Below are 72089 nucleotides of genomic sequence, written 5' to 3'. Positions count from 1 at the left end.
CACAGCCTTCAAAAAAGTTGGCACCTAAATTTATTGGTCCTTTTTCTATCGTTGCTCAAATTAATCCTGTTACTTTTAAATTAGATTTGCCTACAAATCTTAAACGTTTGCACCCTGTGTTTCTTTGCAGCCTCCTTAAGTCTTTCAACGACTCAACCCGCTGGCATCCACAACCTCCCCCTCCTGCACCTATCATGATTGATGGTCAACAACACTTTGAAGTCAGAGAAATCCTTGATTCCCGACGATATCGTTCTGTTTTACAATACCTTGTTCGCTGGAAGCATTTCCCTCATCCTGAGTGGGTTGCCGCCCACGATGTTTACTCCCCTATTCTGGTTGCCCATTTCCATGCTGCTTATCCTGATAAGCCTGCTCCTTAATTTTGCTTAGCTTCTTTAAGGGGGCCAGTATGTCATGTTCATCATTCCAATGGTTTGCATACATCGTAACATTTCGCATGTCATGTTTCTGATCCGTGTCTATCATCTGCGGGGTGGGGAATTTCAGCCCTGCCAGGGTGTTATCTCTGTGCTGCCCTGAAGGAATGTGTGTTTGGGTTATGACATGTATTCAAGGTTGCTTTCCCAGGCCGATGTGTGACGCTTGCCAACACCCGGGAGCGGGTGGTTGCGATGCTGGGGTGAGGGGCGGGATCGGGTTAGAGGCGAGGGTTTTTAGTTTGTATTTGGCACGCTTTTGCTTATTCTCAGCTTTCTTCATATATGCATACTATCCTTTCAATAAATCAGTTTTATTCAGTAACCACTGGTGAGACTGAGTCTGTTGGGATAAGGCAATCATTACAGTCAAAGGCAAATACTATTAAAATGATTGTGTTTGCTCACCATGTAGAGTTGGTCAGAATTGGCTGTCTTCTGGTTCAATTGCTAAGCAATGTCATCTAGCAGAAAACAGGAGGCAGGGCTTCTCTATTGCAATGCTTGTCCTCTGGAAAAGCATCCCCTTGTAGATACATTTGTCCCCTACCCACCTTTAGGCAAGCTTTAAAAACATTGCTGTTTCCTCAGACCTTGGGCTAGGTAACTGGCAGACCTCTTTATGATGTGGGTGATGTGGGAGATTGTTTTTTCATCTGTTTCCTTATGACAATTGTAGTTAAATCTGTGAAGGTGTCTGAAGTCATTTTTTGGTGTTGGATGGTCTACAAATGGTGTGAGTACACCACGTGTGCATCTGAATACTGTTAATTTATCACTTTTTCTGACTTTTAAGTACACACACATACATACACATACATGCACTTTATGCTTTCCTATGCTTTACAGTCTGGTGGCAGTGGGGGAAGGGGAATCTTTATAAATTAGAAACTATGCCTACCAATGAAAGCAGAATAAGCAGAAACTTGACAGTATAATGGTAAGAAGCCTAATGCCAAGGCCTAGCTGAAATGACAGACAAAATGATATCAGAACTGGTTCAAGCTAGTCTATGACTGTAATAAACATTTGATTTGATTTGACAACTGATTCAAATCTGGGTTACCCTCCAATATGCATCAGCCAGGAAAAGTGAGAGCTGGATCTGCTATTGGCTTCAGCGTGTCAGAAATTAACACGTAGCTCAGCCTGGCCTTCTTCTGCTAGCAGTGTGGCTGTTTAGTCATAAATGGCTTTGTCTATAATTAAAGTTGGCCCTTTTTTGGCTATTCTTTTGATCCATCATGGAGTAGCTTGGCAGAAAGTGGTTTCAGTCAACACAATTGACATGAACTTTAACCATTTTTAGGCAGCGTTGTGACCTTGGAGATTAGCATTTGGATATGTGTGAACAGAGAAATTAGTTGGTCATTTAGCTGAAATGGACACATAAATAACTGATTTATAAAAATTAATATTGAAAATTGTGTGAGCTTGGTGAATGCTTGCGTAGGTATTTGTCATTAGTCATACTGTACTGTATCAATTATTAAAAAAAAACAAAAAAAAAAAACCCTGCTTGCTCCAGCATGGCCATACTAAAATTAATGGATGAATAAACAATCAGTTCTTCATAAACTGAGAATGAGCAATAGGTCCTTGGAAAAAGAATATGTTTCGAATGCATAGAACACAATAAGGTAGCTAAATTGTGGGGAGAGGGGTACAGGATGGTAGAAGAAAATACAATAAAATAAAAAAAGGAGAACCAGCATTTTGTATTCTGATAGCATAGCAGAAGAAAGAAAGAGATTTATAATGGTGTATAAAGAAAACAAAATTAACAGAAATGCAGGCTGCCAGATAAGGAAAACAGCTGCCAAGACAATCATGTAAGATACCCAAATGGCTGGCTACAGAGGCTTTCTTCCCATGGAGCCTGAAAAACATATTATGAGTGGCATGACATAGAAGTCCTTTCAGTGAACACATTAGCATGGTATTTATTGGAAAGGGCATCTGAATGCTATCCACACCTACCAGATGTGTGATGAAGGGAGACTTGCCATCTCCTTTATTTAAGGCTAACCAGTGCCTGCTTGCATTCATTTGTTAGCAAAACAGTGCTCTTGTGTCACTAAATAAAAAAAGAACCCTCATCAACTTGGAAGAAAAATGAATTTGCTTGCAAATGTGAGAATGTTTAACATTCGTTTCCAAGCTACTGCACATTATGGACCTTTTATTCTTTTTCTCTCTTCATTGGCTTGCAGACTTATTTTGGGAATTGATATTTGGTGAAGGGTGAACGTAAAACTTTCAAGAAACATCTATTTTATCAATTTTGAAAGAGCTGTAGCTGTTGCAGATTGCTTAGAACTGCATAGGCATAATCCCTGACTCCAGGGAAATATGCATCACGTACTGTGACTCATGATGGCTGAAAGCAAAGAGGAACTGAGGACCCTTATGATGAAGGTGAAAGAAGAAAGTGCAAAAGCTGGCTTGCAGCTCAACCTCAAAACAACAACAACAACAACAAGATTATGGCAACCAGCTTGATTCATAACTGGCAAATAGAGGGAGAAAATGTAGAAGCAGTGAAAGACTTTGTATTTCTAGGTGCAAAGATTACTGCAGTTGCTGACTGCAGTCAGGAAATCAGAAGACCCTTAATCCTTGGGAGAAGAGCAATGACAAATCTCAATAAAATAGTTAAGAGCAGAGACATCACACTGACAACAAAGGTCCGCATAGTTAAAGCAATGGTGTTCCTCGTAGAAACATATGGCTGCGAGAGCTGGACCATAAGGAAGGCTGAGAGAAGGAAGATCGATGCTTTTGAACTGTGGTATTGGAGGAAAATTCTGAGAGTGCCTTGGACTACAAGAAGATCAAACCAGTCCATACTCCAGGAAATAAAGCCAGACTGCTCACTTGAGGGAATGATATTAAAGGCAAAACTGAAATACTTTGGCCACATAATGAGAAGACAGGACACCCTGGAGAAGATGCTGATGCTAGGGAGAGTGGAAGGCAAAAGGAAGAGGGGCCGACCAAGGGCAAGATGGATGGATGATATTCTAGAGGTGATGGACTCATCCCTGGGGGAGCTGGGGGTGATGACCGACAGGAAGCTCTGGCATGGGCTGGTCCATGAAGTCACGAAGAGTCGGAAGCGACTAAACAAATAAACAACTGTGACTCAGGTAAACATGACAGACAGAGATCACTGATGACAAACAGAGTTGAAGTCAGCAATAAAATACATACAAAAAACCCATGTACTCATCAGCATTTTGAATTTTTTTAAAAGGCTGGGAAGTACAGTAGCTCTGATCTGAAAATATGAGAAAATGCTATGCTAGAGTGAGCAGAAAGAATTTGGGTTTAAATCACCAAAGGAGGACACAGATTGCTTCCAAAATTTTCTACCAAATGAACCAAACTGTAGGGGAATTTTTCTGCACATTATTAAATATAAGGCATCCTTCAATCCCAAAGAACTGCTACTTCTTAGATTTAGGTACTGGGGTTCCTATTCTGGTATGTCTACATGTCTGCTATCCACCAGGGGGACTACGTATCTTCCCCATAATAGGCTTACATGTAACTTCATGACTTGATTTTCTAGAAGTTTCAAATGTGAAATGATAGAATAGAAATTATGCAATTAAAATTCTACTGAATCCCGTTATACCATTCCCTCAAAAAAAAAAAGTCTTTTTCTGCTTCATTCTCAGTATGCTTTCAAATTGCCTTTGACTGTACTTTATTGTTGCAGCCATGAGTGTTGCTGTGCTCATTTTCTGAAGCACACATCTCTTTATTGCCTCATTCTCTTTATTGCTGCAGTTACACATGCTTCTTGATTCCCTCATGATGTCTTCCCTTTGGATTCTATTGAAACTCGGGAAGCCAAGGAACCTGAAAGTCATTAGAGAGACAATTGCACAGAGAAAGACAGGATCTCACATCCGTTCCTTTGCCTCTTTATAATTAAAGTTCTGTATAAATCCTCACAAAAATATTTTCCTTTCTTCTAAAGAAATAAGTATAAGCTATTTCTGTTCCATAAATTTATAATGAAAATGATAAACAAATATAGAAAAGTGCTGGGGACAGTACGACATTACAGTCCTGGTGTATATCTTATTTTCATACCAGGTTTTGCATGTATTTTATTTCTTTTATTTTACAATGTATTTTGGAGCCAAATCTTTCTCTGGGTTTGCTTACCAAATGTAGAACTGAAAATTTACAAAAATCAGCAGGATCCAGAGAGAGCAATCAGTTTTGTTGTCAGATGGTCGCTTCTGGCTACATATGGTGTACTATTAATGGACTCCAACAAGAGATTATGTTCATCCTTTTATGGCTTCAGGGATTCACACAGTAATAGCAAGGGTGCACTGTGACTGATCACCACCTCCAAGAGACTGTCACACCTCCCACATGAAACCTAAAATATAACCAGAGGCAGATGGAACTGGCATTGATTGCAAGGACATACAAGGTTAAACTAGTCTGTATAATATAACTTGGTCAGTATTCTTTATACTTGAATGAACAGATGCTGGAATTAGGATTATTGGTGGGAGGTAGAGGTGGGAAGAATCCTTGTGGAAGACCAAGATTGAGCAGGCTTAATTAGAATCCCTGTCTGTCACAATTTTAAACTTCTTTTTCAAAATTAGCCAGTTGACTTCCCACCTCTGGTCATTCTTCTGCAGGAGAAACGGCAGTCATAATTCATCTTTCTGGCAAATCTCACCAACTTTATTCTGAAAGTATACACTGAATAGTTTCATCCATGCTTTTTGCTCTTTGTAAAGTAGGGGAAAAAATCAGTTCAATCAGCTAAGTTGATGATGGCTTCCTTCATAGGTTTAAGATCTCTTTGAAGAAAGGTTAGTAAAAATATTTTCAGAAAGTTGCATCTCTATGTATTTTGTTTTCTAAGGCTTTTCCTTAAGATACACCATTAACCTGGGCAAAGGCTTATCTAGCCACCTAAGGAAAAGTTAACAGTATATCTGAAATGTTGTATGCCTACTGTTTCAGTAGTCAATTCTATAGTAGAAAAAGATAGATAGATAGATAGATAGATAGATAGATAGATAGATAGATAGATAGATAGAGATAGATGATAGATAGATATAGATAGATAGATAGAATTCTGACTATTCCAAGATTATATAATGAAACAATGTTTCTGTACCATGCTGGTTGAAGTCTTGAAACTGGTTTGGTCTTTTCACTCTGATTAATATTATTAAGGATTACTGCAATGCATTCCCACTGGAGAAAACAGCTTTGAAACAAGGGACAAACTTGTGAAATCTCTAGATACATGCTGATGCCCAAAGCTGGCATGAGAAAGAAACAGAAGAATCAAGGAAAGAATGATAATGTTCTCAACCAAGCTTACCATCTTCTATGACTGACACACACATATAACATAATTTATACCAATGGAAAATACATAAGGTATTTGTAATTAAATAGATAAGCAGCTTAATCTGAAAACCCACAAACTGCATTTATATAATTATACTGTTTTGAAATCATTAATACATATGTTGAAATGTAGATTTCATAAAGAAAACACTGTCTTTAAACAATTGGAGAAGTATAAGATATACAAAATGAATGGTGGCTCCTCGTAGAAGTAGCTATGATTGGAATAACAATCTATATTATTGTCCTTTGAGCACACCCCTAAAATACCAAATAAAGTATTAAGTGTTTAAAATAAATAGTAAAATAAGGTCAAATTTCTTGATAGAAATGTAAAGGAAAGGGGATCTGTAAACTGTAGGTCAAAACCTGGACTTAGCCTTCTTTGAATATCACATTGATCTCCAAAGGGTTGGCCGAAAAGGTTGACTATCACAAGAATAGAGGTGATTGTATAGTGCAGCCCCTGCTTCCATTCTGTGTGTCACCCAAGCTACACAGCTTTAACTCAAGTATTTTCTAACTGCTGAGCCCAGGGAAGCATCATATTTGAAACACTAGGGATTTTTTTTTTTCACTTTGTCACTAAAGAATTCTTTAAGGCATTTTTCTCCTGTGTTCTTCTTTTTCTTTTCAGCAAACTCTGCTTTACTCTCTTTTAAATACCATTGGTCCATGGAAAGATATACTTTAGATTTCCAGTGAGTGAATGAGTAACGACAACAAACAGGAGTTTGGCAAGGGAGTTCAGTGGAGGAAAGAGAAGCAGAAGAGAGGAAAGGAAAGGAAGAAGCAAGAGGAAGAACAAAGTGGTGGTGGGGGGAGAGGTTGATGGCTGTTTCTAGATTGCTGCTGATAGCCCACTGAATATGAATGGAGCATAGCTTACCGCTGGCCTAGCTGAGGTGCTTCAGGGGACAAATAAAGAACTTTGGAAAGAAGTGACCACATCAATTTAGAGCAGTGTTTCTCAGCTTTAGCAACTTTAAGATGTGTGGACTTCAACTCCCAAAATCCCCCAGCCAGCATGCTGGCTGAGGAATTCTGGGAGTTGAAGTCCACACATATTAAAGTTGCCAAGGTTGAGAAACACTGCTTTCGAGTTTGAGAGCATAGTTTTATAGGCATGCTAGATTACAGAACAAAGATTCCTTTGACTTAAATTTTCAGGTTAAACCAAGCAAGTTGGGAACTTTTCAAAGTAAAGTAAAGCACTGTGGATGCACAGCAAGCTCTCTATACAGTTGAAAGTTAAATGGGATATATACTGTACAGGAAATGAAAGGAAGTATATTAGCAGGATCTGCAGAATGAAAGTTAGAAAGGATAAAAGTAATAGAGGCTTGCAAGATAAACAAAAAAAGGGGTGGGGTGGGTGTTTGGCCTTCAGTAGTGAAAAGGGAAAAATGAAGACATAGAAATAGGGTGACAGTGAAAGGATGGAGCTGCTCAACTCCTACTTTGCTTCAATCTTCCCCTTAAATGGATGAAAGCCTAATGACTGACAAAAGAAGGTAGTGGCAACTCAAGGTAAACAGGTGTTTAAGGGAGAAAATTGAATCTACACAAAGCAAAAAACATTCTGAGTTAATGAAATTGGCTGGTTAACAGAAAATACTACTACAAATCAAAGAAAGCTAATTAGCTTGGTTAAAAGATCTTAGTACAGCCAACCTCTTACTCTTTCCTTCCTCAAAATTATATTGGTCTTCAGGTGATCAATTTTTGCAACAGAAACCAAGCTGGAACTTGTGATCAATTTTTCTGCAAAATATATTCAGCAGAAGCAATCTCATTACCCCAGGGTCTCATTTAGCCTGGTACAGCAGCATGAAGATTGCAGCCATAAAAAATTATCATTGTGGGGAAGGGACATCTTCCTGTGCACCAAAAGAATCTCAGGGGTAACATAGATTGGGGAGAAGGTCCTGTAGCCTGCAGCTATTTCATTGTCTCTACCAGGTTGGTTTAAGGTGGGATATCACCAAACAGCAGGAACTGCTTTGGTTCATCCCTTATCAATGACAGTGTCAAGAGCTGTCATTGCTACTAGTTTACAATCACTTTGGCTTCCCTTCAGTTGCTGCAGTTGATCAACACTATGCATGGCCAGACCTACAGCTAATGAGTGCCAAACTGCCTTATGGCAATCATCACTATAGCAGATTACTGAGGGGGCAATTAATATTTTACCAGATCACAACAGATGAATGACCTGAAGTGCACCCTGTGATTGCCAATTAGATATGGGAGTGGATAGTCATGGAACCTTTAACTGTGGGAAATCACAGACTGACAGAATTCCATAGCCCAACCCTATAGATTCCCTACCTCAAAGGCCTTTTGGGATGACCAGTTGAGAGAGGATGACAAGCTGTGATAGATTGTTCTTATATGCTAATGCTTGTTTTATTAGCTAATAATCTAGAATATTTATAAAATATAAACATGTATGTATATAAATTTATAAGACAAGCACAAGGCAGAAAGTTATAAAATGCACAGATGGGTAAGTAATGTGTGTTAATATTCTCCTGCTAGAATGGGAATTTGGATTTGCACAGTGGCTTAAATTTCTGAGGAAACCATTTTCAAGGCTGGTTGGAGACAGAAATATTTCTATTCAGTGGGAAAAAGACCTCTTCAGAAGATTTTCAGACTTGTGAAGGAAGAAACACATCTATTTCTGAAGGTTTTTACGTGTATATTGTGATTCTTGGGATAAGTCTGAATTAAATGCTTTAATATTGTAGCCCATCAGATATACATGAAGCTTTGTTTCAAAATAACAAGGAGGGTAATCATTAAAGGGCACCTTTCTTCCTTTGGGATCTATTTAGCATGGCATGAATAATAAACCCTGTCAGGTTAACTGAAAAGACTTTGTAACAGTATTAGGTGAAAAGTGTAAACAAGATAGAAGATGATTGAGAAGGCTTATGTCACCTTCTGAAAAAGAGGGAGTAAGAAGCAGGTAAGTAAGAAACTTTCATATTGCACTATTAAAATAAGTGACATCATGTCCTTGATCCAAATCTCAGTCATTAGGCATTTAGATGAGCACTCTGATCTGAACTGAGATAATTTTGTTCCCTGAACTGATATAGAAAATTGCATCCTGAAATTGTTTGCCCATAAGTGGTTGTCATTATTTTTTAAAAGTCTTTATATTCCACTTAGACACTCATTAGAGCTTCCTATGTGCCAACTACTCAAGCTCTAATTTTGTTTAGTTAGCAAAAGCGTATATATTTTCCTCAAGTATAGAAATCATCTGTTAATCTAGGACTCAGGAATATTCCTCAGTGATTTCATTTGACTGATTCTGAAAAAAGTCTTGGTTTATGTATAATGCAAAAATGAAGAATTCTTTCCAGAGGGAAGAAAATGAAATAATTATCCTTTACCTGAAAATGGTAGACAGGTTGGGGTTACTTCCTATTCCACCCATTGGGAACTGCCATTATTGTGAATAATGGGTTATTTATAGAAAAGCACAACATTTTAAAGTTAAGCTACTGTAAAAACAATGACTTTATTTAAGAAGTGCAGTGTTATATATACCTTCAATGCAGACTTTCTAAAAATAAAATCACGTGACTCATTTTAAGGAATTGTACCTTTATACCACACTAGGGGAAAAAAAAAAAACTATGCTTGCAAGTTGTTTTTTGCTATTGTTAATTTTAAATTTTGTTATTCTTCTCTTCAGTCAAAAAAAAAAAAAAACTTCTCAGAATAGCTTATAAATACCAGTAATGAGCCCACCCTTATGGTTTCTATCATAAAATGCATAACATATAAAGAAAGGGGAAAGGAAGTTTGTATTAAAAAATACTTCAGATTAGTTCTAGATCAAAGAAGGATGCATATTTTATTCATTAATGTGTTGCTTTAATTTGCATCCTCTCTGGAACCGAGACTGCAGATGCTGATTATACAAGGCTGACTTCTTCAGAGAAGTGTCTTCCTTGCTCTCTCCTTTCTTTCTGTTCAATCCATTCTATTTCCCCTGCCTAAAGTTTCAGTTGTATTAGCTGTCATTCTCTGTTGGTTGGCAAAGGGACAAGAGTTTGATATCTTCAAACTGAATAATTGGTGACTGTTAAACATATTTTAATCTTGTGGGTGCTGGGGCGCTAATATTTGACTGCATACTGGAGATCCTGCCAATGCCTCCCCATCCTTAATGGGTGCCTGTAGAGTAATCTCACACTTCTTGGCAGTTTATATACAGAGACAGAGACACAGAAAAATACAGAACCTCCAGTATCAATGTTATTAATATTTGGTCAGAATGCTGCTTTTTTCCAGCCCTATAGAAAATATGGAAATACATAGAAAAGCAAAGTATTTTGAAATAGTTCACAACATTTTGCACAGACAGATTGTTGTTATAATTTTCTGTCATTTTCTACAGAACACATTTTTATGATATGTATGTTTGTGTGTGTGTATGTGTGTTTGCAGATACACATATTTCAGTAAATGTTATAGCTCAGAAGAAAAGACTTTTATTTTGAACAGGAAAAGTGGAATGGTAAGGCTAAATAAATCCTTGTTTGCTGGCTCTGCCATTGTTTAAAGTGGAGCTGACTTTGCATCCTCATTTTGTTGCTCCTGCAAGCTAGATAGAAGCTGAAAGGTCACTTTCTACTTGCTGAATGTCAAGAAAACCAAAGAGAAAGTTTAATCTTTGAAAAGCATTAGAGGGACTAACAAAGGTCACCCAAAATTATTTTAGTTCTGCATTTTGTGAGGGGCTTTTTGAAAAAGAATAATTACCAAAATGAAAGCTCTCAGTATCGTATATTTGGCCAATTCTCAGTAATGTTGCTTACTATGAAGTCAGTGAACAGCTACTACAGCCATTAGTATCTGCTGTAATAGCTCATTGGAAAAGAAATACCAGATCATCTCTCTATTCTGACTTAGGATTTCTAACAATGTACTAATATTTGTACTTCAATCAAAGCAAATATTTGTAGCTCAGGGTTGAACTGTGGAGTCCTTGGTGCTCTCTGAGCCTTCTTTCAGACATTTCATTGCCAGACTAGGCAACATCTTCAGTGCGAAGAGGGAGTGGGCCTTGCTCTCGGTTTATATACCATGGCTTCCCCTGCTTGTGTTGGTGGGTGTGTTGTTCTCTCTTTGGGAGTTCTTTGATTGAGCTGTTGTTTGCTGCAACAAGCAACAAGGCTCAGAGAGCACCAAGGACTCCACATTTGTACTTCAATATTTGCCATTTTGCTATAGTGATCATAGCTCTCTTAACCACTAGTATTAAATGTAGAAAAGTATGAATTTTCAAAGCATTGTCACCGTTTTTCAATGCATTGTCATCCAAATAGGGACTTACCATATAATTGCATGTACTGTCCATTTATCTAGGAAATTAAAATCATGCTATATATCAAGCAATGTAATCTACCAACATAGTCAGAGGTACAATTAATGAAAGCCCGTGTAGAACAATAGTTAATTGACTTAAATCCCCACCCCCTGACTTTGGGCCAGACTTTCTTTCAGTACAAACTAACTCACCTGATTTTTGTTGGGATAAAGTTAAAGACTCTTATCCCTACCCCCTTATATACTACCTTGATATCCAAGAGCAGAGGCTGGGTAAAAATGCACAAACAAACAACCAAACCAAACCTTTGAAATCACCTGCTATGAAATACCCTATGCATCTGTGATTGTATTTATCATCTGACCATTTTTTGTTTAATCATTCAGAGATAATTCTTTTAATCATGATGTAAGAAATGGAAAAGATGCTACCAGATGAAACTCCCCCTTTTTAATTTTCATGTGATATAAATATCTTATAAAAACAACCAGCACTAATGATGCTTAAGATCATCTTTATGATAGCTTCATTGTTTTCTTCAGTCTCATTGGTAAAGCAAAGACAGGTATGAGTACTATTGCTTCAGATAATTATGTACAGAAATGAAAAATTCTCCTGCATTTTTCTCTGCTTGTTCTCTACAATTGGATGAAGGATACTCTCTATTAAAATTATTTTCCAGAAAGACAAAAAAATAATAATTAAATGCTCATGGATGGAGTGTGGTGGCAGCACTTACTTAGTAATAAAGTGGATGAGAAGTGTTTGTGGATGCCTTATCTTTAAGAGCACAATCATCTCTCCAGCACCTGCAGCTTCCCTGGCAGTTAAATTCCGAGGAAAAACACCAGGAAGGAATTTCTCCCATTGGATTTTTAAAGCTTATTTTTAGATTTAGATGCTTTGCAGTGATGGAAAGATGAGCAACAAGGAACAACATCTGCCATCTCTAATACTGAAGGAAGCTCAAAAACACCACCAAAAAAAAGAACAACCAAACCCTGGAAGGTATATTCAAGCACCCTGAAAATAAATTAGAAAAATGAAAGCCAATTTGCAGGAGAAGGAAACTTCTGCAAAGGTGCAAAGGCAGATTTTAGGAAAACAGTTGTTTAAATACATTAAGATAGTACCCTGATAGTTTTCCTTCACCTGCTCAGAACAGAAACAACAATTACTTGGCAGCAAAAAATGTTAAATGGGTCAATTTTTAAGTGTAATTTCTCTCTCCATCAGGGATTCTTAGGGCTTGTGTTAATTCCAACTGGAAATTGCCACAGGTACAATAAGCCCAAAACTAAGAGACCAGCAAGGCAGCAGGCTGCACTGATGCCATCCAGTCATAGTCTGAACCACAATAGCTATCCAAGAACCCTGGTGATTGTTACCAGCTCTAATTTCCTTTGGCAACAGTTCAGTAAGTGAATAGTTCATTTTGTTGCACGGATTCTCAAAATTGAATTACTTTCATTTTCCCAGATATAAAATCTATTTTGCTGGTTCTTGGCATTTTTAAGCTTGAGTCAAGCAAAAACTCAATTTATAGTTCCAAAATTATAATTATCTAGGTTCTTTTACTACAGTTAGCCAATTGTCTGAAATGTGTGATACACCTGTAATAAACAAACAGTTCATCCCAAAGCACAAAACTTTTTTATGTAAGAACATAAAAGTATGTTCTTACATAAAGTATGCAGTATATTACTAATACATGAAAAATTCAAGATATCCTGCATTATCTAAAAAGACTGAATTGCAAGAAAAGGACAATAATGCCAATTACTTCATGAACTTTATAAATAGCTTTACATCTGAACATTTCTGTAGCTTAAAAACACAAATGACAGTCTAAAGAGAAAATTGTCTATGAAAATTGGTGGAAATTGAATCTGTGGATGTGTTCAAATTACAAAAACTAATTTACCAAGATTCATGGGGGGAAAATGACTACAGTCACTATTACATGACACCAAAGAGACACATTGCACTGAAACACTGCAGCAAAAGACCTCAAGTGATGAACATAAATTGAACATAAACTGCCTCCAGGCAAATCAAACTACTAAATAGTAAAAGTAACATCAAGTTAAAATTTTATGTTATAGCATATATAGCGTATACATGATCACATCACTGCTGGGAATGGCCAAAACTGCACAGTTCAGATTAGGACTTTGAAGACAACAATGAGTGTCATTTCTCTAAATTGGGACATCTGGCTGAATCCAGGATTGAAAGAAATGGATCTTTCCAGGAGGATTTTGCTACAATTCCAGAACAGAGACAGAACTCAGTAATATTCTAAGTTTGTTCTGTAAGCTACGTGAATAATGGTGGAAAAATAGAAGCAGTCAAAATGCACATGAATGAAAAGAATAATTTATTTTATTTTATTTTTCAAAGGGAGGGGAGTATCCTTCTGCATTTTTATGTAATTAATTAAAATCAATAATCATGACTGTTGAATGGATACCCCTTTGTTATCTCTGTATATAATTTAATGGAAATATAACAAAGCATTGACTACACATAAAACTATTCTTACCTCTATGGATTGTTCATATAATTAAACTTTTTAACAAACAGAATGTTCAGGACTATATTGTATTAAAATAACTATATAAATATAAATATATATATTATCCTTCAAAAGAGGCTCAGGTTTTGATTTTGTACCTTTAGAGATCAGTATATTTCATATTTTTGTTCCTGTTGTTGTTGCAAAATCCATTACAGTTCAACATTTGTTTCCTTGATCATCCTCATTTATTCAGACAGATGGTACAGAAGTATGGGCTCAGGCGAACAAGTAAATAGAACTGATAAGTCTATTTTCATCACTATAGGGTAATATGTAATTTGGATAATAGATAATCTTTTTCTTCCAAAAAAGGTCACTTCTTGATTTCAGTTCAGACACCAGAGACAATGTTGTTTAGTCATAAACCTCTGCTGCAAGTTTTAACCTGAACTAAGTCTAGAGTCTAGAAGATGTTTGAATATCCATCTTGGCCATTAGAAATGTGAACTAATTTAATTGTTATAAATCAATCATGTCTTTAAACACATGTGAAGCAATTTTCTCTCTTCACTTAGCAGTGATTAGATCGCTGGCTCCTCTCTTTCTTGAATTTAGTTACCAGAAATGATCTTGGGGGTCACTGGAAGTTGCCAGTGTAAGATCTTATTTTGACAATCATTACTACTGAACCAAAGTGATACAAATTGCACTGTACAGTTACCTAGAAACCATGCTATAAATGTGACATTTAAGAATATGGCTGAAGTTTATTAAACTTGAACTGTATTGTGGGTAATTGCCCAGTAATAACCCTTCCTAAATTATATAAAGCCTTTACTTTACTTAACTGGGAACACAGGCTCCCCAACCACTAATATTATCATCATTCAAGATAATGAGCAACACAAACCATTCTATTACCAATCTAAAAGCAATAAATGTCAAAGTAAAGAATAATGCAATATTCCATCCTGAAAGAACAAAGGACAAAAGTAATGATAATGCTTTTTATATTTGCGGTCTATTATTTCATGCATAACAAATGACTCTGTAATTGTAGGCAGTGTTATTTTAACAGATTATAGAAGTGGGAAGATAGAGGAAATACCTCTATTAGTGCCCTATATGTTTTTTTTTAAAAAAAAAATTATCCTGCCTTTATTATTTTTATAAATAACTCAAGGTGGTGAACATATCTAATACTCCTTCCTCCTCCTATTTTCCCCATAACAACAACCCCGTGAGGTGAGTTGGGCTGAGACAGGTGACTGGCCCAAAGTTACCCAGCCAGGTTTCATGCCTAAGGCAGGACTAGAACTCACAGTGTCCTGGTTTCTAGCTTGGTGTCTTAACTACTACACCAAGCTGTCTTTCATTTTTTTTAGATTATTTAAATAAGTAAAGAACTTTGAGTGAATTGATAATTTTACAACTATTGTTGTTCTTATTAGAATTCTAATTCTCACAATCCTACATTTGTCCTGATTTTTCCCCACTTCATTGATATTATTTCTGGTATTCCTATTTACTGAATAGGATAGGTTTGTATAAGTCTTCATAAAACTTTTACCCCACTTTGTATTTGGAGAAATGATGGGATAAAAGTTGAGTTCTGAGAATATGCATTTGTCAAGTCTGGGTTCCTTTTCCTCCAATTGAGTTCAAGAGTGGGATATTTCATCTGATTTTGCAACAGCGAGAAAAGAAGTGATGCATCACTAAAGGCCAGGGTTGCAAAGCTATGTACATTAAATTGTGAATAAAGCTCATTATAAAAACAAAGGCCTACTTGTGAGCAATCATACATATAATTTCATTGCATAAATATTTTCCCATTGTTCATGGATATGACCAAAACAACTTTTTTGTGAAACTGCACTCTTTCTTTTAGTCACAACTGGAGAGAATCACTAATCAGCTCAAATACCTTGATATTCTAAATTAATGTGATGTGTACTTTGTGAGCACACCAAATTCCTAAAATGAATTAGTTGTACAAGACAAAATCAAGTAAGTACTTGATGCTATAGATACAGAAGAATAAATGCCATACTTGTGATTCATCTGCACTAATGCTCAACCAAACTTTTCATCTAGCAGTCCATAACATCTGGATTGAACTGCACATTGATTTATCATACATCACATCCTGACACAAATCATCTCAGAACATCCTTTAAAAGGTTTGGTATTCTTCTAGCTCTAAAATATTCCCTAAAGATTAACAGCTGGCACTAATTTCATCTGAGACTACAGAAGATTCTCTTCATGACTACTGGGCCAGTCTAAATCACCAATGCTCTTTCTTCATAAAATCTAAATGGTTTTTCCTTCTCTTTTTATGTCAGTGAGCTTTAGTTGCATTTAAACTTCTGGAAATGGCAGGTGGGGATTGATAATGTCCATTTCTCAAAGATAATGACTAAATCAGCTCTTTAGATTATAATTAATTGCCATTAAACAATATAGCTTCAGGCTGGTTAGTAAATACCAAATGAACCATCTGTATTATGCAACATTTACAGCTGTATAGGTTTCAGTTCCGCTCCATTTGCATTGCTAGTTGAATGCCATCATGTTAAACAGATACAACATTTTTAAGAGGATATTTTATATCTTCTGTTGGTTGAAAGAATGTGTAATCTTTGGGATTTCATGCACTTTTGAAGCAGATGGGAAAAGTTAAGTGGAAAATATATACCAATTAATACATTATTTATTATGGCCTTTAGCCAGCAAAATATACCAAAATTAGGTGGTGCTGAAGTTTTGCAAGTAATTTAATAAAACCTAAAATGATCGCTGTGCCTAGTCACATGTGCTCAATGGTTCCCAATCAAAACTCTTAAGTTCAGGTTTACAGTACTATCTTCCACAATCAGTTCTAGGATTCTGTAGCCTTATTATTGATAGATACCTAAGTAATACACCATGCCATGCTAATATTCTTAGTTCTGATTTTTAAGAACCTAGTAGAGTGCCTGACAGCAGGGAACTTTTACATGAAACCTTATTAAGCGATTATTTTGATATAGTATTGGACTATACTTTATTTAAGAATATTTTTATTTTATTTTAACAACTATTTATTCTTGTTTTATTGCAAACCGCTCAGAGTCACTTTCTGAGTGAGATGGGTGGTGACTAAATTTGAAATATAAAAAATAAATAAAATTACTTTTCCTAGTCCTAAGTAGTATTAATTTAGGGATTTTAGGAACAGTTTTGCCTAGAATTCTGCAGATTGAATGCAGGTCTTACTGGCTGGACATCATATGGATAGAAAATCCCTATGGTTATTCTAGATCATACTGTCCTGTTCAGACTATGCAGCCAGGCAAGGTCTTATAAAACACTCTTTATTAAATAACTATTTACAATAATTAAGTCCTTGAATATGAAGACTCGAATCAAGAAGCCCAACTGGGCACAACAGGCAGCGAAACAGGACTCTCACTGGGCAGATAGACTGGATGCAACTGGAATGCAGTGTCCTGGAGGCAACAGATCTTGAACTGGAACACTGTGCTGGAGCTGTTCTGATGCTGGATCGCTGGCAATCTGGGACTGGGTTGGGTCTGGACATGGCAACTGGAGCTTTGAAGCAGGATTCAAACTCAAGACAAGGCTAGACTTGGGTGGAAGACCTGGACTAGGTGGAATTCTCAGGATTGAAAACTTGGTGCAAGGCTTGGAACTTGGATCGAGGCAAGACTCAGCTGGAAGCCCCAGACTGGACTGGATTCCCTGGACTGGAAACTTGGTGCAAGGCTTGGAACTTGGAATAAGGCTGGACTCAGCTGAAAGCCTCAGACTAGACTGGATTCTCTGGACATAGGACTTGGAGCAAGACTTGGAGGTTGAAGGAAGGTTGGACTCAGCTGGAGACCTTGGACTGGACTGGTAACTAGGTCCTGAGCAAGATAGATGTGAAATTCCTGGACACAACTGAGTAGACGAAGCACTGTTGCTCTGGACTGAGAGTGAACAGCGACACTGGATTTTCAGAGTGTGACTATGCTGCTGGGAGATTGCGGAGTTTCAAGGCTGGAAGCAAGGTGGAGGCTGCTGGCTGCGGCTGATGAGGATTCCTCAGTTGCAGCAGATGCAGGATTCAATCCCTCCTTGTAGTGGAAAGTGAAGGCACTGGTTCCTCTTCAGCAAGAGATGCTGTCTGTGACAATGGTAAGGACTCTTCTTCCAAAGCTGCAGGCTTGCAGCATCAGTTGTCTCTGACAGCTCACTCTTCACGTGGATGCCTTTTATTCCAGTCTTTGGTGTGCTTGGAGTCTCCTGCAGCCAATCGGGCTGCTTTCTCCTCCTCACGCTTTTCAGCCCGTCTTTGGCGCATGCTAATTGGAGGATTTAAATCCTCCCCCGAATCTTGCCCAATCAGTGCCATGGATTCTTCCTGCACTGCTGACTCGTCCTGGAGTGTCATTTTCCTGATTTCAGTCCAGTAAGTTTCCAATTCCTCCTCTGATTCAGAAAGACCTTTGCTTTATGAGTCAGAGGCAGGTGAGGCAGGCTTGGTTCTGACACATACCCTATTTTGCACTCGTTGACATTTGCTTCCTATCAAGTCCAAAATATGTTATACAATGGTTTTACAACAGTTACACTCATCACTTTTTTACAGCTTGTCCCCTAGCTCTCAGAAACTTTCCTGAGCAATGCTCATTGAAACACTTTTTTAATGCAGAAGCTGAAATTTTTTATCTTCCTTCTATCTCTGTCCTTGCTTGAAATTCTCAGCTTAAAGATTTTCATCAGATACAACTTTTCATGTTTCTGGTGACATAAGCAAAAACAACAACAACAGTCTTCTGTACAATATTGTAGTGGTAACAATATCACTTTTGTTTATGGTTTTTTTTCCAACTTAAATTCTTTCTATCCTGTTTTAGGAAGAAATTTGCCATTTTTGGTAAGATCTTAGCAAAATATAAATTTAATAAAATGCTGTTTGCATTGGCTCAAGTCATTAAGTACAGCTATTCTAGAACTGAAAGGACCATGATATTTTTATCTGCCTTTTAGCTGTTACAGATGAAGTGTCTGTTCAATATAATACATTGCAGTTCTAAATTAGCCCCATAAATATGGGTGATTATATAGAAATTCAAAACTGGGAATATAAGAGTTAAGAACTTAATGCTTCTGCCTCAATTGACAAATTTCTCAAATTTGCTTTCTTTCACATTCATTTTTGTTCAACATTAAGGTTTTTCCTGAGACATTTATGCTTTTTCTGATTCATTATATTTTCTGTTGTTATTTATGTTTTTAAACTATGTTTGCTACCCAGAGTTGCCATTGTGAAATTAGCAGTCATATAAATAGAATAAAGTAAATAAATGTATAATTCTGTTGTGTGGGTGTATACGTATACATATATACATACAGGTAGGAACCTTTGGGGGGCAAATATTGAAATTTGCACTGCAACACCCCAACACAATCTCTATTCTTTACATACTTGTATGAGAAGTTGCAGTGCAAGTTCAAAAGTGCAGAGTTTGCATTGTGAGGTCACAATTCATGCTTTGTCATTTTGGTGCCACAACAGTTAGATACAGACACCTCTGTGCATATGTACAATCCATATGTAACAAAATCCAGATTCTCTTTCATATCTTGCTATGTTTACTTCAGTGCTTTGGTAGGTTAATCAGTTTAGTCTACCTTCTTAGCTTGGAGTTTTAATCCTTTATAGTTTCTGATTCTAACCTTTTTTTGCTAAGAATCAGCTTCTTGAAATTAAATTCCTCTAGATATCTTGACCTTATACAGTGCACCAGTCTTCAATTACTTTTGATGATTACCATGACTAGCCACCTACCCTGAAATTTTTATTATTTTCCTTTTTCTTGACTATGGCCCTAAACCTAGTATTTTAGAGTGGGCTGAAATAATATCTTCACTCTTTTATATCTTAAACTGTTTGAAGATGTCAGGTAACATCACCAGTGACTGAAGTATCATGAGACATGAAGCCTGTATATTATCTTTCAGTTGGGAAAAATTTGGCTATAAGTGTTTTGTTAAAGAAATTATATATTTAGCAATGAAAATAAATTCTGACAAGCCATTGAATATTATAAGGCAAAACAAAAAGAATAGCATGAGAGGCTTTACTTAAGTGTCTCTTATTTTCATTTGAATTTTACCTGTTTAAGGTTCTAATGAGCAATCAGCATATTCCAGATCTAAATTAAATAGAAGAAAAAAACAATGCCTGTTAAATAAGGAAGAAAAAAAATGAAGAAAGGAATTAATTACAAGGTTTTCTCACTGTGTGCTATAAAGACTTTCTCTAATTATACTTCTAACAATTAGCCATTCCATATACTTCAGCTGTGTAACTTGTGAACTGGTTTCTAAAACAAAACAAAAAAAGAATATTTGGTATAAACTCTGTGTGAATATTTATGTTTGAACTGGAAGCACTTTGCCCTGAAATTCCAGTACTTGCAAACCATCTGTGATTGGTGAATTATTTCAGTTACACTCATTTAATATTCTCTCTCCAAAGAACTCTAAACAGTTTTCTTATAAGCTGTTTTCAGTTAAACCCCTTCCTTGAATAATGTGTGAATTTGTGTATCATGTCTTGGAAGATCATGATTTTGATTTTTTTTTTAAAAAAACCTGTTTATCCAGACTTTCTCACACAGCTAATACATATGCTGTTTTTGTTGTTGTTTATTCATTCAGTCGCTTCCGACTCTTCGTGACTTCATGGACCAGCCCACGCCAGAGCTTCCTGTTGGTCGTCAACACCCCCAGCTCCCCCAGGGATGAGTCCATCACCTCTAGAATATCGTCTATCCATCTTGCCCTTGGTCGGCCCCTCTTCCTTTTGCCTTCCACTCTCCCTAGCATCAGCATCTTCTCCAGGGTGTCCTCTCTTCTCATTATGTGGCCAAAGTATTTCAGTTTTGCCTTTAATATCATTCCCTCAAGTGAGCAGTCTGGCTTCATTTCCTGGAGGATGGACTGGTTTGATCTTCTTGCAGTCCAAGGCACTCTCAGAATTTTCCTCCAACACCACAGTTCAAAAGGATCTATCTTCGTTCTCTCAGCCTTCCTTATGGTCCAGCTCTTGTAGCCATATGTTACTACTGTCAATACCATTGCTTTAACTATGCGGACCTTTGTTGTCAATGTGATCTCTCTGCTCTTGACTGTTTTATTGAGATTTGTCATTGCTCTTCTCCCAAGGATTAAGCGTCTTCTGATTTCCTGACTGCAGTCAGCATCTGCAGTAATCTTCGCACCTAGGAATACAAAGTCTTTCACTGCTTCTACATTTTCTCCCTCTATTTGCCAGTTATCAATCAAGCTGGTTGCCATAATCTTGGTTTTTTTGAGGTTTAGCTGCAAGCCAGCTTTTGCACTTTCTTCTTTCACCTTCATCATAAGGCTCCTCAGTTCCTCTTCACTTTCAGCCATCCAAGTGGTATCATCTGCATATCTGAGATTGTTAATGTTTCTTCCAATGATTTTAACTCCAGCCTTGAATTCCTCAAGCCCAGCACATCGCATTATGTGTTCTGCAGACAAGTTGAACAGGTAAGGTGAGAGTATACAACCCTGTGTGAGGAATGCCTAAAACTAAATAAGAGACTCAGACTCTAAAGCAAGTTTGAGTTCTGGCTTTTATTCAGAATAGAATGCACACCAGTAGAAAGCTGAGAGTGAGGGAAGCGCGCCAAAAGTTGAATTAAATAGTCTCGCGCCAAACAGCGCTCCACCCCCACACTCCCTGGGTGTGCTCCACGAGTTCTACAGAGTGACAGGCCATCCATAGGTGAGAGGTCGTCCAGCCCCATTCACCTCGGGCATTGCCCCGTTTATCCTTTTGCGGAGTAATGGTCCATTACTGGGCGATTAGGGTTCGGTATTCCTAGAAAGCTCCCGGACGTGCCCTTCCAATCCTCGCCCTGATCATTTCCTTGATACTGGTGTTAATGGTCGATTACTGGGCAATGAGAGCTTGTTGATCTCCCAACCTATTATCTTTGTCCTGTTTATCGCCCGTCCCTCTCCAGTCATTTACCTGCTTCCCACTATGAGAAATACAATAGCTTTACAAATTCAGGACTTTGACCTTGACCTTCAAGTACATGTGTGGTATGCACATGTCTGAAGTCTTTGTTTCAATCAGTTCAGTCACTTCTGACCTTGATGGAGCAATAGAATAGGAAGTTATTTATACTAGGAGTTCAGAACTTTCATATAGGGTGAGGGCAACCTGAAGAAGGATTATCTGTGTATACATGCAGGAATAGTTTTCAAAGCAGCCTCCCAAGCTTTGCAGTAGACATGGCAGCTTTAATACTTCAAAAAGAGATGCTTAATTTGAATTAATTCACTATGCAAAATTCCCTTTTGGAATGCTTTGCACATCCCTACAATTTATTATAAACAAGTATTTTATGCAAACTATAATACTGAGGTATGGAAGAGATAGGGGAGAAAATCTGGATTAAAAATTATCATTTTAAATAAAGTTATGCTCATTTATATTTAGTTGTGCACTTTCTAAAACTCAGGATAGAATTCAAAATGGCACACTGAAATGAAATTCCACCTGGGTACTAACCAGACTTCAAACTTTTTAGCTTCATCAAAGTTGCTCCATTATAATCCAGACTAAAAGTGTTTCCAGCCCTCCCCCTTGTATTTTTAGATGATTGGAAAACATATCTGGACAGCTGTGTTACTAAGACTTCTACAGAACTGAAGAGCAGGGCTGATTTGTTTTCAGCTCTGTTGTGATGTAGTTGAAGCTGGTGTAAATATACATTTTTGTGGTCTTCTGAAATTCTGTGGCTCTCTTTCGGTGTAGGATGGAACTCTTTTCTCACCCCTTGTCCTGGCTTCTGAGCATTAGGTTCCATAAAGGCCATGCTAGGGGACAGCCTTACAGCTCCTACTCAAATGTGTATGTGTATAAGGGGTGGTGAAAGTGACAAGTATGTTGTAAATACTTTCCTTCTCTCCAGCAAGTGTTGGGCTGCATGCCAGGCAACTGTTGGTCTCCCTGTTCCTCCATTCCTTTCTTTATTTAGTATGGAGTGGGGATAAGGGATTTGGTTGCTGCAGAGTCTGCAGTAGCTTGGAACAGAAAAGTGATTTTTGCCCTTATTCTCAATATTTCAACAATATAGACAATCAAAGAGAACCTTCAAATTACTTCTGAGGGTTTAGGGAATGAAAGCAGTAGAGGTGTGAAAGTGTTATGGTTATATTTAATTTTTACAGATGTCAGTAGATTTAAGACACTGAGAACTTGCCATGTTGATTTCTCTCTAGGGCTGTTCATGACTGCCCATTCAGTTTAGGGGCAGAGAAATTGGGGATGAGATATTACAATTTTTCCCCACTTCCAAAATTATAATTATTAATTCTTACTGCAAGTAAAAAATCAGTAGCAACTGTAGTGATATATATATATAGTGAGTAGTTTAGATGGAAGCCAATATACAGAGACAGATGAAATATATTCACAAAAAAACAACCAACCACCTGGTAGCTAGAAATCCCATGAAAGAAAAGGAAAGAAGTGTGCGTCGTCCACCCAGTTATGTCCATCATATTGTAACTTGCCATGTGCTATATTGACAAGCAATAATAAAACATGAAAGCTGTGTTATCTCCTCACTCCTTGCTGGAACAAAGATAGCACATCAATTATCCTGAGAGATGATGCAGTGCTCCTACTTTGGAAGAAGTCCTTGAGTTCATTGTTTATTTAATAATTTTTATAACCTGGCCCAATCCCAAAATACTCTGGGCAGCATATAAATATAAAAACCAAATCAGAAAATAAAAGTATAAAATTCCAAGTAGATTTCTTTTATACGCAGCACTGAATCAATCACTGAAGTGCATTCTAAAATAAAGGAGCTTTAAGTTTTTCATGGAAGGTTAACAGAACAGGGGGCCATATGAACGTTGAGGCATGAATATTTCAAAGAATGGGAACTGCTTTGGAGAAGGTAGATTCATTCTATATCCCCATTTTTATTTTATTTTGGGTGATGGCTTCTCAGCAGGACTCTATAGATGATCAAACCAGACAGGCAGATAGGCAGATTCAGTTCTGGCAAGGCATTGCCTGATGTATCCCAGTGCTGTGCCATAAAGAGCTTTCAAGATATAACTAGCACTTTAAGCTGGCCTAGAAGTCTATTGTCACTCAATGCAATGATTTTAAAATTGATGTTATTCAAGGCTAGGAGGCCTGACCAGTTAATAGCCTAGATGCTTCATTTTGTACCACTTGCAGATTCTGGGTCGCATTTCCCATTTTGCTACACTACTAGATGGGAGAAAAGAGGAAATAATAGATTATAATGGTGGTGGTGGTGGTGGTGGGGAATTTAGAGCTCCTCTGTTTCCAGACCTTGCAGAATAGCAAGCATATTTTATGAGAGGAAGCATGGGCACTGCTTGCGTCCAGATGTTTCCATCTTAAGCTTGGCTGGCATTCATTCACTAGAAATGGTTCAGCTGAAGCAAATCAGACATTTTTGGTAGGGCAAGTAGTCTGAGAAGGGGTTCTAACTCTATGGAAGAATAAACCATTCTGTAGACTATAAAATTCCCATCTGTAAAAATTTATAGAGTGAAGAAAAACATAAAAGTGGGAAAAAATGAGATATGCTTACTTTGGCTTGAAAGGGGAGAAAATGAAATAGTTTTGATTAAATCTATTTTCAGAAATGCTGAAGCTGTACATTCAGAAGTAAATCCCTTTGAATTTGGAGGGCTTTGCTCCCCAATAAGCAGTTTTGTACAGACTGCAGCATAAATTGTAGACATTATGAAACCTGAACAAATTATCATTAAGTGACTATTACTGCACTCTGGCTATCTTGTCCCCTGAGAGAAAATCCTACTGATGATATATACTGTAGATGTTTTTGGATGTATTGTAAGGGGTATTCTGAGAATTTAGCAAAATGTTTTATTCACTTGATATAAAGGTAGTGTATTCCCATGAAATCTGGCAATAATTCTAGCAGCGATGATATTAACTGCTGCTCTGTTCCTCAACTAAACTAATTTACTCATTTTGGAAAGCTAATTTTCAAAATATACAGTATTACTTAATCTTGCTTTTACTAATATTTTGGGTCCATTTATTTTAATATACACATTTTTTTGTTAAATCACAAAGTACCAAAGCTTTTCAGAAGTAGAATATCCAAGGGTGGGAAATGGATGGTTATTGATAGACTATGATATAATTGCCAAAATGAGGGTTTGGGGAAAATTAGGTGTACCTCCCATGACACTAAGCAGTGTTAGAATTACCCATAATTCATCTTCATGAATTGATATTAAATTAAATTAAATATTTGATATTAAATTTAGTTTAATATTTCTTATGAAAGAAGCTATTTCAGCTCACTGTAATGTAAACTTTTCTCAGATATCACTCAAGAGTTGTTGGGTTAACACAAGGACTTAAAAATTCTTTAGCCAGAACCTTTTCTGATGCCATGCTGAGCCTGGAACCACAGAGATGTGGGGTAGCAATAATATCCTCAAATGGCATCTAGTGAACTCCAAAATATAGAAAATGATAGAGCAGGAGGAGGTCCAAGAATCTCATGAAATAGCAATATTTGCAAAATCTGTTTCTGAGTGGGATTTTGGCTATTTATCAATTAATTTATTATCACCTATAGCATTGCATGAAATGATGGTGCTCACCTCCTAAAAAGCTTTCTGGCCCCTTTTTAAAAATTCTCTTCTCCCCCAACCATCTAGAAAATATAAAGTGGGGAAAAAAATCAGCCTCATTCATACATAATGCAGCCCATACACTTTCAGCATTACTTTGTTTACAATTAGAGAGAAACTAGTAGATAAAGCCAGCTACCACTCTAAGTTTGTCCACTTTCAATTAACTTTAATAAAGCCTATTGCATCTACAGTGAAAATCAAATGTAGTGAAATGTTCATGAACCACATCCTTCTCTTAATTTTGCTTGATTTGAAATTATCTTCTTTGTGTTTGGCATGGGACCAACATGAGAAATGAAAGTTGACTTTATATTTCCAGGTCTCTACTACTCATTGAGGAGAAGGTGTGTCAGATTGTGATGACTGGATACTAAAACATATATTTAGTGACAGGGAAGGCAAGATTTGACAGCCTACAGATATGTGGTAATATTAAGGGAAATATTTAGCATATATAACTTATTTTAACTTTCAAGTTCCTTGTTTGAATGTTATCAAGGACTATGCTATTCTGCGTCTTTCCTATATTCTACCTAGTCATGCCACTGCACATATATTTATAAAGAGAGAAGAGAAGAGAATTTCTGAACTGAAAAAAGTGTTTGTTGGTGGCAGCAAAACCAATAGTTCATTCAGAGATATTGTCCGGGACAAAAAGATTATACTTTAATTTTGAAGAAGAAATAAAGAAAAAGGAAATGACTCCCACAACAATGAGGGTATATGACATAGATTAATTACTTGACAAGCCAACCTTAGGCCATGGTCTTTCTGGTTGGCAGCCTGATCATTGGGATTCTCTTTAGAAAAGCTGTTCATTCTTCAGAGGTGGCTTAACCTTCTTATGAAGCAGAACATCCCATCAAAGAAATGCCCAGCCAAACTATATGCATGTGCCCAACCATATTTAAATACTCAGAAACAGCACATATTGGTTCTTCTCCTGGCTGATTTGTAGTAACAAAGTGCTTGTGCCTTTGTCCCATTTATTTATTCTAGTTGTCCTGGGTTCAACTTCCTGAGTGACCCCACTTGTAATATGACAAAGATGATCCTCCTGGCCTGTTCGGAGGGGATATTGCTCTACTACAAATTAGGTCATATAACAGTCCAACACATCTTGTGCGATCTGGCCATTTGCTGCCATGCTGCAGGATTTGTTGAAAAAGGGAGCTCTGGCATAAACCCATGATGCCTTTGCTGGTGTGTTCCTGCTGTTCAAAAAACATCTTGTCTCTATGACAAGGAAAAAAAATAGCAAGAATTTGGATATTTCTATATTCCTTTTCCATAGGTAAAGCCAAAGCCAGGTAGAGAACATAAGTGCCAAGAAATACATTTTAAAAGGCTAAATATAAATTGAACTAATTGGCTCTCTAATTTAATATCTAAGTTTATCCAAATAAAACTCTGCTAGGAATGTACAGTTCAGTCAAAATCACTCTGAATTAGTGTAAAATGCATTTTAATTTTAAACCTTTCCATAAAAATGGTCTTTAAATTAGTTTTAAAAAGCAGCATCTAAATTAATAAAAGCCAAAATTATATGCACAACTTTTTCTAATAGATGCATGCTGTATACATTATTTGGATGATGTATCTACTGTAGCACTAGGGATAAAAAAACTTATTTTACTTATTTTAATTTGCTTTCCATTGTTCTAGGAAAATATATTGTGATATTCCTCCTAATTTCCTAAGGAGCAAGAAAGTCTAGTGGCATACTCTCTGGAAGAAGATCTTTGAAAGCTTATAACATTTTAAAATATTTGAATGTGTTTGTAATTAACAGTTTAGCATAGTAGGAGACACCTAAATGCAGTATCCCCACAGGCAATTTTCAATAAAGCCAGTCCCATAGATATTTTCCAGTGCTCAAAGTAAATTATCTAACACTTTCGTTATGCAATTTGGTAGCTCAGAATATATTTTGTTTTTCACTCATACTAAGCTTTCCCCACCACCACACTTCCTATTGCTTTTAACAAAATTCCCAGCAATACTTCTAACTCATTCAACCTTTTTCCTGTCAAAACTTCCCATCTTATGGCAGCAATCTTCAAAAACTGCAAAGTAAACCAATTCTGTGTTGAAGTCAGTGGAGTGAAGGGTATCACCTTACCTTAGAAAATAATTTTTTTCTATACCCTAATACCCACAAAGTCAAAGAAATAACTTTCCTATGTTGTTGCTGGTTAATCTTCCAGATTAAGAAATGTGTAACATTTCATTTGTAGGCATTGACCCACTAAAATAATATGGTTCATCCTCTCTCATCTAAATACCCTGTAGGGTCACCTGTTCATGTGTTCAGTAGTAATAATCTAAAGATTTTCTGGATACCTTGCTGCCAGAAATTCATTTGGAAACTGAAAGCTCTGCTCACACATTTTTAAAAGGCTGCCTGATTGCTACAATTACCCCATATACCTATGATTTTATCTGATACCATGTTAAGTGTATTCACATTTGCTTCTGAAATTTCCCTTCCCCTTTGCTTCTGCTTTTCCCTTCCTTATCTATTCTTCATAGAAGATAAAATATAGAATGGTATCCTGAACAAAGCAGCAAACATTCCTCCTGTGCTTATCATCATTCATTTTAAATGGGATGGAGATCACTTGGTGATGGAGCTCTGTTGTTTCTTTTTCTTCTTCAGATCACAGAAGGGAGGGAGGGAGGAATGCCCATCATGTAAAAGGTGGATATAAGGAAATGTTTTTGTTGCACAGCCTCCTGGGCAAGTTTGGATTCCATGATCAATATTGTTTTTCTTTCAAAAGCTGTGGTTGCCCTTTAAAGTTCATACTACATCTTTGTTTATTAATAGTTAAGTACAGAGAACCAAAATAAGATGAAGAGAAGCCTTCTGAGGTTGTTGTTTTGATAGATGACATATGTAATCCTCCTCAATTATACCGGACAGACAGGCAAAATGTAAATCATTATGACTTGGGGAAATTTATTTGTTTATAAGACTTATATGCCCTCCCACCTTACTGTATATACAATAACCCTGGGTGGCTCACAGCATAACGATAAAACATAAATACAAACAATAATAGTAACAACAAAACTACACCACAGGTGCCCCCAAAACAACATTCCCCCATACATCTACTGGGCTCCAGTTTTACCTTAGCCCAACACTTGGGGAAGAAGCAGTTCTGAATGGCTTTCCGAAGACCAGGAGGGTGGGGAACTATTGGATCTCAGGACGGAGGCTGTTCTACAGGGTAGGGCAGCTACAGAGAAGGATATAGTAATTGTGAATGTAGCAATAGTGTATTAATTTCTTTGGATACTTCTTAGTGGTTATGGTTTTATCATAAAATTATTGGTTGGTTGAAAATATATCCTAGCTATCCTACCATTTGTTTTCCTTTTAGGTATTTTGTAAATTGCATTGCTTGGATGTCTGTGTCTGTGTATTCAGAATTTTTGTCCCTCTGTTCTTCAAGTCTTCTGAAAAATCAGGTCTGATATATATCTAGTATGACATGATTATGGATTGCCTGAACAGCCCAGAGCATCTACCTTGATCACATGTCCCTCTCACACTTTCTCAGATTCTGCGAAAAGAAAAATGCCAAGATATTTGGGGAAAAAAAGGTTGAAGAATCTTTTCAAATAATTATCTCCTGTGACAGGAGAATAAAAAGAAAAAAAAAAGTGGAGGAACATAATGCCTGAATTTCAGGAGACAGAACAAAAGAAGATTGTGCATTGTCAGATCATTCTCTTCACAAAAAGAAGGGATTTCAGGATAATAAAAAAGAGGTGGGAGGTCAGAGTCACAGAGATTTTCTCTCTAAGTACTTTGCCAGAACATTTCTAGTTACTATGGGAGGCAGGAAGGACAGACTCCAAAGCTCTCTTATTTATTCTCGTCCTCAAATGTTATAATTGTCCAAATGTTCATTTCAGAGGACCATTAAACTTGGATTCTAAATTCATTTCCTCATCCATAATATTCATGCTTTGGCTAATCCCTACGGTGATTTAATATGCAATATTTTGCTTGTGAAAAAAAGGATGCAAACATCAGTATTCTGCAGGGTGCACATATAAAATTGGCTACTTGTGATGCATCAGATTAGCCTGATACTTTGAACCAGACTATATTTACCTGAGAATGTTGAAGTGTGTGATGACTATGTTGACAAAAGTTCATCAGGAAATGAATATATCCTGTATCTCTGATTCACCACAAAATATTATATAGAAAATATTAAAAACAAAACAAAACTTTTTAATGTGTGCAATCCAGAAGTTTTTCTTGATTTTTAAGATATGCAGAACACAAATGGACCAATACTGAACTAAGAGATAGTTTAGCATTCATGGTTCATACAGTTTAATTCCACAAGATACTTGTGAGTCAAATCATACTGCAGATGGCTATGATTACTGGAATTCCCATTACAAAAATTAATTAAAAAATAAATACAAATGGCATATAAATACAAAGCTTAAAAAAGACAAGAATATAATTTATGGGGCAGTTAAAAATGCTCTACAGGAAGTATTAGTCCTTCACTTTTGTGCCATAAAGATTAAAAGCAAAAGGAATCTGTTTTTGCTGTTTTGTTAGTGTATTCAACTCTGAAAGTGTTTGATGTACATTATCTAGTTATAACACACAAAAAAATATGGTGAAGTATTATTTCACATTTTGATGCTGGGAAAATTAAGGCTCACATCTTGCTTCAGATCATCTAAGGCCATTGCATTAGTTTGTTATCTATATAGCACATTGAGAGCTCATCAGGTGGAGGAGTGATCCAAAAATATGCTAAAACATTAATAATGTTACTTACTTTCTAGACAGTATTCCAGACAAAATGATGTTAGTGTAAAAGAATGATGAAAAATCATCTTATTTTGGTTTTACTCTGTTTCTCACTTTACTGATCTCAAGTGTTAAATCCCTAGATCAGTTTATGAATTTCTTCCAAACCAGTCAGTATAAAAAATCCTATGCATTTTTCATATAACTTCTAATATGTGCATTTTTGTAAGCACATTTTGCCATGTACATATTTTCTGCAAGCAAATTACCCTTTGTTCTAATATATAATATGTATACTTTCCATAAATAAATACGTTTTTGGCAGTTTTAAAAATTGAGAACTGTCACATATGGCTGAAAATTGCAGATTTTAGGACATTTTAGTTCTGGTTCTCTGATAAAGTCAGGAAGTGCCAATATTCATACAAAAACATTTGGATGGAATGAGTTTATTTCATATCAGTGTACATGAAAAATAATTTCTACTGAAATAGCATAACATGAAAAAGTTCAGCTTGAATATAAAACATGAATAGCCTAGCACAGTATTTATTTGTTTAAACCAGCCAGTTTTGCTTTGGAAGAAGTACAAGTAGTCCTCAGCTTATGACAACAATTGGGACTGGAACTTCCATCACTAAGTGATATAGCTGTTAAGTGAGTCGCACCCGATTTTATGACCTTTTTTGCCATGGTTGTTAAGTGATCACATGGTTATTAAGCAAATCCAGCTTCCCCCATTGACTTTGCTTGTCAGAAGCCCCCTGGGAAGGTTGCAAATGATAATCACATGGCCCTGGGATGCTACAACCATCAAAAATATATGCTGGTTTCCAAGTGCCCGAATTTTGACCACACGACCATGGGGACGCTGCGACGGTTGTAAGTATGAGGACCAGTCATAAATCACTTGTTTCAGTACTGTTGTAACTTCGAATGGTCATTAAACAAATGGTCATAAGTCAAGGACTACCTTAAAGAAAAAGCATATTGATTATCCTTTGTGCCTGAGCAAACTATTCATAACTTCAGCCAGACAGTCCCTTTATATTTCTAATATCAAGCTTTTAGATGAGTGTTTATCTCTTTAAATCAGAAATCCAAAGCCACTAGTAAGATCAAGGAACTTCATTTTATAGATAGCTGGAGAAAACAATTTTAATTCCTCTTTTTTTTTTCCTTTACTCCATACAGAAGACTTTCTGAAGATTAAACTTGCACTTGGAAAAGGATTAGTCATGTCTCAAGAGCATTTGACAAGAAGGAAAACTTACTTTCCTGCAACATTATGAAAAAGCTCAATTTTCTGTTTGTTTTCTCCAGCAGTCAGTCCTCACTTGTTTCTTTGCTTTGTTGGATTTATGGGTCCCAGTGTCATTACTGGGACTGGTCTGGGTTCTTTTCTTGCCTCTGGATGGCACTTTTGGGCTGTAGGGAATAAGACCAGAGGGGATAAGGCTAGTCACTGTTCAGGAGCTTAGTTCAGGAGCTGCTGATGGGTTACCATCTTTCTCCAACAGTGAGGCTTCTTGCGCTTTGTTCTAGCTGAAATATTGAACTTATCTATTATCTGCCTCCCTCAAAATAGGACAAAGTATTATTGCCAACACTTGCTTCCAGAACATTTCAAAAGATTTTCTGAGAATTCAATGATTTGGCTTCCTGTCCTGCAAATGCCCTCAGTTTTTGCCTTGGAACCTTCTGCTGGAGCCTTCTCAAAGCTAAGGACCTAAGAATGCTGGGTGAATGTAATCTACATGAATTCGGATGTGAACTGACCCATCCCATATTTCCTATACTAATGTGTATATCAAAATATAACTATCTTTTGAATTAGAATGTCTTTAAATGTTGAAACTTGCTCATTTTTTTCCTTTAAAAATGTATGTAACAAATATGCATTTTGGGATACAAATATTATCAAATGCATATTGAATATGATTTTTTTGTGTTCAGCATTTTTGAACAACTTCAAAATGTAGACGAATCTTATGAGTGAACATATCTAGAAGTTTCATGGATCTTCTGAAGTTGCTTTTTCTTCTTATTTTCATTCTCCTTTTCTCTTGCACTCAGTGTGTTTGGCATTAACAGAATGAAATAAGATGCTGACCTACATTCTGCATTGTGCTTGAACAGATCCTACCAAAAAATAAAAACAAAAACTCAAGGGTTGCCATTCCTTATATAAAAAAGGAGGTGAAAATTCCAAAAGCTCTATGAAACTGCCAAAATCCATATTGAAGTGATTCCTTTATTAAGCCAGCTGAAGGCTTACAAAACAGCTCCATAACTTTCAGTTGTCATATCTCTTCATCAGGCAAAATGGTAAAAGTTTCAGGAAAAGAAAAGGATCCCCAACTGTGAAGAATCCTCATAAACATTAATGACAACAATAACAATGCTGCATTTCCACCTCTACAGCTGGAGGGCCACAAGAGGCAAATGTGTCTGGCACATTGACTGAAAAGGACTAGCAGTTACTAAGTATAATTATCTTGCAGTTAGGACCATTGAACTCAGTAATGGCTATACTACAGAGTAAGCTTGCATAGATTCCTTATGCTTGTAGCTGATGGTCTGAAGGCTTCTCTTGACCATTTTCTTCTTTGCAAAAAGAAAAAAAAAAACGGCTCAAAAGTCTAAAATTCTCTTTCAGTAGGGTAAGCTGAAGTAAGCCTTGCATAGTAATTATCTGTGCATGCTTACCTGGGAGTAAGAGCCTTTGAACTCAGTTGAATATACTACAGATTAAGTAGATATAAGCTGTTGCTTGCTGAATCTAGGTCTCCACAGTCTCAGTGTCTTTGCACATGTGAATAAGAGAATAGACTGCAAGAGAATAATTTATTGCAGAAGGGATTTAATTATTTTTAAACAGGGTGCCTCATTTTATAGGCAATTAATTTTAATCAATAGTCATTACTTAAATTAACATTTAATTTTTTTGTCTGGGCCCTGCCATTTTTGGAGTATGGATTATGGCCAGCGCTTAAATACATATACATACATGCATGAATTCATATATATTTGCATATGCACACTTGTTAGGTGTTAATAAATAAAATCAGCCCTGGTTTTAGTGGGACTGGCAACTCTAGTTAACTTATAGCACTACTTAATCAAGCTTGCTCCCCAAACACAGGAAAGTGGTCAAGACTGTGCTATAGTATTGATAGGAAGGGTTGATTTATAATTATTCATCGTTTATATAACTTTTTTGCCAAATATTATATATTTACAGTTTTGACGCTACTGTAACACACTTCACATGGAGCTGCCTTTAAAGAGTATCCAGAAGCTTCACTTGGTACAACATGTAATTGTTCAGGTACTCATTGGCAGGAGTTAGTGGGATCATGTTATACCTGCAATATGTGGGTCCTGCACTGGCTCCCTACTGGCTTCTGAGTACAATGTAAAGTGCTGGTTGTTAGCCATAAAACCCTTTATGGCTTAGTCTCTAGTTACTTGCAGGACTTTGTCTCTCTGCTAAAGTCAGCCTGACCAATGTGATTGTACAGGGAGCAGCAGTTGGTTCTTCCCTATTTTGGGGAGATGAAGGGGACCAAAACCTGGAAGCCTGTTTTTCTGTAGTAGAACTGGTCCTCTGGAATGGCTTCCCAATGGAATTCATTTAACTCAGGTACTATTTGCCTTCCAGAAGACACTGAAGATGGAACTCTTCCAAAGGATTTTAGGGATATGCTAGCATTTCAGCATATCCCCATAGCTTTGTTATGCTTTATTTTGTTGTTGTTGTTGTAACCCACTAACAGTCCATTTAGATTGTGGAGAGATAGAGAAAGGTAGAGACAGACAGACAGACAGATAGACAGACAGACATAAATGAGCCAGATGGAACAAAGCATAAAGCATGAGTAAAGTTTGTCATAAGCCTAAATAATACTAATTCCTATTTATTCATTCATTTAATAATTCATACTTAACATAACACACTTTGAAAGTGAATGTGAGTCTGAGGATTGTGCACAAGGTGCCCTAGGGCTACAGACTGAGTTTTCGTTATTTTATCTGCTTCTATTTGACAGAGGGTTTTTATTAGCAATGTTGAACTGAAAAAGACAATAGTAGTATAGGCTAACATATCCGCACTTTAAACATTAAGTATTTCATTCCAAGAAGGGAAAATAATCTGTGAAGAAATGAAGTTCACTTCCTATAAATCACGCACCTCTGTCCATGAGTGGGTCTGGCTTGTGACGTAGTAAGGCCAGAGCTAGAGGTAGAACCTTTTTAATGGGAGCTCCTGATCATATCGGAAATAAGACTGACCCCCAAGCCATATTATGTGAAACCACAACCAAACTATTCAGAGACTGGCAAGGTAACAAACTATGAGAACAGCAGCTTTTTAGGCTGCTTTATAAATTAGCATTGTTGTTCTAGCTCATTACTTCAGAACCTATGTATTAAAAATGCCCCTCTATCTTCCACCCAACTATAGTTTTCTCAGTCTTTCTCTTTTCAACCATTCCCTCTTTCTTCATACAATTGGTATGCAGTCCAATCCTCACTGATTTTTCTTCATATTCACTCAGGAGCTTGACCCTATCTTTTCTTATTTTACCATACACATTTAAGTACTTCATTCCTACTTTATTCCATTTCTCCAGACAGACCTGGCTTTTGCATCCATGCAACAAATTGGTTAGAAGTAAGCTGTTCTCTCCTTTTTAAAAAATATCCACCCCTCACAATACCCACTACTTTCTACCAGAATTTGCAAATCTTAAAATTTCTCTATTTTCCCATTTTTGCAAATGTTCTACCAAGATACACAAATCCATCTACTTGCTTTATTTTTTCATCATTTAAGTACAAGTAGCAATTGTTCAATTTCATGGGAAATACAGTTCTCATGCATGATTAACTCCATCATATATCACTCTTAACTGCATTCAGCAACCAATCTCCAATTCCATGCTCAAAACATTCCATAATTCAGTCCTATTTGCTTTATCATACTTCCTCTAAATCAACAAATGTGCAGTGAACTTTTTTTCTCACACTTATTCATTCTTGTATAACTTGCCGAAGAGCAAAAATTCACCCCATGCCTGGAAGAAAGGCACACTGTAGTTCCCAAATTTTGCTGATTTTATCCTTTCAACTAAAATGTTGACAAAGAGCTTCACAGGTACCCTTAACAAACTAATTTTCCTGTAGGTTTGCATTCACTCTTGTTACTTTTCCTTTTGTTTAGGGGAACAATAGTAGCATTCTTCCAATAATCAGGTACAAATGCCCTCCTCATTCGTAAGTTGCACCATCAATCCATAAGCAAGCACATCCATTTTTAACATATTGTTAGTTACAACCAACAACCTGCAACCTTACATTTTCCATTATTCTTATAGGATATAACCTCCTTTTCATTATATATTTTTTCTTAGACACTAACAAATACAGTATTTCTTTTATTTCCACTTTTCTACATATTACTAACATTGACATACAAACCTCTATAAAACTGCTTTCAGCATTCCTTACTTCAGGTTCATCCCAAATCATTTTATCACTTTTATTTCAATTCAGTCTCCTGAATAGTTCTTTGCTTGACTGTATTCTTTGCAAGTCTATTTTTCTCGACATATTATATATGTATTGTCTTATCCTCATTATGTGCAGCAAACATTATTTTATGTAGATTTTTCTTATCCACAATTGATGACTGTAGATCATGAGGAGAAGTTTCTAAGTAACAACTATATCAGAAAAATGGTAGATAGTCCAGCATTACAATGAAACTGGTGGGAGGCAATGCTAGGAGGAGATGCTTCTTGGTTGTACTCCTCAATTAGCCTTGGGGAGACTTGGCTCATCTCAACCCTGCTAGTCTTCTGGAGGATGGTCAAAAGAAGAGCCAATGATATAGGAGAAGATTTCTCTCAGCATGCTGTTGTCAATGCTGGCTGAAGGGTGCATTGCATACCATGGTGCCCTGTCTGAAAGGCCTCTTCCAGTTTGAAGTGGCCTCTGTTTCAATCTGATGCTCTTATGCAAGGTGATGCTTTGATTCAACCCATTGCTTCAAATCTCTACATAGTCCTATTTATTTCCATCTCAGTGACTTCTGAAAAATAGACTTACACCATTAAGAACGTGTACATTATCTGTGAGCCATGAAACATTAAATTTGTGAGCTATGAAAAATTTGTCCTGCTTCAAAATGTGAAACAGACCACAAGTTTCATTTTAATGTAGTCCTCGTGGACAGTTTTGATAGCTTTTTTCAAAAGACTGAACAAATTGCATCTGCTGTTCATTGGAACATTTACAACAGTAAATATAAACTCCAAGTCAATCTGAAATAATTAGCATGTGTTTGTACTTAACAGTACATATGAATAACTTACACAGCAGAATGAACCAAATTTTAGTTCTATTAATTTAACTGGCATACCAATTATACTTGGGAATCTTCTGTATTATTCCTCTTGTCTTATATTTTGATACCTCTCATTTTGTCTATTAACTGAAAAGAATCAGGAGAGCATTCCAGGCATGGTTTTTTTTTCATAATTCTTATATATTACACAGCTTTATTTATAATTTTATGGAAAGGATCATTTCAATTATAGTGAAAAAAATAATAAGCGTGAGTACAACTCAAGATCAGAGCAAGATCTAATCCTGGTTTACTAGACCAACAAAAGCTTTTTTTGATCTTTGGATGAAATGGTGAAGCTGGAACAGAACTTCTGTATATATTTAGCCTATAACTTTAAGCATTTTTGTTTTGTTTTTATTAGCGTTGACTGCAATCTTATTTTATTTGACTCTGGGCAGTGTACAATAAATCCACTGTGGTTTACCATTACGTGTAGTTCAAGAAACTATGGCTTTTTCAATAAGCAATGGTTAAAATAATGCTGCTTTAGTATTATATGTGAATTCAAGAAAAGAATAAGAAGCTACATCAGGCGTGTCCAACCCACGACCCATGGGCTGCATGTGGCCCTGAACAGCTAGTAATGAGGCCCCCCCAAATTGTAAACTTTTAACATTATTTTGCATTTTTTTTTGTGACTCGATCTCGCAGTGCTTGAGCGCAGACTGCGTAGGTAGAAACAACGGAATGCTGTGTAGGGGAAGAGGGCACTGCAGTACTAACGCTGCTGCTGCCCGCTACACATGTCAGCTTATGGCGACTTGGAGTTATATATAATATTTCAACCTACCTACACGTGTTCTGTGATGAAAGGCATATATTGTTATTATTATCAAGTAGACATGTAAGTTTTCTTATTTGATTATTAAACTTTGCTTCGTTTATTTGCCTACATAACATTTATGATGGTCTTGTGTTATTTCTTAAAAAATATATTTATTCCTAAATAAATTTATTCCAGCATGGCTTCAACGTCATTTCAACAGAAAACAGAACCCAAAAAAGAAAAAAAAGAAAAATTGCGGATCAAGGAAGAGTATTCAATGCAAAATGAACAGATGAGTACTTTTTGTGTAGAGACAAATACTAAGGCGCTATGCTTAATTTGTAAGGAAAATGTGTCAGTCTTGAAAGGCTACAATTTGAAAAGGCGTTATACAGAAAAACATGCTGCCAAATTCAAAGCGTATCAAGGAATTTGTCATAAAGACAAATTAATGGAACTGAAAAAAAAGTCTGTCGTTTCAACAATTTTTTAAAAAAAAGTCACAACATAAAAGGACTCTATTATAAAAGCTAGTTATTTAGTAGCAAATCTGATTGTAAAAAATCAAAACCATTTACCGATGGTGAGTTTATTAAGCAATGTATGGAAAGCATGGCAGGTATAATTTGTCCTGATAAAAAAAAGTGATTTTTCTAAAATCAGTTTGTCTCACCAGACTATAGCCAGGCAAATTGAAGAAACAGGAAAATCTATCAAAAGAGGTTTGAAGAGTAAAGCTGCTAATTTCAAGTTTTATGCTTTGGCGATGGATGAAAGTACTGATGCTACAGATATGGCTCATCTTGCCAATTTTATTAGAGGTATTGATAACGAATATAATGTCACTGAAGAAATGGCTTCTTTGGTGCCATTAAAAGAGAACTAAATGTGATTTCTCCAAAGCAGTAAAAATGACATTAAAGTGATTTTCTTTAACCATTGTCAACATATCTGTCATATCTACTGATGGTGCCCCAGTGACGGTTGGTAAAAGTGAGGGACTTACAAAATTGATAGAAGACGATGCAAGTGCCACTGGCAACTCGTGTTTGATGAAGTATCACTTCATACTACATCAAGAAAATGTGCAAAAGCTTTAAAAATGGATAATGTCATGCAAATTGTCATCAAAGCAGTTAATTTCATAAGGGTGAAGGGATTGAATCATCCCCAATTCCAGGAGTTCCTTAAAAGTATGGATGCTGATTATGGGGATGTCATTTACTTTTCTGAAGTACAGTGGCTAAGTCAGGGTAAAATGCTGAAAAGATTTTATGATTTGTGAAATGAAATCAAGTTGTTTATGGAATCAAAAAGAAAATTTGTGTCAGAACTTAAAGATGAAAAATGGCTCACAGATTTAGCATTTTTGGTGGATTTGACCGGTCATTTAAATGAGTTAAACATGCGTCTTCAAGGTGAAAACCAACTTATTACTGCAATGTTTTAAACCATAACAGCGTTTGAAATGAAACTTAAAGTATGGCAAGCTCAAGTTATGGAAAATAATTTTATACATTTTAATACATTGGCTAAACACAGTCCTGTGACCAGCGAGAAATATGCAGCCTTGCTTTTCAGTTTGATACAGGAATTTGAGAACAGGTTTCAAGATTTCTGGAAAAATCATCAATATTTTGGTATATTTTTGACTCCATTTTCAGTCAACATAACTACATTACCTCCGAATTTTCAAATGGAATGCATAGAGTTGCAATCAGATTTTCAACTCAAAGAAAAAAAAAATGATTATGTCTCTCTACTGGACTTTTATAAGACCTATCTTCCCAGAGAAAAAACATCCCTCACTTCACAGTCACAACATTGCTTTTTGGCAGCACGTACATTTGTGAGCAACTATTTCAAGGATGAAGCACACAAAGAGTAAAATTAGAATTAAAATTTCTGATGAGCACCTTGCGAACTCACTGAGAATTGCAACCACTTTCATTGATGCATTAGTTCACAAAAACAAGATCAAATATCCCACTAGTTTTATATATATGAAGTTTTATTACTTATATATATTAAATATATTATATAGTTTATGTGTGGCCCAAGACAATTCCTCTTCACTTAGTGTGGCCCAGGGAAGCCAAAAGGTTAGACACCCATGTGCTACATGGTTTGCTTTTACATCTGAAGCAGCCACTAGGTACACTGCCTTAAAGGTAAAGGTAAAGGTTTCCCTTGACGTAAAGTCCAGTCGTGTCCGACTCTACGGGGCGGTGCTCATCTCCGTTTCAAAGCCAAAGAGCCGGCGTTGTCCATAGGACACTTCCGGGTCATGTGGCCAGCATGACTCACGGAACGCCGTTACCTTCCCGCCGAAGCGGTACCAATTAATCTACTCACATTTGCATGTTTTCGAACTGCTTGGTGTGCAGGAGCTGGGACGAGCAACGGGAGCTCACCCCGCCGCGCGGTTTCGAACCGCCGACCTTCCGATCGACAGCTCAGCGGTTTAACCCGCAGCGCCCAAGATAATGGATCCATTATTATGTGGTGAACAGAACAACGGTCATATGAAAGAGTCAAGTGGAATCATTATTTTTCTGAAACATGATATGTTCCTGCCTTTTGGTTATCCTACATAGAAAATCATATTAGTATTTTAGAATACAAATGTATTCCAAATGACATAGTGTTCATTATAATAGTTCAATTTTTGCTTCCTCCCCTTCTTGATCCTTGTATACTGAGGTTATCTTTTTATCTGCATCTTTTGAGTAAATACATCTTAGATATTCTGACTAATGAAGTATTTTGAAAACTAAAGAAATTAGGAAATAGACATATTAATCAATTAATTGTGACTTAATCAACCTCCTTCTCCTCATTGTCCATTTCAGGATCCCAGATCTACCTGACTTTAATATTTTAAACTTTTTAATAATAATAATAAAAAAAAACAAAGTTGACATGATTCAAAATGCCATCTTGTAGATCATTTCTATTTCCAATTTTTCTAGGCCCAATCAAAGTCCCAAAACTATTGTTGAGAATGAAAGAGATAGATAACTACAGCTCAGTGCTTTGTCTGGAACTGTGTCCATCTATCAGAAAAAGAGAAAGGTAAACTGGACTAATAGAGTTCATTGTGAACAGTTGGTGGGAAACAATCTGTGACTTCTTGCAACACAGTATTTGCAGATGGCTATGCCCACACTATAGAAACAGTTTTGTGGATATGCAATCTTATAACAACTGTTTGGTGAGAGTATATAAGTGTATTCCCACAGTATATTCTTGACATTTTATGTGCCCATCAATCCCTTCTGCCATGTTATATGAAATTAATACTTGCATTTATGTGATGAAATGACTTGGTAGATTTAGGACTACCAGAGTAAAGTACTTTCATAGATCAAGAAGTTGTTTCAAAAGCAGGTCTGATATATTTAAGGGAATAAGTTTAACAATTGATTACTAGTTATGATATGGAACTTCTCTGTTCAAAGGTAGTATGCTACTAACAAGTTTGCCTCCAAACTGCTCTCTTTTCCTATTCCCATCCTTAACTGCACCCTAGAATACTAATATATAGTCTGATACCAAACCCTTCCCAGTCTCTTATGACCCTGCCTTCTCAGTATTTGATTTTCTCTTATCATGACCCAACAGTGTCTGCTAAGGATAGCTGCTTGTTTCCATTATCTGCATTCTGCTCTCATGATTCAAAGAAATCTGCTAAATTAAGCTGGAATCTTCTAGCTACTAACTGAGTTCTGACAATAGGAGTTCAAAGTAAAATTTGGATTACTCTGGCTATAGATCCTCCATCTATCTTCTACAGAGGTTCTTGAGTGATTTATTTGTCTTTCAAGTTTCATACCTTGTTTGAAACAAAACAATAATCAAGACAAAAATAACCAGAGACTTGGGAGTTTGGGTTCTGCACAGTATCTTAGCTGTTCCTAGCATTGCACTCTTCTGGACAGAGTTCTGATGTTGCTCCTGGGATATGTTGGAGCCACTCTCCCAGCTTAGGAGTCACAGCCCTGAGTGCTCCTACCACCACTAGGACCACTTTGGCCTTCACTTTCCACATCCTCTCTAGTTCCTCCTTCAGGTCCTGGTACTTTTCCAGCTGCTTGTATTCCTTCTTCCTGATGTTGCTGTCACTTGGCACTGCTACATCTATCACCACTGCTGTCTTCTGGTCCTTGTCTACTACCACAATGTCTGGTTGATTGACCAGTACCTGCCTGTCTGTCTGGATCTGGAAGTCCCACAGGATCTTAGCCCTGTCATTCTCCACAACTTTCTGTGGAATCTCCCATCTGGCCTTGGGAGGGTCTAGCCCACACACTGTGCAGATGTTCCTGTATACGATGCCAGCTACTTGGTTGTGCCGTTCAGTGTATGCTGTTCCTGCCTGCATCTTACACCCTGCCACTATGTGTTGGACTGCCTCTGAGGCCTCTCTGCACAGTCTGCACCTCTGTTCCTGTCTTGTGTGGTAGACCCCTGCTTCTATGGATCTGGTGCTTAGTGCCTGTTCTTGGGCTGCTATGATCAGTGCCTCAGTGCTGTCTTTTAGTCCAGCCCTTTCCAGCCACTGGTAGGATTTCCCAAGTCAGCCACCTCAGCTACCTGTTGATGGTACATCCCATGCAGGGACTTGTCTTGCCATGGCATTTCCTCTGCTTGATCTTCCTTCCATGTCTGCTGCTGCCTCAGGCATTCTCTCAACAGCTCATCTTTGGGTGTCATTTTACTGATGTACTCCTGGATGCCCTGGGTTCATCCAGGACAGTGGCTTTGACACTCACACACATATTCATACATAAACACAGACACTCACACACACAATATCCAAATATTCTGCTTTAACCATAATTGCTTCAATAAAAAACAAACTTACTTAGGATGTTATTAGATTTTATATTATTTTATTTTTGGCAAGTGAACAAAAGTATTAAATCTCATTTATTTTATTTATATATATTTCAAATACTTTAGAGCTATTTTAGGGGATACTAATTCTTCAAATTAGCTAGCAGCTATTTTAAGGAGATAATAAATCAATTAAATATTCACTGATGCTCCTGTTGTTACTGCGAATACCTGTTTAAAATAATGCCAACTCTTGTTACAGTATATGCATTGTAGTCCTCTGTCCCAAAATATAATTACTAAAATAATCACAGTTACTTTTAAAATCTCTTTACATTTGCAAGTAAACTTTTCTTTCTCTATGGCAGTTCAGAGAATACTGGTATTTTTGCTTTAAGGTGATAATAATACTTCCAGTTGGTTGAATGATTTCATTCTAAGTGTGAGTCAAACTTGATTTTACTAGTTACTACAGTCCAGTTTCTGTCAAAGTAATATATTTATGGCAGCATTAGAAAACCCTCTTTTCTTTTCTCTCAACAGAGAAAGACAAAATGAAAGCAGTGTTTCAGCCGGTGTAGTATGTATTTGTCATACAAAAGTCAACACTCAGAAAATGATTTTATAATAATCAATTCTACAAAAGTCAACATTGTTTCTCTGTTTCCCTGATTTAATTTTTACAAGACTGTCATGTCATCCCTTGTCATGACATCAATGAAAAGAAAGAAGCAATGCTTTCACATCCTTATTAGTTATTTTCAAAATGTAATGGTGCATAAATAAGATTCATAGTCTTTTATATAATCACTAATTAGGATTTTCCACTATCTTCTGCAGGTTTTGTTTGTGTCCCATACAGCTGCTTTATTAATAATATTTGGAATTAAAGAGTTGTAATTAAAGAGTTGTAAAGCAAGAATTCTGGTTTTACATAATCCATTTCACATTTGCTCAAATAATAGCATCCATAAATATATGTGTCCAATTTAATAAAAATGTATTCATTATACATTTTAATTAGTGCTCTTAGCTTTCATGGGTTTTGTGTAAATAGTGGAACTACAGAAGCATGGAAGGGACCATAGAGGTTATTTATTCCAATCCATTGTTTATTTGTTTAGTTGCTTCCGATTCTTCATGACTTCATGGATCAACCCACGCCAGAGCTTCCTGCCCAGTGGAAATTCCACTAGAGTGTCTCTAATAAATGAGCATCTGGCTTCTGTTCAAAAACTTCTAGTGAAGCTCAAGGTAGCCAGCAACATATGTGAAGTGAAAATGGATTTATAATACAAAGGAACTTTGCTTCAGTGAAAACCATCAACTGGACAGGTCAACTATATAACATTATCAGATTAATAAGTGAACAGTTTATATCACTTTCCAACAATACATCCTGGAATTTATTGGAAGTGACATTTTGAACCCTTAAATCCAACTCTCTGTTCATGCAAGAATTCAAATTAAATAATTGATACAGATGGCTTCCTAGCTCACCAATATCTATAGGTAATTGATTTCTCCATCCATCCATCCATCCATCCATCCATCCATCCATCCATCCATCATTTGATGTATGTAGGTATAAAAGTAACTCTGGGCAACTTACAGTTTGAAGAAACATGAAAACAAGGAATCAAAAATAGAATTAATACACATTTGGAAAATTAAAAACCACCACCACAACAAGAACAGGATAACAGAGTAACAGAAATGACAATAGTAACAGTAGCAACTGAGTTTAACCAATATACATTTCATTCAAGGGTCTTACATTCTGTGTGGGTTGTGACACACAAACTATTGGGCCCAATGCTTAGGGGAAGAACCAGGTTTTTAGAATCTTGTGGAAGAACAGAAAAGTCATAGCCATCTGAAACTTCATGGGAATGATGTTCCATCATTCCAGGCACTGCAACAGAGAAGGCATGTTTCTTGGGTCCCACTAGGTGGCATTGCTTCATGAAAGGGATTTGAAGCATGCTGCTCTGCTAGATCTCACAGGACCAACAGATACAATTGGAGACAGGTAATCCTACAAGTTACCTGGATCTATGCCATGAAGGGCTTTCTAACTGATAGCCAATACCTTGAATAATAATGACCTGGGAACAAGTCTGTGGTTACCATGGTGGTCATGAACTTTTGAGTTGCCTCTGAGTTTGTGTCCAGAGAAGATAGATTAAGTCCCCCACTACCATTAGTTTGAGGAACTCCAACACCAATCCAGATGCAGCCTGAAGGAGCTTGGGTAGGGAGGCCAAAAACACAAAAGGGAAGGTGGTGTAGTAGTGTGGAAGTTACAAAAACAAAATTAGAAAGAAATCAGGACAAGAGGACAAATGAAGCTACTGCGGTTTATTGGCATATATCAAGGCTCTCTATCTGAGAGAACAGCCAACAGGAGTTTTTAGCTTATATTTATACTATGTAGTAAACATCTACAGTGCCTTTATTATAAACTAGTCATCCGTAAGCTCTTTATTCCCTCAAACTATGCTTTGATTTGTAAAAGTATAACAATATTCTTTTTTAATCTTAGGCAAGCAAGCAAAACTGTATTTAACTTGTTCTGCACAGCCTGCACAGGCAAAGTATTTAAACAGTTTTTAACCAGTGTCCTTGGAGACTGTTGGTGTCCTTGGAGACTGCTGAAGTAACTACATTACATGGTTATGTTTTATGTAGCCTAGACTGTTGTTATCTTACAAAGGACATTCCTTTCAGCTTTCAAGGTGGAACAGGGTGGCATTATATCATAGGCGAGTTCTCCTGAAATACAGCACCCCACAGTGGTAGCAGTCACATCTGATCCCTACAGCCTAAACTCACTAGCATTATCTCACATCTATTTGAAGAGAAGTACTGTTAAAAAGCCATCAGGGTCTCTCAAATAATTATAGCCACCCACTGTCCCTGCTTTGGGGTCATGGCTGGTGTCATTCTAAACTCAGGTGAACACATTTCTACCAGGGGGTTGCCCCTCTATGCCCAGTCAAGTGTCAGTAATATACCTCAGGTCAGCCCTCTTATCCACTGTGAAACAGTGAATGAGGAGAGATATATAAGGATCTGACCTGGCATTCAATAGCAACAGCCAAAGCCTGGGATACTGAGTGACTGATGATTGAGATTTGGGGAATATTTATCAGGTATATTTTATGCTAATATTCAACCAGACTCTGACTTCCTGTAACAAAGGGTCTTTATTCTGCATTGTGTATTCTAGGACAACAGAGAAAAGAGGATATCCTTATATCACTTGCTTCAAAAAATGAGATGGTGCAAAGGTTTGATCAGTACAAACCTGTATTGATAGAACAAATGTCACAAGATACTTGGTGAAGCAATTTGTCTTCTTAATTATAATGAATAATACTGTAGCATGTTTGTTATGCTTATTTGATCCTGTCATTCAAAAACCACTTTACATTTCTCATTTGTTCAAGTGAATACCTAATATTGGCAATTTTATTTTGATTCTGTGTGCCAATGGTTTCCAACACTTTTTTATTATCCCCCACTCACAGCCACAAAGTATCTATATATATGTGAAATTGGCGATTTTTTTTACACTCTTGAGACAAGAAGCCGATGGGAAAGAGAATGTTCCTCAGGGCCTACATTACTATTTGCAGATCCATCAAAAAGGCAGGGATTATGCTCAGCAAGTCCATCTCAGCAATAGTCACTGGAGGGAAAGCTCCAGTCTTTCTCCCTAACTTGCTTATGGTAAAGGACTATCAGTTTCAGGCCTTGATAAGTGACAAAAGTATTCAAAGCAGATAGAAGTATGACCAGCAGAATAAGGCTATGAGAATAACTGCAGCTGCTGGAGAGGCCTTTGTTACCTCTGTTGTTGTTAGATGAAATCAAAAGTATGTTTTCTTGGGGAAAAAAAATAAAGTTATACTACTTATACTTGATGTATATAAGAGAGGCCTGCTGATCTGGACTGATATAACAATTTTCTATAATGTCAGCATCAGGGTTATGTCAAGTGACCAAAAGAAGTGATTTGCAACATGCAGGCAGACTTGTTTAAGGAATTTGGGGGCCCAATGGACTACCAGGGTTTGATGGATGTCTTGTACACAACTCTCTGAATTAATATTGCAGAATGATTCCTGCAAAATGAAGTGTTAAAACTATCTATAAATGGAATACCCACAGAATCTAAACTAAAAATTAAATTTGTATTTAGAAGGAACATAGCTGATGCAAAGTCTACTGTAAATACTTACTACTTTTTTAAAAAATCAAATTCTTCTTTAACAGAGAGAAACACATTACTTGGCAGACAAAGGGAGAAGCTGCTTTCATTTTTGAAATGCTGTTTTCTTGCTTTCTCTCTACAACACTGCTGTAGCAATTGCCTCTGTTTCAGCTACACAAAGAAAACAGAACCACATGGAGAACAAATTCATCACCATGAGAATCCTTCGGCTTCTAGAATAATATTTTTCCAATCAATTTATTTGTACCCTCTGTTTTCTGACCTTCAGCAACTTACATGTTTGTTTGTTGTTTATTCGTTTAGTCGCTTCCGACTCTTCGTGACTTCATGGACCAGCCCATGCCAGAGCTTCCTGTCAGTCGTCAACACCCCCAGGCCCCCCAGGGACGGGTCCGTCACCTCTAGAATATCATCCATCCACCTTGACCTTGGTCGGCCCCTCTTTCTTTTGCTTTCCACTCTCCCTAGCATCAGCATCTTCTCCAGGGTGTCCTGTCTTCTCATTATGTGGCCAAAGTATTTCAGTTTTGCCTTTAATATCATTCCCTCAAGTGAGCAGTCTGGCTTTATTTCCTGGAGTATGGACTGGTTTGATCTTCTTGCAGTCCAAGGCACTCTCAGAATTTTCCTCCAACACCACAGTTCCAAAGCATCTATCTTCCTTTGCTCAGCCTTCCTTATGGTCCAGCTCTCGCAGCCATATGTTACTACGGGGAATACCATTGCTTTAACTATGCGGGCCTTTGCTGTCAGTGTGATGTCTCTGCTCTTAACTATTTTATCGAGATTTGTCATTGCTCTTCTCCCAACGATTAAGCCTCTTCTGATTTCCTGACTGCAGTCAGCATCTGCAGTAATCTTCGCACCTAGAAATACAAAGTCTTTCACTGCTTCTACATTTTCTCCCTCTATTTGCCAGTTATCAATCAAGCTGGTTGCCATAATCTTGGTTTTTTTGAGGTTTAGCTGCAAGCCAGCTTTTGCACTTTCTTCTTTCACCTTCATCATAAGGCTCCTCAGTTCCTCTTTGCTTTCAGCCATCCAAGTGGTATCATCTGCATATCTGAGATTGTTAATGTTTCTTCCAATGATTTTAACTCCAGCCTTGAATTCCTCAAGCCCAGCACGTCGCCTCATGTGTTCTGCAGACAAGTTGAACAGGTAAGGTGAGAGTATACAACCCTGTGTGAGGAATGCCTAAAATACAAAGTCTTTCACTGCTTCTACATTTTCTCCCTCTATTTGCCAGTTATCAATCAAGCTGGTTGCCATAATCTTGGTTTTTTTGAGGTTTAGCTGCAAGCCAGCTTTTGCACTTTCTTCTTTCACCTTCATCATAAGCTTCCTCAGTTCCTCTTCGCTTTCAGCCATCCAAGTGGTATCATCTGCATATCTGAGATTGTTAATCTTTCTTCCAGAGATTTTAACTCCAGCCTTGGATTCCTCAAGCCCAGCACATCGCATTATGTGTTCTGCATACAAGTTGAATAGGTAGGGTGAGAGTATACAGCCCTGCCGTACTCCTTTTCCAATCTAAAACCAGTCCGTTGTTCCGTGGTCTGTTCTTACTGTTGCTACTTGGTCGTTATACAGATTCTTCAGGAGGCAGACAAGATGACTTGGTATCCCCATACCACTAAGAACTTGCCACAATTTGTTATGGCCCACACAGTCAAAGGGTTTAGAATAGTCAATAAAACAGAAATAGATGTTTTTCTGAAACTCCCTGGCTTTTTCCATTATCCATCGGATATTGGCAATTTGGTCCTAGTTCCTCTGCCTTTTCTAAACCCTGCTTGTACATCTGGCAATTCTCGCTCCATGAATTGCTGAAGTCTACCTTGCAGGATCTTGAGCATTACCTTACTGGCATGTGAAATGAGTGCCACTGTCCGATAGTTTGAACATTCTTTAGTGTTTCCCTTTTTTGGTATGGCAAAATAAGTTGATTTTTTCCAACATGATGGCCATTCTTGTGTTTTCCAAATTTGCTGGCATATAGCATGCATTCTCTTGACAGCATCATCTTGCAAGATTTTGAACAGTTCAGCTGGGATGCCGTCGTCTCCTACTGCCTTGTTATTAGCAATGCTTCTTAAGGCCCATTCAACCTCACTCTTCAGGATGTCTGGCTCTAGCTCACTGACCACACCATCAAAGCTATCCCCGATATTGTTATCCTTCCTATACAGGTCTTCCGTATATTCTTGCCACCTTTTCTTGATCTCTTCTTCTTCTGTTAGGTCCTTGCCATCTTTGTTTTTGATCATACCCATTTTTGCCTACAATTCCTCTGATGTTTCTAATTTTCTGGAAGAGGTCTCTTGTCCTTCCTATTCTATTGTCTTCTTCCACTTCCGCACATTCCACTTGTTTAAAAATAATTCCTTATCTCTTCTGGCTAACCTCTGGAATTTAATTGGGCATATCTCCCCCTATCACTGTTGGCTTTTGCTTTCCTTCTTTCTTGGGCTACTTCTAGTGTCTCAGCAGACAGCCATTTTGCCTTCTTGGTTTTCTCTTTCTTTGGGATGTATTTTGTGGCCGCCTCTTGAACAATGTTGCGGACTTCTGTCCATAGTTCTTCTGGGACCCTATCTACTAAGTCCAGTCCCTTAAATCTATTCTTCACCTCCACTGCATATTCCTTAGGAATATTAGTGAGCTCATATCTAGCTGATCTCTGGGTCTTCCCTAATCTCTTTAGTCTGATCCTAAATTGTGTGATAAGAAGTTTGTGATCTGAACTACAGTCAGCTCCAGGTCTTGTTTTTACTGACTGTATAGATGTCTGCCACCTTTGGCTGCAAAGGATGTAGTCAATCTGGTTTCGGCGTTGTCCATCTGGGGAAGTCCATGTATAAAGCCGTCTCTTAGGTTGCTAGAAGAGATTGTTTGTTATGCACATTGAGTTGTCTCAATGTTGGAATGCTAAGGTGGGCAGTCAAATGACACCTGGAATTACAGGTAAGCATGGCCTGGGTGAACAAAACGAAGCAGGACATAGGCTGATAGAATTTTGCCAAGACAGCCACTTACATACCTATGAGAAAGTCTGTCATCTTAACTCATAATGACTAAACTTGCTCAAGAGTTTTAGTGCAGGTCTCTGTCAAAAGCTTGTTGAAAGTCCAATTATATAATGTCAGTTGGGTCACTTCTGTTTTCATGCTGTTTCCCATTCTAAAGTAACATCCACCCTCCCTTACTTTTCTCTTCCATGGGAGGCAGCAAATGGGATGGGAAGTAAGGAATGTCTGACTTGCTGTTGGACTAGCTGGTATTCAGGTTACTAGCCCCAGCCACTGATGGAGAATCCAGGACATTAAGGGAGCATAATTACCATGTCCCTCCTCAATCCTAAAGAAAGAAGTAATCTGGCCTATACAGTGGCCAGAGTGGGCATCAGTTAGACACAGACTAAGCTAGAGGCAGACTCAGGGCTGAAGTGGCTATTAAAATTTCCTAAGAAAAGAACACATGACAAAATAAAACAATATGACATCTATTATTATTATTATTATTATTATTATTATTATTATTATTATTTGCAGTAACAGTAAAAATCAATAAAAAACACATAATAAAACAAAATGTAGAAAATCACATTGCAAATAACAATGTAGATACACATAAGTGCTGGAAGTAAAAAAGAAAAAAAAATCTCAACCAGCATGTCACCTACTCACCTACTCAATACTTGAGGGGAAAAAAAGCAAACAGAATTTTAAAGGCAGGCAGACTAACTTATTCTTGGGGTGAAGGACGCTCCTCCAAATGTGGGGTGCTCCATATTATGAAGTACCCTTTTCAAAGGCTTTGTATAACCTTACATTGCATCAGAGTAGACTCCTCAAAGCAAACTATTCACGAGTTTGGTAACTGAGAATTATAATTGGACTAGCACTGCCACTGATAATAAAAACCTGATTCATAAAAAATAATAAACTTCTTTCCATGTTCTCTACTTAAGAAACACATGAGGAGAAAGAATAGAGACTTTTTTTAAACTAAGAACTCTGGAGTTTCATCAAATGAGGTTATTGTGATCAAATCACACTTTTTAAAAAATATTTTATTGAAAAATTTAAAAACAAGAGTAAAAATTAATACAAACTGAAATAGAATAAGAAGGAAAAAATAAAAAAAGAATAAATAAATGAGAAAGCTAAAGTGTAAAAAAGAAAAAGAAAAGAAAAAGAAAAAATGTGGAAGAAAAATAGAAAAGGAAGAAAAGATATAAAGAATTGGCTTCCAATCTTCTTTACAGCAGTTATAAATACAATTGTAGATTTACTTCTTTCTCTAAAGTTTCATCGTGACTCTCTTCTTTCTCTAATATCCTAATTGTGTTTTTCTTCTGTTTCAAATTTCAATAAAAGTGATTTTTAGCAATTTTTAGCATTTTAGCAATCACATGTTCATCATTTGTACACAGTCTTAGAATATTCAATACCATAAATTCTTTTGTCTACTTTGAATCTTTCTGATAATTGTAAATAGGAAAACCATTGATAACTATGTCCCTCTGCCATCACTTGTTCTCTTGATTTCATTCTGTATTCCCCTTGACAGAATTCTAGTATCTTATGGTATATTAACCATTTATGTTTGCCTATTATTTCTCATCTATAAAATGCTTCTTGTGCTGAGAGCCACAAAGGTGTTTCTGGGTACAACCTGGATTTGTATCTATTCCATATTCTCAATATGGCAAGTCTAACATAGTGATTTTTAAAATCTACATTAAATTTGACTTTAATGTACCACAAATATCCATGCCACCCAAACCTCAGGTCATGTTCTTCTAACTCTAAAAGTCTTCTGTTTCTCAGTAACATACACTCTTTCACCCAAATTTGGGTGATCAGATCACACATAGTAGTTGAACTATGGTGCCACACTGTTCACTGGGAGGGTTTGCCACTTTTCCAGGAGCAGGAAAAAAAAAGGGGAGGGAGAGTTTTTGGTGATTTCTATAGGACAGGACAGGTGATTTCTGACAGGATGTAGCATCAAAATCATTGCCAAATATATACAGAAAACATCACTTGCAAAAAAAAAAAAAAAAGGCCATAAGGCAGAAATACATATAAACATGGAGATATTAGGAGAAATTTGCACAAAAATGACCAAGCATTTCTGTGTTCTTTTTTCCTTCAAATAAATTGAAATAAACCAAGTGAAATAAACCAAGTGAAATAAACCAAGTGAAATGAACCAAGGATTAGAAAACTGAGAAACCAAATGACCAGATACATATACAGTATATCACTATGAAAGGCAATGTTAAAAATATATCTGCAAGCAGAAAACAGCAAGACTGCATACAGCTATTCTCCTTGCTGTGTTAGTCTTCCTGGAGATACAGGTATTTTAGAAGAGGAAAAATGTAAAAATCTGGATCCCTTCACAAATGCTAGAAATTATTTATTACATTAAAAATATGCCAACTCATTCTCATGCATGCATTGCCTGGGCTATGATTTATACATTTATTGAAGATGATATTCATTATATTTTAGGTGAAAAAAAAAAAGCCAAGGTTTCTGGACTATTTTAAATCACATGGAAACAGGGGGGGAAAAAGAAAAAGAAACAAAAGTGAGATGAAAAACTAGTTCTCACTTCCTAACATGCTACTGCAGAAGGGAATAATCCATTTTGCCTTTGACTAATGTAATTATATGATCCCGTGAGAAATTATTAGCATCCTGTAATTTATGTCTCAGAAATGCATTTTCATAATGTGTTGCTGTTGCATTGTATTTAGTATAACTAGTTTATCTCTCAGGATGGTACATATTCTGCCTGCCTTGAAGTTAATAGAAAATTGATTAGAAACTGGAAAGGCATCAGACTGATGATGTACAAAATATCATTACTTTAATAGGATGTGCTTCAAAGGGAAAGCTAAATTAGTCTTATATTTCCTCTAAAACGTAACTTTTGCATTTGGAATGTACAAAAAAATTACCCAAATTGTGAAACATTTTAATCCAGAGATTTTGCAAGACAACAAGCAGTATCTTACTGGGTTTCTTTCTCTGCTCCTATTGAATGGATCACACATTACACTTAATTAAGTTTCATCATGGTTAACTCAATAAAATACAGTTGGCTAGATCTGCACAACACATTAAACCACAGATACCATGGTTTGCAAAAATCAGTGGCTGGGTTCGCACAAAACACAAACCACCTCTGCAAAGTAAATGAACTTTCTGCTTCTAATCAACAAAGCAGCTTTATATTTGGTAACGGCCACTTCTGCAGGTGAACAGTGAAGCTCATCAACCATCAAGAGAGATTGACCCACCTCCTGAGGCTTCCATAGGCGAGTCAAAATGTGAAGATGGTGGCTACAACTTAGATTCTGTTAGCACAGAACATAGCTAAGCAATGAAGTTTAAGTAACACATTCACAATGGCTCAGCAATCAGTACATGTGGTGAATAACAGCAACAGACCAGATGAAACAAATCTGATACTATGCTGAATAATGATGTACAATTAGGAGAGTGAACTATTTTACTGCAGGGTATATTTTTGTTGCTGCTGCTTATGTAGAGTTGACCATAACCAATTGAACAGCTACTTTGCAAAGCTTATAGAAGTAAAAATGATTGCATCCATTTCACTGGAGGGTATATAACAACATTAAGAATTACTCAGAAGTAATACCATCTCAGCTATTTGCCACACCAGCAGGTAAGAAATATTTGTAATCAGTATATTAAGCAAAATACACACACACACACAAATGTTGCAACTAAAAGTCCGTATCTGTTTGACTGGTTATCTATCTCCATTGGGAATTGCTGAACACAGAGTGATTTTGTTGGAGTCACCTTTTTCATCTATGCTAGCTGAGGAACATTTCATTATTCTGCCAGGCTGATTGCCCTCATTTCAATGCCTGTCACACTTGCATTGAATATCATATGCTTTCTGAGGTCATCATTTCTTTACTGCCTGATTAGAAACAAGGGTAGTTTATATAGTCAGCAAGATCAAGCAAGAGTGCTTTTTCTAGGCTGAACCATTTCAGGCTGGAGGTTGGGAACTGATGTTTAATGGTACTTCAAGAGAAGAAAGGCTTTCCACTTAATATGTCACTTGCAATATTTCCCTTAAGGTAACAAATCCAGCATAAGCTTTATTGGAAATAATCTCATAACTGGATGATTTGGGGCAAGCTACTGATCACAAATCAATCATCAACCTGAGGTGACCCATGTTGGTTTCTTTGCTATTTCATAAACTAATCTATAAAAATAAATTCTTCTTTTATGAGTTATTAAGCTCTTAATGACAATTCTCTATAACGTGATAATGTTTATAAATGCAATTATCAATCCTTGTATTAACACCATCATTTTAACACAGAAAAAGGATAATGTTAATGGTTCTTTATCATGGTTCTTTATAATAGATTTGTTCACTTTATCTTCATTTCTGTTTTTCTGAAAAAAAATTGAAGAAGAAAAATAATATATAAAATAATATTTAAACTCAAACTAATAATCATCATGAACCACAATAGTTTATAAGAACATAAAAATAAGATGTGTTCATTTGGCAAACAAAATAAAAGTTTGTTTCTACAACATCCCTTTCCCAACACATTGTAAACATGACAGTGACCAAGTTCAGTTCCCCACTTTGCATAATCCTTTTGGACCCAAAGGAAATACTCATGCTTCTAAACAAACCCTCCTTAATCCTTTCTGATCAAAAGGAAAAATATTACTTATCTTAACAAAACAGGATGAAATCAACAAATCTATTTGCCAAGTGTGCAAAGGGCCGCATTTCCTGGTTGTGCTGACACCGATGGATTTTAAGATCTCTTGGCTGCTATTTATATAATTTCTCTTGTATTGGTTTAATTGTTTGATTGTTTTTTTTAATGATTGTTAGCCACCCAGAGTCACTGGTCTGAGATGGGCAGTTATATAAACTGACTAAAATAAACAAATAAATAAATGGCAGGAAAGATCCAGCCCATGTAATCTCCCAGCTAAAGACCTAATATGGAAATTATAACAAAATAAATAAATAGGCAAAACCCACAAACATTTCATTCTAAATTGAGGGCACACACCTAATTTTATCAATGTTTCATCATTCATTAACATGGGATAATGGCCACTTTCAGCACTGCTGCTGCTTGGGAAAAGCATGGTCTTTCTTAACAACAAAAGTAGCTCCATTTACATAGACATAGGCAATCTGGTTTTCCTCCTACAGGCCCAAAACTTGTCAGTGAATCAGAGCCCTAGGATTTCCTCTTCCACAGTTTGTAATGCCTATAAAAGTCCTTACCTTTCTATTGTTTCTCATTTCTCTTCTTTTGCATGCTGGAATCCAGTGAGTTTCACTGTGTAGAAATAAAATCAGTTGGCAGTGCTGAAATTGTTCTTCCCCTTCTTCCCCCTATGGACTGGCTTGGGGAAATTATAATGCATAATGGGTGCATCTACGTACTTCCAGAAATCTACTTGCCATATTTTATATCATGTGTGGTCTTAAAAGGTTTTCCTGAGGCTTTCCTACATATAGCATATTATCAGTGTAATCTGAAGTGATAACATGAATAATCTCTCTTTGTAACAGTGGTGAACGAAACTGGAAATCTGTCTGTCTGTCTGTCTGTCTGTCTATCTATCTCAACACCACATTGTCATCTATGAATAAAGCTGCTGAATCAAGTAGGCCCCTGATTTTTCAGTTCATTCTTGTAGCTCACAGGGTTACAAAACCGCACTATTTAGTGGCAAATTACTATTTTCAATGGCTTAATTTTTTTAATGGAGTAAATCCTAATATAGTGTATTGACTATTTAACTCTCTCCAGAATTTCAGTTCTGCTTCTATTAATGGACATACTACATCTGTATCATTCAATTATTCAATATAGTGCTGGTCTTTCTTTTTCTACTTCCTAAGTTTCAAGTTTTCCTAAGATTTGATTAAATTCCAGTCAAGTCAAAGGCTTGTAGCTTTTCTGAGTTTATAGGTGCAGGGACAGACACAAATGTATAACTTTGATATCCAATATAGCAGCACAAATCCAAAGAGGTACTTTACAATACAAGGAACATGAACAGAGCTGATTTCTTCAGATCAAGAATTCTTCAGATTAAAGCAAGGCTAAGGAATTAATAAACATCAGCAGATGGATATTTTCTTGCCTCTTGTAAAAAAAAAATCAGATTTATTTGCCATGAAAAAAAAAATCACATTAACACAAGGTTTGAAATTCTCTAGCTTACTACATCTGTCCAGATTTTGGGGATATCAAACAGACAACTTAATAGTATTTTGTTTGTATCTCACCTTTCTGTTCTAAGTTGAACTCAACCTAGGTAACAATATAAAGATAATTATATCAGCCAGGACCTTTTAAAACACTGACAGACCAGTTCAACACCACTTTCTTCTCATTGCATCCTTACTGTCTTTCCCTTTTGTCCACCCAAATCAATGGTCAGGTCTGTTGGATTAAGTCAAAATACTGAAATAATTCTTGGAATTATATTTATCTGATTATTTTTCAAGATTTGAGAGAAGAATATCCAACCATCTGATCACCACAAATACTGTCATATTGTGAATGTAATGTATGTGGGGAGTCTGAACCCTTTGCCAACCCCCAAACTTGAGATCAATATATCAGTGCCAATTAACAGTTAATATAACAATTTAAACAAAATGCAGTAAAGATGATACAATTATGCAAAAGCTCCAGTAACAAGAATAATATCAACAAATACTAAAATAGTGCAAACAAGTTTACAAGTGGTGAATAAATCCAAGTTTGTCTTTACATCCTCTATACAGAAACCCAAATACAGTTATCAATGAAAGAAAAATCAATTCCCATAGAACTATTGGTCTTCCTTTAACAGTTTTTTTTTTTCCTTTCTTTTTTTAAGATGGTATGCATGGACATTGAAGAAAGTAGGCTCCTGGAGAAAAGGTAGGATAAAAATCTAATTAGTTAATCAACATAATACAAAAGAAGTCAAAGAATCATCAATAAGCACATTAAAAAGGTGACATGAATACTGAAATTATCAGACACTTCAGAAAACTTGTCCATACTTATTTTTTTCATGTTGGAATTATGTGGAACTTGCACACTCAGCCATATTTTCCTCCCCAATTGGTATTTCCTAGATTTCTCCAACTTCAGGATACCTAATTGTCTCCACAGATTTACAACACTCCAGTTTCTTAAAATATTTACAATGATTTATTTTCCATGTCAGTAACGATGTCATCATTACTCAGGCATCCAACTGTGCTTCATGTTATGTGAATAAATCATCAAACTCCCAAATGGATACCTCAATGAATTGCATCAAATTAAAAGCATTCCTATTTGATGCTTCTACCTGCATTACTGCAGCTTTTGCTGTCTGAGTTCATAAAATTTCCACTAGGTAGTTAGGGCACAGCCATTCTGAGCAGTTCCAAAGAATCAATATCACACATATCTTGTCAGTTGATTTTCCCCCTGTTGCCTTAAACTATCAACAGTGTCTCCAGAAGATTATTGCAATATTCACCTTCTCTGGGGTATCTTTAGTTATCATTTTACAATGATAAATAAAGGAATTACAAGGTCCACGAGATAGCATTTGCCTGGTCTTTTGCTGTCTATTGATGTCCTCGCCTTCTTTACCCTTCCTTTCCATTTAAGGTATACAGTATGCAAAACCAACCTTTAAGTTCTCATTCTGATTGATACTGTCCAACCATATCTTTACTTTCCTAAGACAATGGTACATTTTAATTTAGTAGCAATTTACTAGCAATTTATGCTAGGGCAATTTTAACAGATGTCAATGTTTACTAATTTTACATTTACCTGTGTAATTCAGTTATAATTCAGTATCTAGTAGTCTGAATGAACTGAAAGATGTATTTATCCAATATGTAACATACAGAAACACACATATAGATACACACCAGTACAGGGAGAAAACAAATATTGAGACAACTTATGGTTTGTCAACTTCTGGTTTGTTTCTTATCCAAAGAATGCTAAGCTTAATATTTAAAATCGCCCAAACTAGTAACAACACGAAATTAGTTTATCCTTCTAAATTCAAATAGAATGTTCTATTTTTGCCCTGTTATACTAATATCATAAGCAATCACCTTTCAAAAAATATGTTATTATATTTTTATCTTATTATATATTTCAAACAAACTTCCAGCAACATACACACAAACATGCCTGGACATTTTTATCATATACCTGTAAATAGATTGTGCAAAATTCATTGATTCAGGAGCATACCCTTCCACAGAAATCTGGAACATTCTTGCCTAGAATGATGTTTTTATTTCAAATAATACCTATTTTGACAACCGATATACCATTTAATGGCAAAAATATATATCTAGGTTCATATGGCAAAAGAAAAAGCCAAGGGTTAAATACAAAGTCTTCCAAGATGCAAATGAACAAGGAGGATTGGGATTGTCTGATTTGAAGTTGTTTTTTGCATTCTGCTGTTTGGTTTGAATGAAAGAGTGGGTGCTGCTGAGAAATAAAATAATTTTAGAGCTAGAAGAGCACAATCTGAGGTTTGGATGGCATGGTTTTCTGTGGTATGATAAGCTTAATGTAGATTTCAAAAACCACTGTATTAGAATTGTCATGTTGAGAATATGGAATAGATATAAACCCATACTCTGCCCAAAAAATGCCTTTATGGATCTCAGCAGAAGAAGCATTTTATAGAAAAGAACGAGCAGGTAAAGAGAAATTGTTTATGTATTGTATTAATTTATTAATCAAATTTATACACCACCTGTCTCACTATAGATGTGACTCTGAGTGGCTTACAATAAAAGATGGTTAACCTATCAAGAGTTTGTAGAAGAAGGTACATGGAGAATATAAAATGACTGGAAGCTACTTCCTTATTACCTTTTTCTTTTCTATTTCGTTTTTTTGTTTGTTATTATTTTTATCTATTCTTTTTCTCTTCAATTCAAAATGTGTTCTGTTGAAAACTTCTTTAATGAAATATATATATATATACATATGCATATGCATATACATATACATATACATATATATAATTAAGAGAAATCTGGAACATTCGGTTTCCTTCCATACTATGCTGAACCTCCTCCGCACCATATCATTCTAGGAGATGGCTTGGTGCCCAGGAATACCTGTAAAAAGCTTCAGTTTAGAGGATTCACACCATTTTTTTTTTCCAACCTGGAACTGCATGGTCTAGAGAGAGACAGAAAATATGGCATCTGCTGGAAAAGTTTATTCATCAACAAATTTTAGAAAATGTTTGTGATGCAATCTATGAAGAAAAATGCCTATAAAATTTACATTACTGAATATTCTCTACTAAATGAAGAAATTAACTCAAAATATCTGCCATATTCAGGTGGAAAACAGATCAAAATAATTTGAAATAACAAAATAAAATCCATATCTATTTGGTCCAAAAATTCATAGGACTATTCTTATGATGTTGTCCCTAGAATATGTAATCTGTTCTCATGCCAAGAATCATAGATACTTTGAACTTGGAATTAGCATAAAGCATATTAATGGAAAATCCACTTCATTTGCAGCACTGAATATCTGACAAGGGATTTTATTTTATTTTTATTTTTTAAAATTCCCAACAGAAAGGCAAGGGATATTTTCAACCAGCCTGGGTAGTTTACATATACATTTTCTGAAAATCCTGATAACTTAGATTATATTTTCCCAATTTGATTGGGTGGCAGTGGGAATAAGCCACACAAAGTTAAAGTAGGGTCGGGGATTCATTTCCTTTCCCATATTCCCTTGAACGTAGAGAGGACTTCTTCCCTCTTTCTTTATGGTTGTCAGTGTTTGTGAATGGAGCTGATACATAATTAAATACAGTACCACTTTCACGTCACATTGGGCACTGAGTTACCTCTGCCAAGGGAAGCAGAAGCCTGGGTGAGAGCAATTAGTGTTACCAGCGTACATTTGATGTTCACAAGCATTAGGCTGCTTTATATTCACAAATGCCTTTCACCTCCATGACACATTATTTATACTGCATCAAAGCCAATAGCTTGTAGCCGAACCAAACAGCCACAGATTTTGTTCAAATTCCTGTTGTGTTCTGAATTTCCCTATCCCTCTAGGCTGTCCCTTTTTATTAAATAATATTGCTTTGTGGGTGTGATAATCTCTGTTTTATCAGCTTTAAGAGAAAAAGAGAATGTGTGTCTTTATCCAAGCCATTCAGCACTTCAGAAGTGAAAAATAGCTCAGTTCAGATACTGTTCAGTTCCTGCACATGTAAAGAAATATAGCACACCTGTGTGAAAAGCATGTGGTCATATCCATTATTTCTCACTAAGCTATATTTTATCAGTTATACCAAATAAGAAACAGAGATAGTTGAAAAGCCATGACACTCCACTGAGATATTAGAAAATGAGATTTCACCTGGAGTCACAGACAAAACATCCAAGCAACAATGTATTTCACTAGCTATTTTATCTATATGTTGTATGTGATTGACATACTGTTCAGACTGAAGTATTTGCCGAATAGTCATGCCATTCCCTATATTTTATACTCACCAAAGTAAAGCTCTTGAAAATAATCTGCCTATAATTAGGAAACCTAATTATATTCCTTTTTCCTATTGACAGCATAATCACAATCCAACAATGGGACATTAGGAATCATGAATCCCTAAGTGATAAGCCCAAGACTTGAATAAAAATGTTACAAAGTAGAAATCCAGCAGAGATATGATTAGCACAAGTACAATTGCAGTACCTTACTTCTGCACTAAAGTTATGATTCAGTTTATTGAACAGTGAACTCCTGTAGATCTCAAACAATAAATTAATATACTTTAAGTCATACTAACAGATGTGAAGAGTTGAAAGGCAGGTGGATTAGTCTTTGATGTTGTATCAACAATACTTGTTCCCCGTGGTAATAGCTCATTTACTATCATCAAGAATGAAGGACTCAATTTAAGATTATAGCATCTCATGCCTAAGTTAAACATTAGTTTTGAGTAGCAGGGCGAATTATTTCTTGCACTGAAAAATGCAAATATTAAGGATATTAAAGATGTGTTTATGATAGGCACAGTACGTATACTGCATAGTGAAAATATTGGATATGATGTTTCATTGGGCTAGACAAGTGGATAGCACTGAGTCATGGTGCAGCTCAATATCATTTTTATATGGAAATGTAGATAGTGGTCCAAGAAACAAAATCTTTATAGATATATTTGTTTATAACTTTTAGGCCAACTTTCACAGGATTAATCCTTCCAAGATAGCTTAAAAAATAAAATATACACCGACATTGAAAGGTACAACTTAAGATAAGGTGACAGAAGGTAAATGATTTTTTTTTTTTAAGAGTTGTAGCTAAAGGTCTTGATAGACCATGTTGGTACAGGTAGTTCTCACTTAACAACCATTTGTTCAGTGACTGTTCAAAGTTATGATGGCACTGAATGAAGGGAGGAAGGAATTCAATGTAGGCTGCTTTGTGTTCCTGTAAGAAAAGCAGGGTATAACTCTAACAATTAATACAAAAATATATAAACGTATCACAATCAGCATTTCATTTTTTTTTAACATGGAGCCCTTGTCTTTTGACAGGCTCATCTTGTGTCAAAATGTTTCCTGGTGCCTAGCCTTAGTATTTCCTTTAAATACTACACAAGTATCAACCACAGATGAAATATCCAGTTCTGCTACACAGTGAGATCTTCTCCTCTGTAGTATAGTGCTATAAAAGAAAAAAGAAATGCCAGCAACATTTAGAGAAGAAGACCATATATAGTTGTTTATGGGCTAAAATTAGAAAGTGGGAAGCTGAGACTGGCTAGATTAGAATGATAGGCTTTAAAAGAGAATATTGGTAGTATATATAATGGAAACATGGTGGATTTGACAGAACCAGCTGTATGGTGTCATCTTTGGATACAAACTCTGTTGAGAAGAGAGGGAATCGTTTGCTGTGGTAGTAATTCTCTGTATTTCAAAAAGATCAAATTATGAAGAATTAATTAAATTACATAGAATCAATCCAATTATAAAGAGGCCTAGATATTCATGTGAGTGTTCTAAAGAACTTAAATGAGAAATACTGACCTTGAACAAAAAAATGTAACTTGACCCTTAGATTGGAAATAACGTATGAGAACTAGAAAGTGGCCAATATCACACCATGGATAGAGCTAACTTCAGTTCCTATTTCCATTGCCAAGAGGCTTGTGGGGTTTTCTTTGATGGGCTCCTGGTAATGAATATCACATGCTATTGCCTTTCTCTGAAGAAAACTTCATTTTGTACATAAAATGTCATGCATATTTTATTCAGAAAGCATTTAAAGTTACTATGCACTGTTCAAAAGTAATTTAAGAAACACTAGGTACTGCCTTCAGGCTTATAATCTAAAATTACAGATACAAAAAAGAACAAAGAAGAAAAGGGGAGCTAGAAAGGAGGAAAACAAGCTGAGCAGTGTGATTTCTGAATCAAAAAGAGAGGCTAGAAATTAATAAGCAACAAAAAGGAAAGGAGAAAGAAGCATAACAAAAAATGTAAGAATTTTAAGAAGCTTTGAAATCCTGGCAAGGTATTATGTGCAGAGATAAAACAAACATAGACGAGCATTCTTGCCTATTCCTTATTTATGGAATTTGTTTTTCTACTAGTAGCCCCTTGAAGGATTTTTTTAAAAAGAACTTAAAAAAAAAAGACAAGTGTTTAAGGGCCACGGTAAAACGGGTTCAGCAGTGTATTAAAAATAGAGGCTTCTCTGTCAAGAAGTCTGTATCCTTATATGTGTTATGCTGCTCTGTACTCTAAGGTATCCAGGGTCAATGAGGTCAAAAAATGAATATGAATTCCCTTCAGAATTTATTCTCCTATGAAATCTTGGCAGCTAAGCAGGACAAAATGTACTGTTTTGCCTTCTGTACCCTTTCCCTCCGGGTTCAGATTCTTATCTTTGCATACTTAGCAGAAAAGCCTAAAATTGAATTTTTCAGAATGACTGTTAATGCCAGTGGCTCATGAGAATTTCTGTTTAAGATCTTCTTGCTCAAGAACATGGATTGAAGCCCTATTTCTTCCCCATGCCTTCTTTACATTACCTTTAGTTGGCTGAAAGAATGGGAGGACAGAAATAGGCAGACTGGTAGAATCAGACAACAATGCAGTGAATTTATTGGCAGTTTAAGGAACTTCTTTATTTTCAATTCAAAACCAGCTTGTTCTGTTAGAATCATTTCAGATAATATTGCCATATATATCAGGGTATTTTTTCTGAAGATCTTAACAAAGTTTCAGAAATAGCTTGGCTTATCCCAGAACTATCCTGACAATTCCTAATTATCCTAGAGTTTTCCAAGTTGTCACCTTGATCATGATTGTTTCTCAGAGAGATTCATGAAATGTAAATCTTTATTGTGATCAAAAAGCAGTAAGTTCATATGTTACAATGGCAAAACAATGCAGGAACAGAACTAGGGTGGCTATTCATTCTTTGCCACTGGTACATAATACAATTTTATCTAGCGCTGACTAAATCCAAGTAGTAGAGAGCATGCGATATGTGGGAAAGATTTATAGAAGAGGATGTTCTACTTCTGGGGATGTCTGCCTCTCATATTTATTACTGATGACTGTGGATTCTACTATTATATATACTGACTTGACACTGTTCTTGTGCCTACCCTGACAGCATTCTTTACATGTATACATTAAAGTATACCAATATATAGAATTAAAAGTATGTGATTGCAGTCCTTGTTTTGGCACCCAAAATATCCTCCAATGTTAGGAGGGGTTTTTGTTTTGATTTTTTGGGGTTTTGTTTGTTGGTTAGTTTGCATTTGAAAAAGATTATCCAAACTGTAGCAGAAATGTATACATTCTGTGTTTAAAAAAATAATGCCTTTAAAAATACACAAATTGTTTATACAAAGTACCATATTGTAAAAGTTCATCATATCACTGGGAAGAGTGATGCAATCCCTATGTCAGATAATATGAATTGGTATCATCTAGATTTTTGTGAATAATTACTAAATTAGGAACTCATAGATTGCTATGTTCCAGTGACGTATGATAATGAAAGAACAAGGGATAAGTTTTGTAAAAGATTGGTCAACATTCTGAAGAAATGCAATTCTGAAGAAAAGCTGTTCTGTTGGGACACATGAACAGATAATTGGGAATAAGATGAGAACTTATAGAAAAATAGATGGGCTTTTTGCAGGCCCAAGAATGAATAAAAGAGATAGTTGAGTATCTGTTTACAAAATGTTTGATTTGAATATGTGGTTTATGCATAAGTCTATTGATGGGTACAAAGGAATGAATGTTTATGGTGAAAGACTAAGAGAACTAGTGAAGAGTAGATACAAAAGGTGGTTAGAGATTTGGGATGTAGGCCATACCATTATTTGATATTATTAAGAGAGGAACCTGGGAAAATATGGATGTAGAAGACAAAGAAAATAGTGAAATAAACTAGAGAAAAACGAACAGAAGAAAATATGAGACCAAATGAAAACATATTAGAAGCTAGATTAATAATCAAATGACTAGAAAATGGATATAAGGAAGAGTTTAGGAAGCCATTTTGAAAGCACAGAGACTTTCTGTTGACCTAAAAGAAAATTGTCCTGGAAATGGAAATGGGAGTAATTGCCAAGAAGTATACCATCAGGGAGCTAATAACTGCAGATGAAAATTAACTTAAGCTTGCAAGGGGAGCTAAAAGCAAAAAGTAAGAAATAAAAAGGAAAGAGTGGGCCTGTTGCTTGGAGTTGATGGTAGGATGGCAATGGATGGTCGGGAGAGGACAAAGCTTCGATTCCTACTTTCTTCAGCTTTATACGAAAAGGGGAACTATGTTCAAAAGGCTCTAAGTAGAACAATTAACAGAAGGAGGAAGTGGCTATGTAAAATGAAAGTTAGGGAGCACCTGGCTATTATGAATAAGTATCCTAGTCTGTATCAGGTACTGTATACCTGAGAGTGTTGAATAAGCTTGCAGATGTCATCTCAGAGCTTATTTCTGTGATCTTTCAAAAACCATGGAGGATGGGCATAGTGCCAGAAGTACTGAAGAAGGGCAAATATTTTCCTTATCTTCAAAAAATAACTACAGTAACTAGAGACCTGTCAGCTTGACATTAATACTGGGCAAACTTTGAAAGTTCACTTTATAGCTTTATTGGTGACTGGAAGCCCCTTATGGACTTTTTGTGTAAAAATGAAAAAAAATGAACTTGTGATTTATGGTTTTGATTATTAGACAGGACAGATTATAGAAAGAAGAGTGATATGATGTATTGTTTGAGAGAGAGGTTAAAATATATTGTACTTACAACTTCTGTGAAGAATATTTGTAATCTTTCTTTGATTTCCTTCATTTCCCCTTTTCTTTCTTACTTTTTACTTTCTATTAGTTTGTGGTAGTTTTTAACCTTGTTTAAAAGTTTAATAAAAAAATACTATGAAAAAGAAAGTTCACTTTATAGCTGTAATATACATACAGACTCCAATTATTTTCAATGAATATATTTTTGATTCCACAAAGAGAGTTTTAAACTTCACCATGCTCTCTCTGATAAGTAAGTATTGTGAGCCTATTTTCTTTAAACTTTTTTCTGTTTTGAGATTAACTGTGCTGAACAAACCTCCAATGTAGCTATCTCTTTCTCCCTATCTTTCTCCAGCCTAATAAAACATATTAGTAGAACAATTAGTAGCTATTTCTGAATGTTGACATGTGAATACATTCTCTTACTGAAACACTTTACAATATATCTATATTAAGATTATACCATTTTATGTGAATTTTAAGTTCTTTAAATGGAAAGAAGTGAACTAGATACAAATAAAGATATTTATCAATAAATTTGTTCCACACTCCTATTCATATGACTAGAATCAAGGGAAAAATATTGAGGGAGATGACACAGATATATGCCTAACCTGTTACCAATCTCAAATGTTGGGTTGCCAATGCATTTCGTCTTTGTCTGAAATTGCATAATTTTATGTGGTGCCCTTGGTACACTCAACCCATTCCACTTCCCACAAATTGATGAAAACAGTAGCATTAGATCTGATCCAGCTACAATGGTGTACTATCAATCTCCATATGCTATAGTACATGAGATGATGCATAAAAAATTCAGAATTTCACTGTGCCTTTAATTTTGGGAAATACAGGAAGCCATATCCAGTTTAGCAAAATTTTGAATTATCACATGTGTTATAATTGCAAGAAGCCCCCCTGCTTTTGTAACTTCTGCTTTTTAGAATGTGACATTCTGACAACCACTTTTCCCAATAATGTTATTTATAAACTTTGAGGAAGATTATTTAATTAGACAAGATTTATAGTAAATCTATTTCTAAATTGTAGAGACAAAATAGAGATGGGTCTTCTTAATTGTGATTATCACATTCTGTTGGGAGGGGGGATACCAAATTCCTCTGGAGTAATTCCAGGCCTTTTGAAGACCAAGTCTTGGCAGGTTTTGCTGGCTTTGTTATCAGCACTTGCTGCTGGCTAGAATTATGAGGATCAAGGCAAAGACAGAAAGGGTGTATGACAAAGAGGCTGGAAATGAAATACTGTACAATAGGGGAATTGACAATGGGAAGGAGGGCTGGCAGTCTTTGAAGGATTCTTGCTTGGTTTGTAAGGCTTGCTGATACTGCTCTTCTAAAGAATCTTCTCTGCAGGAAGCTGCTGTACCTTGCATGTCTTCTATTTTAAATGAAAGCTGTCTGGAGGTGGCCTTTAACTCTAAATAGTAATAGCGATAATAATATGAATCAAGCACTGATTTTCTAAAATTATGAATGTTAAGCCTTGGCACAAATGTTCATTCTATGTATTCTGGAAAAGAGATAATAAATGTATTAGCCTTTAAAAAGCCTTTTTGTTGTTTCAGCCATTATTAGATTGCAGCAGATATGGGTATTCAATCCGATATAAAGTAAGATGGGCATATTTTAAAAGCAAACACACAAAGGTGAGAGGTGTTAAACCCAGTGAGAATGACTTTCTATGAATTTTTCTCTTGGCTTTTTCTTTGGCAACTGACCAACAATACTGAAGCCAAACTAGGGAAGGAATAAGAGAATTTAATAAGTGGACCCTGCACCTGAGGGAAAAATGCTAGGAATAAAAACAAATAGACATTTATAAGTGGAGCCACTATGGTGTAGGGCAGTGTTTCTCAACCTCAACAACTTTAAGATGGGTGGACAGAATGCTGGCTGGGGAATTCTGGGGGATGAAGTCCACATACCTTAAAGTTGTTGAGGTTGAGAAATACTGGTGTAGTGGTTAAGAAGCTAGATTAGGACAGGGAAAACTCAGGTCCGTAGGTTGGACTAGTCACTCCCTCTCAGCTCTAATTAGCATCAGGCTCTATGACTGCCCAGGTGAAAAGTAAAACTTCTCATTGCATCATGTATTGATAGCTTTGTTATAAAAACTGCAAAAAGTGTAGTGCAAACAAGCAGGCCCTTAAAACTAGGCAGGACAAAAACTGAGAACCACAGCAACAGCACACGTTTACATGCACCATGTGCAAACCATCAAAATACATATATTTACCTCTCATAAAAGCTTTCTACATAGTATCAAATACTACTTTATTTGCATATGAAGAACATTCCTACTCTTTAGATATACTTTATAACAGAGGAGCACAACTCGAGCCTTGAAGGCTTCATATGTCTCCCTAAAGCCGTGTGGTTCTAAGAACTCCTTCCAAACTTGCTGTCAACTGTTTGTAACCTGTCAAAATTAACAAAAAATTAATTGCATGGGGATTGATCATGCTATCTGTTTAATAACTTTAACATTTTAATGACATTTTAATTAAGTTTAGCTTTAGTTTTGTGCCCACCCAGTCTTTCTCAAAACCTCTTGTTAGACAGTAGCTTTCAACATGCCACTCCACAGCAAAATGTGGCCCTTAGTCTAAAAAATTAGTCTAAAAAAGGGGCTCAAGTTTTATGGACAGGGTGGGCGGGATATCACATGGTGTGAGGGGAGTTGTTTCAGCTGCATTGTACTCTACAATGTCACCCACTGAAAACTGTACAAGACTTTGTCCTGTTCTTGGAATATTGTAGCAGAGGTAGCAATATGGAATCCTACTGAGAAGTAATAATCAGCTAGAGAAATACAACCCATTCACATTCTATTTATTCCTATTCTATGAGTAATGTTCTAGCTTTCCAGAAGACAGCAGTTTATCTTTTACTTCTTTGATGGACAAAGATAAGCCAGTCCAACCTTACATAGCTGCTTGCCATACTTGGCCACCTTTTCTCCCAGGTTTTAGTTGTGTTTGCTCAATGCTATCTAAGTATCTATGCAGTAGGTATTTCTATCCAAAAGACTTGCAGTTGACCTCAGAGACAGGTACTACACAGGCAATAAATCCAAGTCTGATATAACAACATTTAATTATGTATTAATCATTTATTATTAAATTGTTTGTTCTCAAAGTTCATTTAAAATCTCAGGTGTCATTGAAGGAAACCTGTGCAGTCTTTGATAGTTTTACAGCTGTGTTAATTACATTTAGTGAAAAGATACTGGAAACATGTATTGGCTTAAAATCAAACTCAAGGCATTTCATTACTGTGACATTTATAAACAACAAATATTTCAGATATTTTATATTCCTTACTTTTTTTCTATGCTTTGTATAATATTACTTATACAAAAGGGAATAGCTGGATGGGTATGCATATATGCATGCTCACTAAGAGTGATGGAGTAGAATCTAATGCTCCTTTCATAAATTTGTCCATCTAAATAGAACATGACATAGACAAGACAACAGGCCTTCTCTGTGGCAGCCCCCTCTCCTCAACGCACTCAGAGTTTTTAGAAATTCTTTAAAGACAATTTTATTTCACCAAGCCTTCAACCCTAGCACTGGGATTGGCATCTATCTTGGTTGATTTATTGTCACTCTTGTTTTGATTTATTTTATTGTTATGTTTAGAATTTTAATTTGTTTTAATCAGCCACAGTCTTCTGAGAGGGGTAAACTATAAATAAATAACTAAAACAAGTCTAGTGGATAGGACACTATAAACAATTAACTCACGTTTTTCACCAATGTTATTATTTAGCAAAATATCTCCTGCACATATATGCTGAGGAATCAGGAAAATCTGACTGAGGTAATAAGAGTTGAAAATAAATGTAAACCTACCTGTTTTTGAATAGTCTGCATGTATTTTTATGTCTCCAGCTCACAACTGTCAAAAATACATAACAATGTATTAATAAGACAATGCCATTGTCTTATTAATTTAATGAGAAGGCATACATTTATTTTAAAACAGTCAATTATATTAATATCTCATTAAGTTTAAACGTGCCTTTAAAACAGTACAGCACTAATAAGGATGCAGCATTTTTGTCGGTTACAATAGGATCACAAGACTATTGCAGAGTTCTAAAGATCTTAGGTATTAATTTGTTGCTACTTCCCTCTGAGTTCCTAGTTTCTCATTTTCTTTACCTTACCTGCAGGATAAAATCCCCACAGGTATAGTGCTACTAATGTCTGCAATGTACTTTTATAGTGCCTTTACCCACTGAGAATTGCCTTTACATCATCAAAACAACCAAATCCTGCCATCTAACTAAAGATTCTTATCAAAGTTTCACTGAAGTATATCCAAAACAAAGCAAGCACTAGTGAATTAAATTTTACCACAGTATCATTAAAATAAGAATCCATACTTTCCCTTCCTCACTCATCAAGAGATAATGGGTGCACTCCACATTCTACTGAAGTCAATAGAAGCTTGCCCATGAATTTTATAGTGCATCAAAATTTCATTTTTTAAAAAAATATAACTGCTTTAGAAAATTATATGAATAACTGGGGATTCTCACCATATTCTCTGATCAGTAATTGTGACCCCGTTTGTCATTTTATAGTTTTTCTATAAATCTCCTTCACTAGGACTTATGATTAAATAGTATTTTATAGTGATTTATTTTTTAAATGTTTAAAATGGTTTAAAGTGCCTGAGAGATTAAGTTTAAAGAATCTAAAAATGCATTTCAACAAAAACTCTCATGGGAGGGTATTCCATGAATGGGGTACAATATTGCCATTTGAAAAGGATTTCTCTCTTTGACTTTTCCTCATTTATTGCAGGAATCTGGAGATGGCCTCAGATAAAAACTGTATGGTCTTGATAAATACTTGATAAATAAATATAAGTAAGTCGGACAACGTTTTCTTCTGAACCCCATACATACACCACTGAACAGCTGTACTCATTTAAAATAAACAAGAATATTATGTTCTTCTCACTTTCCCAAACCACAGGAAATTCCAAGTCTACATCAAAGGAAAGGTTTGTTTGAGAAAAGACAAGGAAACTGTTATGTAATATGTTTTTACTTGACAACTGCCCAGCTAGCCCTTCCATGGCAGGATTGTTGTGCTCACTCCAGTCAGTTCAGGACACAACAGAAGTGAATATTTTTGGAACTGTGAAACAAAGGAGTGGAAACCATTGAGCCCTCACACTTCCCACAAATACTGCTTACATCACTTTTGCATTCCCTTTCCAAAAAAATCTGAGTCCAAGCAGAGAAAACTATTAGCAACAGCTAGTGGACAGCAGGACCACAGCAAGACCACTGAGTGGATAGACACAACCTTAATCCATAGCTGAGCAGTGATGCTGTCAGGTTTGTTCAGAGTAGTACAGTATAACCTGTTCAGAGTAGTAAAATGAAAGTGAGACTGTGAAACGCTGCAAAAAGATTTCTCCAAACTGGATGAGTGAGTATAAAATAATACATGTTAATCCAAAAAAATTAAGCTTCATCAATATATTAATGGAATCAGAGCTGACAGTGACAGATCAGGAAAAGGATGGTGAAATCATGGTAGACATCTCAATGAAACTGTCAACTCAGTGCAACTGCTGGAAGAGAAAATAAAAGGAAAACAGAATGAAAGAGAGAAAAGAAAGCAAAGTTCATGCTTGGAATCATTAGAAAGGGAATTACGATTAGAAAGGCTAATATAATAATCCCATTACATAATCTATGGCATGAGTATACTTCTGGTAATTTCATTTTAAGAAGGTGGTTATAAATCAAGAAAAAAGGGAGAAAGGGCAATAACAATCATTATGTCACGGTCCCTGTTCCAATGTTCCTGGAAAACATCGTAACGGGTTGCCATGCCATGGGGCTGACAGGAGTCGCTGTACGGGAGGGGGCTGCTCCTGTTCCTTGTACCAGGCTGCCATGCGAGGAGTGAGGAATGAAGCAGTTTCTTTGTGAGGAAAGACTACAACAAATGAGGCTTTTTAGCATGAAATAAAGGACAGTAAGGCGGACACAATTTCATTTACTTAATTGTTTTATAAAATTGGCATCCTGTCCAATTTCCCAGATTTTGGGTAAAATATATAATATATAATAAAAGCATATCATACATGCCATTACAAAAACAAAACAGAACAATAACAAAGCGCACAGTGGGGCAGGGGCCTCAGGCCTCAGACCCATAAAGTGCAAAAAACACAAATATCTTTGCAACCTTTTTGGACTCTAAAAGTGAAAGGGGGTGCATGTGGACCTCAGAGACAGAATATGCCAGAGTGATGGGCTTGCCACAGTACCTGCCTGTTTCCAAGCCCCATCCTTCTAACCCTTGGAAGGAGGCTGACCAAAAGCATTACTTCTAGGGCTGATTGCCCTGGGCAAGATGCTTTATTTGAAGAAGATGGTCCACAGGCACAGTGTGGTTCCAAACCTTATACGGTAGAGCTTTAGAGGTTAAAATAAGCATTTTGAAGTGTACATGGCAGCATAGTGGCAACCAATGCAACACCCAAGGCATATGGTTCTCACACATCCGCATGCGGACTGTTGCATTCTGCACTGGCTGAAGTTTTAGAGGCAGTCCCAAGCAGAGAGATTGTGTAACCAATCTTAAAATAAGGCCCTGAGTTACTTATCCAGAGCTTCCATTTCCAAGAAATGGACAGAACTGGTACATCAGCTAATGTTGTGAAAAGTCTTAAGTTTGAAGAAGGAGTGGAACAAAACTGCAAATCTTTATCCTGAATAATAATAATAATAATAATAATAATAATAATAATAATAATAATAATAATAAATGGTAGAATTAAATAAAACCATGCATAGCATAGGTAATGTGGAGAAAGAACAGTTCTCCATTTATTATAGAGTTAGAACTTCCAGGTCATCCATTGAAACTAGTTGTAAGGAAATTCATGACCAGCAGAAGTAAAACCTTTATTATTATTATTATTATTATTATTATTATTATTATTTTATTATTATTAATCTGGAACTTCCTACAGCTGTTACAAGAGTACAGCTAAGTTTTAAAAAGGGAATAGAAAGGTTCCTGATGATCAGGCTTTCATTGGCTACTAGCTATGACAGCTAGTTACTATATCCTGAATCATAGGCAGCATGAC

Source organism: Candoia aspera, chromosome 5, assembly GCF_035149785.1.
Source record: "Candoia aspera isolate rCanAsp1 chromosome 5, rCanAsp1.hap2, whole genome shotgun sequence".
NCBI classification, from domain to species: domain Eukaryota; kingdom Metazoa; phylum Chordata; class Lepidosauria; order Squamata; family Boidae; genus Candoia; species Candoia aspera.
Note: the sequence above shows the minus strand (reverse complement) of the source record.